This window comes from Sinohyriopsis cumingii, chromosome 19, assembly GCF_028554795.1.
Source record: "Sinohyriopsis cumingii isolate HCF-2022 chromosome 19, ASM2855479v2, whole genome shotgun sequence".
Taxonomy (NCBI): Eukaryota; Metazoa; Mollusca; class Bivalvia; order Unionida; family Unionidae; genus Sinohyriopsis; species Sinohyriopsis cumingii.
The window spans coordinates 55,715,932-55,782,628 of record NC_142979.1 but is presented as its reverse complement, the minus strand read 5'-3'; the positions used below and the strand labels follow the sequence as shown (position 1 = coordinate 55,782,628).

The 66,697-nt window shown below is 35.4% G+C and overlaps 1 protein-coding gene across 2 annotated transcripts; it reads left to right on the top strand.

The window, feature by feature from the left end:
• The first annotated feature begins 6,450 nt into the window (after nucleotides 1-6,450).
• LOC149775739 (ceramide glucosyltransferase-like) lies at nucleotides 6,451-38,386 on the top strand. Of its 2 annotated transcripts, none has more exons than XM_089944287.1 (9): nucleotides 6,451-6,612; nucleotides 12,421-12,559; nucleotides 16,804-16,906; nucleotides 19,012-19,113; nucleotides 23,895-24,007; nucleotides 27,353-27,531; nucleotides 31,689-31,775; nucleotides 33,238-33,427; nucleotides 34,194-38,386. In XM_089944287.1, exons 1-9 carry the CDS (start codon nucleotides 6,515-6,517, stop codon nucleotides 34,353-34,355), a joined length of 1,173 nt encoding a protein of 390 aa, XP_089800413.1. In that variant the 5' UTR covers nucleotides 6,451-6,514; the 3' UTR covers nucleotides 34,356-38,386. The 2 variants fall into 2 exon arrangements, with proteins under 2 accessions (XP_089800413.1, XP_089800412.1); XM_089944286.1 differs by having other exon boundaries at nucleotides 18,994-19,113.
• The last annotated feature ends 28,311 nt before the right edge of the window (nucleotides 38,387-66,697 follow it).

The window sequence follows — 66,697 nt, the reverse complement described above, 5'->3', positions numbered from 1 at the left end:
TGCATTCAGAAATAAAGAACAACACTTGCTGTGATTGGTGCATTATGTAAGAGCTGTACTTTCTTTTAGGCTTAAAAAAAGTTTAGCCTCTTGCCAACACGTGCGATTATGTTAATTCATATCTAGATCATATTTTGTATTTTTTAAGATTTATTTTTTTAAATTTGGTACACATGGCTGAAAATTTGTATGTTGTGACTAGATAACTCTTACCCCTGCCTAGTTCCAGTAGAATTATCTCTCTTAAATACAGTGGAGTACCTGGTTTTGTCCTTGTCAAATTGACAATCTAACATTGTTCTCTATGACAGTGTGTGACATACATGCTGAGGTAGGATAGAAAGTATATTTATTTCACAAAACATTATCATTGGGGTATATGGAAAAACAATTGCTACCGTGATACCTTCACCAAAAAGACATATGTACTTGTTTCTAAATCAAAATGATCAGAACCTACAATATGGCTGCCACTGTTGGCTATATGGACATTGAAAAATGAATTTGTTCTAGTAGTATGTAGTTATTCCTATACTAAAGTGATGCTAATCTAACCTCCACAATGGATGCCTTCAGTGCCATCTTTAAAATCTGTATATGGCTATTTCTCCTAATTTGATGGTCTTATTGACTTGATGTTTTCACTATAACACCTACAGCAAGATGTAGCAGATTCTTACTGCCAACATGGACCTTTGTGTTTTTTTTTGAAAATCGTGTTGTTGCTACTCCTTTTGCAGGAATGGTGGCATTCACATGAGCTTTTCACTGAAACAATTCTTGCAATATTTAATTGGTTCTGCATGAAAAATGTTAAGATCTCACTACCTGCGCTTTTGTGAAAGAGTTTTAAAATTCAGACCTAAATTAATTTTTTGTGGTTAATTCTAAAGCTATTGCTTGCTGGTATTGTTAATTTTTGTGCTTCAACAAGCCTGTGAAACACGAAACTTCAATACTGTCCAATACTAGATGATGCGTTGGGTATGACTTTCAGATTTCAAAATGTCATTGAGATTAAGAATGATTCGATTAAAGAAATCAAACATAGAATGGTGAGGAAAAAGTACGAGGCTGTGTATCAATTTTGGAACGGGTAAAATGGCTACTAGCTTAGGAGTAGCATGAACAGTAATCGGGACCATTATTGCCTTAGCTCTCAACAGGTTTGGAACGACTGCATAAGGATTTGTTGCCAAGGTTTCAGAGGTCAGATGGCTTACCACACGTTATTTAAACATAAAGAGATCGATGCCTCTACAGATTAAGTAATATTGACGACAGTATTAGCAAGACAATAAGTAATAATGCATCAAATTATGAAGAATTTAATCTCATTGATGAATGCAATCACTAAAATGAGACGACTCGTATCAGAAGTACCACACTCAAGACTGCTGACAATGAAAGCAGAAAAAACTGATGACCTTTTTTAGAAGAGGGAAATATATTGGGAGAGAAAGAAATATTTGCCAAAGGGTCCTGAGAAAATAAGTAACGCCAAAATGTCCTGAGAAAATAAGTAAAAATCTCTTAAATACTCTCGTTGTGTAATTATTTGTCTTTTAAATCGATATATATATATATATATATATATATATATATATATATATATATATATATATATATATATATATCGATTTATAAGACAAATAATTATACAACGAGAGTATTTAAGAGATTATGGGATTATCTTGGCATTCGATTAATTTCCAAATTTCAATATTAGGGCTTAGTGGCCTCAAACTCTCGAAGTGACCCATGCCTCTCTATTAACCTCTGATGGTACCTGATCACAAGCTGTGGTCGTACATGCACGAGCATCAAAACAATGACGCAGGTCTACAGATTTCCAAGAACTACTTTCGTATGTTGTACCCGATTTATTAGTTTTCTTTAGAACACCTGGACTTGTTCAGGCAGTCCGTGTTTAACCTGTACTTTGATGGACGTGTTACTGATCTGGCTGGTCACTCCGACCCCGCCAGCTATTCCCAATTATAGATGCATTGATGTGATTCTCTCTGATAAATTATGTTGTTAGAGGGCGCCGGTGGCCGAATGAGGGCCCTTGACGAGCCGATAGAAAACCCGTACGATGGTAATTAAACCTGTTTCGTTTTCAAATAATAATGTCATATAACCAAGTTATGGTAAACCTTATCCCAAACAAGCATGCGAAAATAAATAGCGTAATATGGAACGATTGCGGGATCACCTTAAGGCTTTCTCAGACAAAGTTAATTGGAATTAAACCAATGTTGTTTACCCAAACGCATCTTAATCAGCTTAAAGCGACCAAGCAAAAAACATATCAGTGACCTTAATATTGTCAAAATCAGAGGTAGCCCAAACAGTTGTGTTAGGGACCGTCGAAACTGCATCCAGGGTGGCTCTGGAAAAGACAATCGACCATTTCTTCATGCGTGATGAACGCGGAGCCATGATTTTCCCCACATGGAAAACTGGTATCATCAACCTGGATTCATCAGTTGCTTTGCATACGTGGTGACACTCAAACATTTAATGTCTTTAGACTCGTACGGGTTTGCACCACCACTTGAACTTGTTGACTATTAAACCCGGGCGGGAGACGACGACCACTATTTTATTCAAAACTGCCGTTTCAAACTCGGTGGACCGGCCAATATGTGGACATTTTGTTAAAGTGTTGCGTACACTTGAGCAGACGCCTATTGATTCTACATTATCACTTGGAAATTACGCTTAATAGTATACCAAATGTCTATTTACATTTACGGACACTCAACCACCCGACGACACGAATCGGATGTGAATCTGACCAGACTTGACACCGAAACAGTTTACCAGCCGGGTTATTGTTGACGACGACCTAGGCGAGCTTGTGACTTTTGAAAATTGAACTGGAACAAAATGAAACAATTAACGTGGACATTCAAAATATTGTTTTGAAGCTGCGAGGTGCTGTTGTATTGAAACTGGCCGAAATCAATGAAATCTAGGAAATCTGAGACTCTGGTATGTTGGTTGCGTTTATCAAAGACAATGTTGATGATGATGATGATAAACAACACAATATGCGGATGAACAGATCGCAGAGGTTCCTTCGGTACCACGCGTAATAACTTCATGCAACCAAATTCAAAGAATATTAACCAAAGAAGGACAGGAAAACAATAGCTTAACAACCTTAGCAAATGGCCAAATTGTTTTCCATTCTCATGTAAATGTTTTAAAAAACCAAACTTTACATCTTAAAGATGTTTAAGTCAGGATCATGCATGTTTATCATAATGGGAATTTAAAGGCTGGCAGGGTATAATGCTAATACCAAGAATGATAACGGAACGAGGGCATCTTTGTTTTTATATCACCAATTTCATGTACTGTGATAGACCGGACGATGTTGTTGCGGAACCTTTTACATTCGCAGTACCAGTCTCAACAGTCGCAAATATGAAATTCAGTACGAAGGACTCAACGTTGATCCGGATGGGTACTTAATCATCTTTGGAGCTTTTTGTTGAAGATTAAATTAATCATTACGTATAAGTGATGGATTCTGATCGTAGTGATGAGATTGTGGAATTTTCCGACGTAGTGATGGATCGGCTGAGCAGTGATGTCAGTATCAATAGTCATAGTGTTCCGCTTGTTTGTGCATATCTGCGTGAAAAAAGTGTTAACGAACCCTCACGTAAACTGAAATAATATTTTATTAAGGGTCAGATAAAAAACCAACAGCTGGCACCAACAAATCAACCCCCGTTGCATTATCTTGCACCAGAATACGACGCCCAAAGGGCTGAAGCTGGGTGCGTGTTCGAGGGAGGGGCACTAGCAAGTGAGTTTGGGGCAGCAATGTGAGCTTCCAAAGAGGTGCCCTTGCCACCATCACGTTTCCTTCAATTTAAAGCCATTTGGTGGCTTTTCCTGGCATCTAAATTATCTCATTCACACAAGACAATCAATCACCATTTTATGTATATCTGTCATTTCCACATTAGGCCCATTGATCAAAGTGAACACTCACACTACAAATTACATATTACAAATACATCTTACAGTGGAGGCATTTTCCTAACAGTTTAAATATAAATACTATAATTAACTTTTCATCAAAACAGCTATCCCGAATTTCGCTGGTTTAAAACCAAAATAAAATTTAACGCCTATGGTTCTACAACTGCAACAGTACAAACGTGTGAAGAATTTTCGCCGAATTCAAGGACCTTTCACAGCGTATACAATAGTCATTTTTTCTTTTGTATTTATAAAACATCACGCAAATAAAGTTAACTCGAGAAACACAATTCTTCAGCAACAATCGCTGTAACATTTTGAAGCTTGAAGTCGTGGATCACTACCGAACGCAATATGCAGCTGGCAATATACGAACCACCTCACAACTGACAAAAGTTCAAATATCATATTAAATAAATCAGCCGTATCAAAATTAATATTTATCGGTGTCTACAAAAATTATAATCCTAGATACCCCTTACATAAATCTAACTACTAGTGGTTGTCTGACGGATTCGAAGATGGACGTCTATTTTAAGTGACTGATGCATAAGGAATAGTATTGATCGAGGTCTGAATCCCTCGATGTCTGAATCCCTCGAAATCCCTCGATGTCTGAATCCCTCTCACTCACCGTCATGCGAAAGAGGATTAGCGGGGGTATTAGAAGGCGCCGATGGATAGAGTAGCACTTTATTTATAAAGCACACGCTGGCAGCAGAAATGAGTTTGCAAATTCTTGTTATAAGGGTGTGTTACGTAATTTGCTGAAAGGTCGGGATTCAAGAGTAACAAGTAACAAATTTACAATCACACCATTTTAGTCATATTCGTGGAAAAATGATCAACTGTTTTAGCGCCCCAAGACCTCTCTGCCTGCCCCCACCCCCTCGTTAGTACTCTACTGCAAAGACAGCCTATTTTCGCGCTGAATTTGTGGAACACTTACGATGCAACCGTTTACTCATCTTGGACTCAGAATGCTGCTCTGAGCTAATCGTCCATCACCAGTGCCCAATTAAGACCCTCCAGGGCCCTAAGCACTGAAAATATTAAAGTCTCCTCCCTACAAAATATGAAACTAAAAAAAAATAATATTAAAAGCAAACAAAAGGTTGGAAAATACCAGTGTTGCCATCATTCCAAATTAAAATACTTGTACATGCAGATCGAAATGGTCATATATAATTCATTCAGTTGTATCATCAACAACTAGTTTGAATTTTTTTGGTGCCCCTGTTGGGCTTGTGTCATAACAATGTGCTTAGTGTGCTTAATGGGTAATCCGGCACTGCCCATCACTATTGAAATCCAATTAAGGCCTTAAAAAAAGAAAGAACCCCCCCCCCCAAGATCTCAGGAAACCAAACTGGAGTAACACAGCACTAATTGGCGACCTCAAAATGGAAAATAATATCTACAAGGGTACTTCAGCCAGGATCAACACCTTAGTAAAAGCTTATGGCAATCGACCAATTTTGGATTATTTATGCGGGTTAGCGTATAACCTGAACTTTTAAGCTGAAACTTTAATTTTGATAATTTTGATATCGAGTTTATCTGAGATCGTATTCTCAAATTGTATTTATCTAAACTTAAATTCTAACTATAACTATATTTTAAAACAATATAATAGTTCATTTCTTTGCTAATAAAATATATAATTTATTGTCGCTCATTTGTTGCCCGCCTTGTTTGTCCAGTCGCCCTTTTATCACGTGCTCTTATTGACTCGCCCTCCTGTCGGTAAATCGAAAAAAGCAGCTCTTGAGAATTAAGGTTACGTTGGAATGTGTAAACTGAACACTCTTGTTCTCGTATTATTTTTTAAAAGACGATAATTTTTATTAATTGTAATATGTCTAAAAAAATATAACTTTATTGATTTTAAATTGTTTTTATTTCAGCTTCATTTTAACCACAAAGCAAATATTTAATATGATCAGGAAAATGTAATGCCGATAATGTGTATAACTCGTTATCTCTCTTTCTCGTGCCACTAGACGTTATAGTAAATAACAAGTGATTAGGTCTAGAGGAAATGTTTTGCCCCCAAAATAGAACAGTTTTAACTACCCGTTGTAACAATACAATTTTCAAGAATTTACTGAAATGTTGAAATGGAAGTTAGGCGGATGTGCGTCACTGGTGACCCCATCAATACAATACAGACGCACTGTTTTTCCGTCACTAGGAACACTTTACCATACATGTTACCTGTCACTACAGGGTCCGCGATCAAACATGGGGATACTTAATTTTAGCGAATAAAGTGTTCTCGTATTTGCAATCCATTAAGGGTTAAGTTTGAAGGCTAAAATGATTTAAATGATAAATTCACGAAGTAAAATGTACATGTTTTGCACATTGATGTGTATCTACTGCTGTATCTTCAGGAATATAAATAATTAATATAATAATAATTCATTATATATTTGCCGGTCCCCAAATCACGATTCAGGTATGTAGAGCGAGGAGGGGTGATAAACTCAAAAATCACCATGTCGATATGAGCATATGTCAAATTTTTGCCTTCTCGATTGCTGTAGCCATCTCAGGAGGATGGATTTTTGTCTGGATAATACACTTAGCTGCTCTGCTATACGGGTAAGAATTATTGGACATCATTCATTTCTTTTTTTTAAATTCCAGGGCATGATAGTGCGGTACAGCCCATGTCCTCGTTTAAGTAAAGGCTTAACATTAACAGGTGTCAAACTCAGGACTGTTTGCAGTATCCCAGTTATATCGATTCTACGATGTATTTTATACAGCAGAAATACCTTTCTTTAGTTCCTTGAGAATATTGTGAAATGAAATTGATATATCAAGAAGAGTTAGCACATAATGGTTGAAATTCTCATATCAGGAAGTGTTAACCATGACTATCGTCATGCACCCCACCCCCAGTGTGTGTGTGTGTGTGTGTGTGTGTGTGTGTGTGGAGCATCACAGGGGTATAGAGGAATTCCAATGTATTAGGGATCTATACTTAAAAATGGTGTATCCGTAGGCTTATTTGGTTTGGGGTCATTTTGACCAATTTCCACTTACTATTGTGAGACTTTCCATACCGATACCAATTTGCCCTGGGTCTTTTGAGTACTATAGTATTCAAATTACCTTCACGTTTCTTTCTACTTCCCTACCGATTTTAAAAACAGAAAGTATCAGCCACAAATTAGAGTGAAGCAGTTAACAGCGCTAGTTTGTTAATTGTAATTAAAGTGAGATAAATTTATTATTGAAATCAACAATTATGTTGGGGAAAACTTTCATGATTTAAAAACTACCATCCCCGTGACAATTAAGCTGAAATCAAAGATTGTCAGATTACATTTTCCATCAACAATTACTGTTTGCTTGCTTGCATTTGTTTTTGTTTTGGCATGAGACATAGGACATTTGAGACTGCCAGATCTTAATATCCAGAATCACTCTTTCTGTCATGCTTGGTCAATATATGGTTTATAAATAGAAAAGACATGTAGATATATATATAAGTACTGTACTGTGGATCATTGTCAATATGAAAATTTTAAGTTGTTCATATTTCAAAGAAATATGTAAATTGCCCTGTGCAGGTACACACCTAAGCTGATAAATCGGCCGTTTACCTGTGATGAGATTGATTTTCAGCTGAGGGGCTGATATCACTCATTCATTAAAAGCTGCAATTATCTGTATCCAAATTTGGCTGCACACATTGGTGTACATTTTATATACTTACTGGTATTTCTTGTGGCTGTGCAGCTACTGTCAGCTGAAGGGTTCTTTTGGTGACATATACATTATATTTCCGGAGCAAATCATATGTTTGATGACTTGTAAATCCACCTGGAATAGCACAACCATCTGTCCTGTGGCCATTTTGAATTTTGCACTTGATATGGCTATTACCAATTACCGGTATGTGTCTAAAGTGTACTCATGCTTGTTCCAGAAAGATTTGCATCCAGCAAAATTGCACATTTTAATGAACAGGTGACATCAGACACACATATTGTCCATCAGTATCAACACAGATTTGGGGGGTTGATTTATCGGACTAGTACATACCATATTTGGTGACCCTGCCAACCAATCACAATTGCCTGTGCATCTTGAACTAGCAGTTTGCTTTGGGTGGCAGCGGGCTAGACCACTGTCATATGTTACTGTGCCATAAAACCTTAACGAAGCAAATTTCAGTTCTGCAAATAAAAGAGGAGAAAAAAAGATCAATCTGATATCCTTATCTATATTTTAACCAGTTTTTGTGAAATAAGCAGTCATGCTGTGGTCATCTGTCTTCGACAGTTAAGCTCTTTGTCTATTTCAAAGAAATTTGAGAATTTTGTAAATGGTATTTTCATTTGACTTTAGGTGAGAATGAAATCATGTCTTTAATATTCTCTTTTCATGATGTTGAGGCAACACACACACATTTATTTTACATCCAGCTTCATTTGCTATATGTTTTTTTGTCAGTTATTCTTGTCATTCAAGTTGACATAATTTGCTAATCATGGTTAATTTAAAATAATGACATTCCCTTTTTGATATAACTCAGTGCCCTGCAGCTCTTTTTGTCAGTTATCGCAGAAAATCTACATTCTCTCTCCATGTTCTGAATTGAGCCTATGGTTTATTTTATTTATAAAAATGATCTCATTAGATATTTATTTAATATACATATAATTTAAAATGTCTTCACCAACAATAGGATTTTAATGTTGACGTGTCTGTTTCAGACAGACATGACATACTTGTAAAGAGAACCATGTTTTACCAATACAATTGAAAATGCCTTTTTTAATTTGTTTTGTTTAATAGCTGCTGCATATGAAACCTCCTCATTCAGTATACAATATTGTTTAAAAGGTTTTTAGGGGGATGCATGTATCATACAAATATATAAATAGATTATCTCTGTGTCTTTCTCTCTGTGTCTTTCTCTCTCTCTCTCAGTCAATTGATAAATTGTATTTTCATTTGATTGATATCAAAATTTCTAGTGTTTTTGTTGTTGAAACAGCTAGAATATACCTATTTATCACCCAACCTTTACTCATTTTAAAACATTTATAGCAAGTGCTCGCAGCCTACCTTCCCCACTCTGCTCACTTGTGCACACTTTTTACATTCATTACCAAGATGCGTATTATATAATTGAATATACTTTCATCAGACTTCTCTCATTCTGCAATTGTGTTTTCCATATAACCACTTGTAGCAAGTATGGGTTTCACCAGTTTTTGCATATAAAGATTTTAGCAACTTTCATTGTAAATTTATACATCACATTTTGACAATCAAAGAATTGTACTTATTATTCTTAAATAATTGATGGTAAAGATATTGTGAATGTTTCTGATGATGTAGGACTTTGAAAAACTCTGAAAATTTGATGCTTCACTCAGTATATAATGTAATAAGGTTTGTGTCTCAATGCATCATGCTAAAACAAACATGTATGTTAATTTATGTCTTTCTCTCTGTCTGTCCACATGGGGACAGATTTAGAACATGCCCCGTTCTCTTGAGGTTACTCTGATCTAGGTCAAAGCTGTAACACCTAGGTGACAAGTTGAGCTATCTAATGCCTGTGCCAATTCAAGATGCCAGATCTTCTCTCTGGTCATGGTAACCTTGTGTAAGAGATTAAATCTAGCCTGCAGCAATGTTTATAAATCTACCATGGCTTGTACTAATACCTTAGTTTATACATGACTTAGGAGATGGGCTGAGCAAACATGACAATTATTTTTTTGAAAAACAAACTAAAACACTGCCAACCAAATGAAACTATTTTTAGAATGTTTTGTCAGGTACAACAGGACAAACATGCACATCACTGCCTTTATGTTGTTTTTATCCATGGGCTTCTTAATGTTGCCTTTATCCATGGGCTTCTTCATGTTGTCTTTATCCATGAACTTCTTCATGTTGTCTTCATTCATGGGCTTCATCATGTTGTCTTTATCCATGGGCTTCTTCATGTTGTCTTTATCCATGAACTTCTTCATGTTGTCTTCATTCATGGGCTTCATCATGTTGTCTTCATTCATGGGCTTCTTCATGTTGTCTTTATCCATGAACTTCTTCATGTTGTCTTTATCCATGAACTTCTTCATGTTGTCTTCATTCATAGTCTTCTTCATGTTATCTTTATCCATGAACTTCTTCATGTTGTCTTTATCCATGGGTTTTTTCATGTTGCCTTTATCCATGAACTTCTTCATGTTGTCTTCATTCATAGTCTTCTTCATGTTGTCTTTAACCATGGGTTTCATGTTGTCTTTATCCATGAACTTCATCATGTTGTCTTTATTCATGGGCTTCTTCATGTTGTCTTTATTCATGGAGTTCTTCATGTTGTCTTTATCCATGAACTTCTTCGTGTTGTTTTTATCCATGAACTTTTCATGTTGTCTTTATTCATAGGCTTCTTCTTGTTGTCTTCATTCATGGGCTTCTTCATGTTGTCTTTATCCATGGAGTTCTTCATGTTGTCTTCATTCATGGGCTTCTTCATGTTGTCTTTATCCATGGAGTTCTTCATGTTGTCTTTATTCATGGGCTTCTTCATGTTGTCTTTATCCATGAACTTTTCATGTTGTCTTTATTCATAGTGTTCTTCATGTTGTCTTTATTCATGGGCTTCTTCTTGTTGTCTTTATCCATGAACTTCTTCATGTTGTCTTTATTCATAGAGTTCATCATGTTGTCTTTATCCATGGAGTTCTTCATGTTGTCTTTATTCATAGGCTTCTTCATGTTGTCTTTATTCATGAAATTCTTCATGTTGTCTCCATCCATGAACTTTTCATATTGTCTTTATCCATGGAGTTCTTCATGTTGTCTTCATTCATGGGCTTCTTCATGTTGTCTTTATCCATGGGTTTCATGTTGTCCTTATTCATGAACTTCTTCATGTTATCTTTATCCATGAACTTTTCATGTTGTCTTTATTCATAGGCTTCTTCATGTTGTCTTTATTCATGGAGTTCTTCATGTTGTCTTTATTTATGAACTTCTTTGTGTTGTCTCTATCCATGAACTTTTCATGTTGTCTTTATCCATAGGCTTCTTCTTGTTGTCTTTATCCATGGAGTTCTTCATGTTGTCTTTATTCATGGAGTTCTTCATGTTGTCTTCATTCATGAACTTCTTCATGTTGTCTTTATCCATGGGCTTCATCATGTTGTTTTTATTTATGAACTTCTTTATGTTGTCTTTGTCCATGTGCTTCTTCATGTTGTCTTTATCCATGGGGTTCTTCGTGTTGCCTTTATCCATGGGGTTCTTTATATATGGGTTTCTTGATCCTGTTTTTATCCATGGGCTTCTTGGTGTTGTCTTTGTCCAGTGACTTATTGATGATGTTTTTAACCTTGGGCTTTTCATGTTGTTTTTATCCATTGGGCTTCTTCATGATGTCTTGATCCATGGGTCTCACAAAATCTGTCTTTATTATGGAATGATTGAAATCTGATGTGTATTATAATTTATATATTACTTAAATGTCTGACCACATTATAGCCAATGTTGAAGAAATGTTTGTGTAACATATTTCTTTTCTTTGCACTTTTTTGCTTTGCAAGAAATGGTGATCAGTGTTGCTAATTACCATCACTGCCTGAAAGATGTTGTTGTTGTTCTAGGGTTTAACGCCATTTTTCAGCACAAGATAGGCTATACATGGCAGCCAGTATAACTGGTGGAGGAAGAACCTTGGAAAACCCAGGGAAGAACCACCAACGAGAATAAAGATGTTGTTGTTTTTATCATGGCATGGCAGATTCGAATTGCCTTTTGGTTAGAGCATCTGCCTCAGATGCGGGAGGTCATGGGTTTGATCCCCAGCTGAGTCATACCAAAGACTTATAAAAATGTGACTAACAGCTCCCTCGCTTGGTGCTCAGCATTAAGATGTTAGTGTTAGGACTGGTCGGCCTGGTGTCAGGATAATGTTACTGGGTGGGACATGATGCTACACGTCTGTGGCATGATGCCTCAGTGCTAGACATCACTATAAACTGCCACATTGCAGACATCATAGCGATATGACTGAAATATTTTTTCAGTTACGTTAAAAATCCAAATCACTCACTCACTCATGCAAATTTGAATTACACTGAATACTTATTCAGTGATATTAGGAACTCCACCACTTTCAACCTAAAAGTCACATTTGCTGATATTTAACAAGAATAAGATTTCATAACTGTGACAATAACTATGCAATAATAAGCTTCATATTGTTTTATAACACTGATATCAAATGAAAAGAATCTAATGTACATGTTTATAAACCTTGCAGATTTACCTTTGCATTCTTTTTCATAGTGGGTTGCGAATTTTGAATGCATTGCAGTTATATTAATCCAAATGTTGAAGTCACATAGTATATACAGTCAGATTCCTTTTCAGGTTACGAAAATTACACAAGGCGCCCCCAACTATTTCCCCGGAAGACCTCCAGGGTGTATCCATCATTAAGCCGCTAACAGGAGTGGATCCAAATCTTTTCTACAACCTTGAAACTTTCTTTAACCTTAACTTTCCTGCAGTAAGTACACCTGTCCTGTAAATACATGTAGCCGTTGGAAAATTTGATCACTTGTTAAGAGGTGAAGCATGTCAAGATATGTATAGCTTATTCAAGAAAAGTCCTAAAGCATGTCAAGATATGTATAGCTTATTCAAGTAAAGTCATAAAGCATGTCAAGATATGTATAGCTTATTCAAGAATAGTCCTAAAGCATGTCAAGATATGTATAGCTTATTCAAGAAGAGTCCTAAAGCATGTCAAGAAATGTATAGCTTATTCAGGAAAAGTCCTAAAGCATGTCAAGATATGTATAGCTTATACAAGAAGAGTCCTAAAGCATGTCAAGAAAGGTATAGCTTATTCAAGAAGAGTCCCAAAAAAAGCATGTCAAGAAATGTATAGCTTATTCAAGAAGAGTCCTAAAGCATGTCAAGAAATGTATAGCTTATTTAAGAAAAGTCCTAAAGCATGTCAAGAAATGTATAGCTTATTTAAGAAAAGTCCTAAAGCATGTCAAGAAATGTATAGCTTATTTAAGAAAAGTCGTAAAGCATGTCAAGAAATGTATAGCTTATTTAAGAAAAGTCCTAAAGCATGTCAAGAAATATATAGCTTATTTAAGAAAAGTCCTAAAGCATGTCAAGATATGTATAACTTATTCACATCTAGCTTTGTATTGATCCTGTATGTACTCAGCCTTAAAGACTTGTGCATATTTTATTGTAGTAGTACATCAATTATTTACTTTTTAATAGCATTTCATGTCAGTTTTAATAGCATTTGTTGTATAAAGATACCTCATCTTGTAAATATTGTGCATTAGTTATATATTATTATTATTATTATTATTAAGGAAAAGTCCTGAAACATGATGAGAAATGTATAGCATATTCAAGAAAAGTCCTTATTTTGATATGGACTAAATTTGGAACATACATTTACAGGGTTGACATTTACACTATTCCAGTTGCTTAAGGCTATTCAAAATATTGGATTTGCTTGTAGCTAGTTCGTTTGGACTAGTTTTAAAAAAAAACAAAACAAAACACAATGAAATTTAAGAAATGGACATAATCCTGTCTGTCCAGTCACAGCAAAAAATTGGTATAAAAGATAAAAGTTGTAACTCAGAAAACAGGACTTTAGGATTTATGTTACTGATCATTAAGGCATTTACCACTTACTCACAACTGTGCTGGTGAAGTGTCCAAATGGCTAGAACTAAATTACATGAAATCGGATTGGCTGCTGAGTACTGCATATGACTGATTACAAGAATTTGACATTCTGTCTATAAAATGGAATGGACTTAAAATTTACCCCATTAAATTTTAAATCTAGGCTCATTTTAAGGATAGATTCCTTTGCTGCATCATAACAGTATGTAAGTGGAAAGTACAACATATTTCAGGGTATCTGATTTTTGTGATGACAGAAAACTCCTCATAACTAGTAATGAAGAAACAGTATACAATAGAAAAATAACAAGTAACACCACAAGTAAATAAAATAATAGACTGCAAGATCAGTTTGCAAAGCCAATGAATGATTGCATTGTTAAAGACGCTATTATAAAATTCATCATGAGTGGATGAAGAAAACTGAGAAACATTTGATTAGGTGTATTGATGTTACAATTTCATAGACTTTGTCTAATGTTGTAATTAAGGATTTACGCAATTATATATAGTGCAGATGTCATGAAAAATGATTGCTGCTGCTGTGCTGATAATGAAATTAAATGTCAGTTTTATTGTCATTTATTACAAGTTAATTATCACACACACATTTGTTGAAATGTTTATAATGGTTCTATTTATAGATTCTCATATATAACACCCCCTTTAAAAAGTTTGAATTTTACACACACAACTAAAATGTCGGAGAGGGGAGTTTTGTATGAAGAAGGGACAACTGCTCTCAACATAAATTACAGAGTAAAGAAACCCATTGCATCAAAACAAAAAACTGAACTATAATTAAAATTCCAGTGAAAGCCATGTGCCTCTGTACACCACAGATTAAAGCTTTACATCCTTAACTAAAAAAGTTACACAGTAAAGATTTTACATTTTGTTTTACAAAAAGAATAAGAGATTAAAATATAGTTACGGTGGTGTTTTGTTTTCTGCTTTACTGGTCAGGAGACCTTATGAAGATGTCCTGTTGCTTGCTATCTGGCAGACGTCCATCCAGTAGCAGAAGTTTTCAGTCACACCTCCTTCTAAACTACTTTAAAGATTGGCATGAAGCTTTACACACAAGTTGATTGCAAGGTCTAGTCAGTCATATGTGAAAATGGTGCTGCTCAGACATCCAGTATGACCACCACAGCAGCCATCTTGAAAATATTATTATTGCTACTTCTCCTGAGTGAATGCTCATATCAAAATGGAGGTTTCACTGAAAGGCTTCTTATGATGTCTAGTTGATCCTAGTTGAAAATGGTGCTGATCAGACATCCAGTATGGTCACCATGGCATTGGGAAGATGTTGTTATTGATATCCCTCATGAACATAAGGTCACAAGGACTTTGTGTTTTCATGAGAAGACTTTGTGTGATGCCTAGTTGATCCTTAATGTAAATAGTACTGGTCTGACTTCCATTATGTATATCCTAGCAACCATCTTGAAGATCTTATTATCGGTTCCCCTCTTGAGCAGAATGCCATATTGACTGCTAATGATATTTAGTTGACTGCTAATGATATCTAGTTGACTGCTAATGATATATAGTTGACTGGTAATGAAATTTAGTTGACTGCTAATGATATCTAGTTTACTGCTAATGATATCTAGTTTACTGCTAATGATATCTAGTTGACTGCAATCAGTATCTAGTTGGTCCTAAATAAAAATTGTTAATCTTAGACATTCAGTATTTAGTTGATCATGAATAAAATTGGTGCCCATCTGACCTCAGATATGGCTTCCAAAATGAACTTATTGAAAATCTTGTCACTAATTCTCCTAAATAGATGGTTATATCAACATGGGATTTTACCCAAAAGTCTTTAGTGGTGTTTAATTTGTTCTAAATAAAATTTGCGTTAATCATGCATTCAATTGGGCCACCACATTAACTGATTTGAAATTTGAATATCAGAAATGGCTTCAACACTCAGCACTTAAAAGATGAAATTGTCATTGCTTTAAGTTCCTGGAAATTGTTTATGGGCAGTAGATTATCAGTTCTGTTTGAGAGACTTGTGTCTTTTGATATAATTAGTCATCCAGCTGATTACCTGAGAGCTGCCAGTCATTTGAAATTACTAACACAATTATAATCATTGGTCACCAAACTTGACACTTTTTCATGCACACAAAATTTAAAGAGAATTATGGTATGAACAAGAGACTATGCATATTAATGTTGTCCTTAGTAATATGGTCAATTGGTAAGTTATGTCATGTGAGTGTTATGCCCCTTAGTAAAATGGTCAGCTGGTAAGTTATGTCATGTGAGTGTTATTCCCCTTAGTAAAATGGTCAGCTGGTAAGTTATGTAAGTCAGGTGAGTGTTATGCCCCTTAGTAAAATGGTCAGCTGGTAAGTTATGTCATGTGAGTGTTATTCCCCTTAGTAAAATGGTCAGCTGGTAAGTTATGTCATGTGAGTGTTATTCCCCTTTGTAAAATGGTCAGCTGGTAAGTTATGTAAGTCAGGTGAATGTTATGCCCCTTAGTAATATGGTCAACTGGTAAGTTATGTAAGTCAGGTGAGTGTTATTCCCCTTAGTAATATGGTCAACTGGTAAGTTATGTAAGTCAGGTGAGTGTTATGCCCCTTAGTACAATGGTCAACTGGTAAGTTATGTAAGTCAGGTGAATGTTATGCCCCTTAGTTAAATGGTTAACTGTTAAGTTATGTAAGCCAGGTGAATGTTATGCCCCTTAGTAATATGGTCAGCTGGTAAGTTATGTAAGCCAGGTGAATTTTATGCCCCTTAGTAATGTGGTCAACTGGTAAGTTATGTAAGCCAGGTGAATGTTATGCCCCTTAGTAATATGGTCAACTGGTAAGTTATGTAAGCCAGGTGAATGTTATGCCCCTTAGTAATATGGTCAACTGGTAAGTTATGTAAGCCAGGTGAATTTTATGCCCTGTCGTAATATGGTCAACTGGTAAGTTATGTAAGCCAGGTGAATGTTATGCCCCTTAGTGATATGGTCATCTGGTAAGTTATGTAAGTCAAGTGAGTGGTATGCTCACATAGCCCTCTTGTTTCCCTTCCTCAGTAGTTTTATTATTTTTGTTTCAGTATGAAATTCTATTTTCTGTCCATGATGAACATGACCCAGCCATTATGGTTGTGCAGAAACTCGTAGAGAAGTATCCAAAAGTAGATGCCAAATTATTTATAGGTAAGGATTTATATGCAGAGAAAGAAAAACAGATGTAAAATAGTTAAAGGAAAGAGATACATACAGCCAATTAAAGTATTTGTATGACTAATCCAGAATTGTATTGCTGTTTATATTGCTGTATGTTTAAAACATCAAGATGATTTTTGTTATACGTGCATTCCTGGTTCGCAAGACATGCATATTACTTTTTATTAACGTATCATCATCACTGCTTTTATATTATATTAAAACCAAATTTGTTGAAAGTCGTGTTTCATGTATACTGTATGATACAACTCTCCCTCCATAACTCATTCCTGGATAACTCCCCCTCCATAACTCGCACCTGGATAACTCTCCCTCCATAACTCACACCTGGATAACTCTCCCTCCATAACTCATGCCTGGATAACTTACCCTTCGTAACTCATGCCTGGATAACTCTTCCTCCATAGCTCATGCCTGGATAACTCAAAAACTCTAGTATAATGCAGGGTAGGGCACAAATTCCATTTTTTGTTCTAGAAAATACCAAAAGAATTGCACCCTACTTATTGAACATGAATAAAATCACAATAAAAACTTGAAAATGAAATGTTGATGTATTACTTGTTGAAATTTATAGCAAACATCATGCAATTTGTAACAAATCATTTAATTTTTAGATTTTCTGGGAAAAAATATTTTGTTAATATGCTTGAAAATAATAATATATGGGGAAATAGTAATCAGTAAAAAATATGTGGTAAATGCTAACAGGTGGCAACACTATAAGAAAAATAAATATGAATTCAAGATATTTTCAGGTGAAATTCATGTTTTGATCTTATAATTCTGTAATAATGTAATCAGTATCATCATGATATGTTCTCTTCTATTCAGTCCCTGGCAGAGTCATACCAAAGGCTTACAAAAATGGTACTAACAGCTGCCTCGCTTGGTGCTCAGCATTAAGAGGCTAGCATTAGGACTGGTCGGCCTGGTGTCAGGATAATGTGACTGGGTGGGACATCATGCTACATGTCTGCGGCATGATGCCCCAGTACTAGACGTCACTATAAACTGCCACACTGCAGACAGTGTAGCGATATGACTGAAAAATGATTAAAGCTACGTTAAAAATCCAAATCACACATATACACAACTTGACATGATTTTTTACTTCACAATACATTGCTGTGAAGGTGGAGAGAGATTAGAAAGAATTATTACACATTGACACCTTTTGAACTCAAAGAATTGTGGTGTTTATTAGTGGAGAATCAGCTCCTAACATCACACATTCCCACAAAATTGTATCATTGAGCCACGGTGCTTAGTTTCATAGACGGCATGGCCAAGTGTTGCAAACCAGTACATGTCCACTTAAAAAGGACAAATATTACTCATAACAAAAGAAGTATAATCAGATTGTTTCTTTTGTATTACATGTTACCATAGCTTGGAACTTTCTCTTGTATTATATTTATCATAGCTTGGAAGGTTCTCTTGTATTACATTTACAGTAGCTTGGAAGTTTCTCTTGTATTACATGTTACCATAGCTTGAAAGTTTCTCTTGAATTACATTGATAATAGCTTGGAAGTTTCTCTTGTATTACATTTACAATAGCTTAAAGTTTCCCTTGTATTACATTTACAATAGCTTAGAAGTTTCCCTTGTATTACATTTACCATAGCTTGGAAGTTTCTTTTGTATTACATTTACAATAGCTTGGAAGTTACTCTTGTATTACATTTACCATAGCTTGGAAGTTTCTCTTGTATTACATTTACCATAGCTTGGAAGTTTCTCTTGTATTATATTTACAATAGCATGATCGTTTCTTTTATATTACATTTACCATAGCTTGGAAGTTTCTCTTGTATTACAAGTTACCATAACTTGGAAGTTTCTCTTGTATTACATTTACAATAGCTTGGAAGTTTCTCTTGTATTACATTTACCATAAAAAATCTACGTTAAAATGGAATGACTTACAAACCTTAATACCTTTAGAGGCCAATTATTAATAATGTATCAGAATCTTATTTAAGTAAAATGTATCACAGATGTATCTTTGTATACCCTCTGTTCTTTCTTTGACACAAAGTTTTTTTTTTTAGGGTTTGATTTCTTTGCAGGTATTAAATACGTAGGCCCAAATGGAAAAGTAAACAATATGATGAAGCCATTCGAAGCTGCCAAATATGAGTGGATAGTTATATCTGATAGTGGAATTAGAGGTGAGTGAGTCCCTATATTTGGTTCCCAATCACATTGTAAGCTTTCTTTCATATAGCTTTCCAGTGTGACATTACATGCATGTTTTTTTTCTCAGAAAACCATACTGATACAGTGGACATATGTCATACATACTTGCTTATAAGTTGCATCTAGCTGCAAACTGCATAGACGCAGATCAGCTGGTGCATTGTACTAAAGCTGATCTGGGTCTGAGCATTTTTTTTTGTTGACCAAACAGTAGAACAAGCAGCATAGACCTTGATCTGCTGGCAGTTTGCAGATCAGGGTCCATTATTTTTGCAGTTAAACCAAGCTTATAAGCAAGTATATACAATAATCTGTCCACAGACCAACCTGCCAACCTTGTAGCTATTGCAGCTTTTATGATCTTATCTGGGAAAGTTATATTACCACCTCAGGAAAGTTGCAGCTACATAATTACGCAGCGGTAGTCACCCAGTTTCTTGTGTACTTAACTGCTGCGGAGTTTAAACATAGCCTTTATAAGCTGTATACTGATAGCACATTTTCATTTCTGTCTTGAATAATGCTTGAACTGCTTCTGAAAAGTCAGTTGAAATAAACTTGCAAAATAGTTTCTCACACATTTCTGTTTAATGCCCCATATCATCGATGGCAGTGTTTAACTGTTCTGATGTAAAATCTACAGAGGAGAAAAGGAAATAAAAAAATCACAACCAACACAATATGGCAATTAGATACAGATCAGGAATTAGAAATATAAAAGAGGTGTTGAGCGATCACATTACTGATGGAACACTTTTATCAATCAGAAATTAAATAATTGAAGTCATGTGTGTATATTTATAAGTAAATAAACAACAACACCCTGTGCCTACTGCACAGCAGTCATGTGATGGAGAAAAAAAGAAATGAAAGCAGTCTAGGAAATGATTGCATATACTGTAGGGGATATCTTTAGACTAGTTCTTGTATTTTTAGCTCTACTTGTCATAGAGCTGAAGAGCTTATATCATGGCCTGTCTTCTGTCATTTGATATCTGACATCCATCTTTCCAAACAGTTGTTATTGTTGCTACTCCTAAACTATTTGGAGGATTGCCAGCAAACTTTCCAAACAATTTCATCCCAAGGTCAGGTGGGTCCAAAATTAAAATATTCGTGTTCATGTTTTTGATATGGCTTCTTCTTCTGAATGGATGGTCATATCAGCACTAACTATCAGTAAAAGACTTCAGATGAGGACTAGATGGTGCTAAGTGAAATGTTCTAATCAGATATCCAGTATTGCCTTCATGGTGTCCATATGGAAATCGCTACACTGTATGAATAGATGGACATATTTTCAAAGTTTCTTTAATCTTTTAGCATTTCAAATCAGCCATTGTGAAATTCTATTTAATTTTGTTTTCACGCTCATTAAGGTTGATAAATCTTATGGGAAGTTGTGCATTTTTAACAATGTTCGACAGAGTGTGTATGTAAGAACCAGCAATTGATTGGCAAATAAACGATGCTACGAGGCGCCATAGTGGACAAAAGCTGGTCCACTGAGAAAGTTGCAGCTGCAATTTTGATATCATATGTCAAGAAATCCAATATCATGTGTTGGATCAAATTGCATGTCCTTAAAGTTCCATTTTCAAGATTGAGATTTCAGATTTTATATCTTGAATTATACAGTGGTGGTTTAAAGTTTTCTTTCCTATGGCTATGTCTTACAGTGTATATTTTAAATTACACAGCGGTGGTTGAAATTTCAATATCATATGTTGAGTTTCCCTATTTCACACGTTGTATGTAACTGTTTGTGATGAAAGTTCCATTTCATATGGCAAGTATTTAGAGTGTTGAATTTCACAGCAATGATAAGTAGGCTACTTGTTTAAAAATAAAGCGGTCCGTTCACGAGAGCGACGTCTAGTGAAGAAATTCATAGTAATTCTCGACCTGTGGATGGTAACTTTCAAACAGTAAATGCATGAACTGTAATGATGCCTCATAATTGAATACACGATTGATGTATCTTAATACTCTGTATTATTTTGAATTGTTAAAGTGGACATTGTATAATGTTACTTTTAATACTTACACATCATTTCACCATATAAAAATAACAATTCTGACAAGCACAATAAAATGTCCAATCACCGCTTTGTAATTCAACAGATACAATATGAAAACTCAACATATGAAATGGAACTTTCAGCACAACCATTGTGATTCAACATGTTAAATTTAAATTCTCGACATATGACATTAAAAGTTCAACAACTGCCATGTAATTCAGATGATACAATATAAATACTTAACATATGAAATGGAACTTTCAACATAAACTCATTGAACCAATATGTAAATTAGGAATTCTCAATGTATGACATTGAAATTTCAACCAGCGCCGTGTAATTCAAATGACACAATCTAAAACCTCAACATAGAAAATATAACTTTCAACCACTACTGTTCAATTCAACAGATACATTCTAAAATCTCGACCTAGAAAATGGAACTTTAAGGACAAGCATTTCTGATACAACAAGTGAAATTGGAATTCTGGACATATGACAGCAAAATTTCAATCGCAGCATTCTGATTGGACCAGCTTTTGTCCACTACGGCGCCTCATACGGTGCCCTATTTTGTTGTAACTTACAGTTCAAATCTGCAGTCACAAGTTACCGTACATGTGGCAACTGTTTTTCTCACGTTTTATGCTCCACCTTAAGTCGTAATGCATGTAACTCTGTTTACTGAATAAAATATTTATTCTGAATTAGTTCTTTGGGGGCACATATACTGCATGGTATATTTTCCTTCTTTCAATTTAATCATTGTAATTAAACTTTACATATATGGTAGAGGAATGTCACATGTTAACTGGCCAAGTTTCTTTGGCGGAAATGGAGATGTGATTTTGTTTACACAGCATTCACGGTGATTATTCATGGGTTATAAGCTAATTGGTGAGTTTTATTTCTTTAATTTTTTTTACTACAGTACTGTTGTAGTGGTTTTAAAAAATCTGAAATTTACGTGAATAATGTTTGATCTTAACATTCTATTTACAGAAGAAGAATAAACTGTCGTGTGATATTAATTATTTCGTCACTTCATTATTCACATGTGGATTGCATACATTATATCAATATATGTATGGTTTGTTCTTTCTTAGAAATGAAAATTGACAGACATAATGTAATAATCAGGAGTTCTCTGCAAAAAGTCAGGAGATATCTCTAGATCGGGAAGTTTGGGTGGATATACCCTCAAAATCGGGAGGTTTTTCTCCTGGCTTGAGAGTTGACAAGTATGAACTGTCCAGTCTTGTAGAATATCAGTCAGGGCTAGTGAGTTTATTTACGTCACCAGCCTGGGGCCTGTGCCAAAAAAACATTTCTTTGAGCACTGATCAGTACAGTACATAAACTATTTATACTAAACATGTACATACTATCAGATTTGTCAATACGCTAACTGTAACCTGCATATAAAATACACTGTAATTGAATCATAAGAAGGAAGCATCTTAATATTTAAATTAATTACTTATGATTTTTGCTTTGCAGATTTATTTGTGGGGAGGCAGGGGTTGGGGTTGTGAAAAACTAATGCATAACTTATGACTGATGAAAACTGCTCTCAATGCCTTTTACACTTCCCCGGCAATGAATGCTGTTTCACACACAAGTCGGTCCCCATTCTATTCTCTTCACTCAGAATTCAGTATTTTCTCTCAGTGTTTCATTGTTGGATGTATATTTTCAAGATGTTAGTCCTTAGGTGATGTATATGTGTGTGTGTTGGGGGTAGGTAATGAATATGTCATTTAATGCCATTTAACCTTATCCTTCTTAAATGAATTTATTGCATTGTGGTAAAATTGTAATTTTTACATTGGGCACCGTCACTTAATCCTAATCACATCTGTGCACAGCACACGATATATAAGTATTTATTTAAAAAATTACATTGCTTTTTTTTAAATTCCAAAATATGAAATATGAGCACCTTCTAACTGTTGTAATTTTCTGCTGTCAGTCTTAAACACATTCATAACACACAATTCAACAGATATAGTTATAAGCATATCTCGGAAGCAGATTCAACTTTTGAATGTGCAACCCAAATCTGGTCTTCTCCTGTCTGTCTCGCTTGCCATGTTTCTGTTTGTATTCGAGGACTGGCTAGTATTGCGTCACGGGACCATATGATCTGTTGTCTCATCAAAACTCGGCAATTTACAGAATCTTGGTATCTTCCACGCAATATAATCACTACCTGCCTACGATACTTAATTTATAAACATTACAGTCTAATTAAAATTTGTAAAGAATTACATACATGTACATAAAAGGAAAAGTTTTATTTCTGGTCTCCTTTAAGCATAAAATGAGAGAGTTTATAAATTTACAGCTAACCTTGAAATGAGTTTCACTAGTGTATCATTTATAAGTAAAATGTAGGTGAAGCAGGGGTTAAACTTAGGTATACTGTACTAATACATTGATGTTTCACTTATTTCATTACATATATAAATAATATCTTGTACTTGACACTATTGGGTCACTTTAAGGCAAGTATATATCACTTATAAGACAGGATTTATTTTTGTAAATGGTAGGATTTCCTTAAAAATAATAGAACAGTTTGGTCTGCATCAAATGTTACTGGTTGATTTTGAGACAGGCTGTTCTGTCATCTAACTGCTCGTATTTTTAACTATGTTTGCAGCTGGAAATATTTGCACACTGTGTATTTCAGACCTTTTAATTTATATTTGTATTTTCTCACACAGCTGAAAAAGATTCACTGATTGACATGGCCAGTTTTATGAAGCCTGATGTTGGTTTGGTATTGCAAATGCCATATGCATGCACAAGGAAAGGTTTTGCTGGTGTATATGAGAAAGTGAGTACCGTTAGTTCCATTACCATATGGCACTGATAAAAATGACTGCAACTTTAAAAGGAAAAAAACAGCGTAACTGTGGCTAATTTAATAAACTGTCTGTTCATCTCTCCAAAAAGCTTTCACCTCCTAAACCACTTAGTTGAAAGACTACTTACTAATGTCCTATTTTCTATGAAGAATCTTTCTTTAGAATCCTATGGTAAACCTATAGGATCCTATAAGATTCCAATGGGATTCATATAGGTGTAGGACATTTCAAGGAAGATATGTAACACTTACCTGCTGCTATTGCAGAGATTCTCGTCTCTTGGCCTACTCTGATGTCCTGTGGTCATGGTCCAGGTCTAAAGAGGATGAAGCTTCAAATGCTGGATATGACTATTGCATTCAATGAGTGGAATTACGTTCTATTCTTTTCTGGCCCTCAAATTACTGATTGGAGGTAGGGAATATTCAGTGGAGTGTCCCAGAAAAAGGGTAGAAATGCAGTAGCAGCAGGTTTGTTTTACCCACTAAAAAAATATCAGTATTTCTCTGATTTGGGGGGAGGGGTGTGTGGCCATGAAAGCTTCACTTGTCTTTGACAGTCTCTGTTCAGTTTCAGCAACCAGGCTGAATCCTTTTAATCATACATACAATGAGATGACCATGTGTGGTAGTTCTGACAACTCAAACTTTACTGATGTTCACAATTTGCTGTTTTGATTGTTTGGATACCACATTATGTATAGGATATCACAGGAAATCGATGCCTCATATACAAACACTTTGATTTCATCATACATAAATTGCAACTTGATTTTTAATTGGCTAACTCCAGAAATGAAAATAGCAGTAAATCTTTCTCCAACTCCACCCCATTCCTAAGCTTTTGGACCATTTTATTGGGAATTACTTCCTTTATCCCTAAGTTTTGTGACATCAAAATAGAGATATTTGGATGTCCGAAAACATAGGGTAAAGACAGTAATTCAAGACAGAACATTACTTACAGATATGACTAAAGTGTTGTACGAATGTTATTTTTAATTTATGATTAATAATTTAATTTTTAATTTATAATTTAGTTTAATTTGATTATGATATGGAAGAAATACAGCATTTATTTTAATGGCCCATCACAACAGTGGTAACATTGTATGGTATTATCCTTCTGACCTTTTAACTCATAAACTCCTACCAAAAAAAAATCAATATATAAATAAATGATGTAAGTTGAATTTGATTTCAGTCCAATAATAAATGCAGACAACAACAGATGCTGTTATAAATACACTTCAGTTAAGAAACTTAATCAAATCAGGTGTTCCACAAGGATCAGTTCTTGAAACATTACTCTTTATGCTGTTTATAAAGGACTGACCATGTCATATTGAGCTGTCCATAGCTAGCATGTTCACAGATGAGACTATATTATACTGTACATGCATCATGGATTACAGGTTGCCCACTCAATCCAGTGGACTCGTGCAAGGGATGATGTGCCCACTATGAGTAGTGGATGTCCACTTTGGCTGGTGGATTTTCACAAGTCTAGTGGAAATCTGCTCAATCAAGTGGAAGTCTATAATTGATTTTGTTGCAGTTGTAATAGTGTTTTTTTGGCACTCGTCACTGATTTTATTGTATTCATGCTGCAAGTTGACACGGTAAACAAGCTGATAGAAGAACCCATGACACCATAAACCCAACCATGGCAGGTGTCAGTTTCATACCTTTACCTGTACAAACAATTATAATTTGGTAAAATTTTTCTTGTGGCATTTATCAATGACATTTCTTGGGTTGCATGCAAACAAACACATGTAACATAGCAAAAAAAAGTGAGGTTTTAAATTTCTTAGATATATTCCCCACCCCTGTCCATGGATGATTGTCAGTCAGAAAAATTTGCCTAGTTTCATATGCAGAAATTTAAATACCTTTCTGATAAATTAGAAACTTTGATGTTCTTTCTCAAAAATGATATCTCATAAAAGTGTTATGTGTGCTGATTATTAATTTGTCATAGTTTTCGTTTTATTTCTATACTACTTCCAAGACCAACTGTGTAGAAATTATTGAAAGCTGTAATACAGATAAAAGAGATTACAAACAAAAGCTATACTATTTGTTCCATACATGTGAGTTTTGAATATTAAACAGCATTGTATACAACTTAAAAAGAGCAATTTCAACTGTGTCTGTAGTCCAGCCAACAGGTGGGTACCATGTGATATAGTGGGCATCCACTGTTACATAATTATATTGTGGCAGCTTTCTAATTTGGGCAATAAAACTTAATCCATCCACTACAAGCAACGATGACCACTATATCCAGTCTTTGATGGAAACAGCTGGATGGATTATTTTCACCATGGGAACATGGGTTTTCCATAATCCATGATGCATGTACTGTATAACAATGGATCAACCAGCCAAGTGCTAAGCACTAAATTAAGTGAGAAAACAGGTTAATGTAAACAACTGGTGTGAGCACAGTGGTATGAAGATAAATGCAGCTAAGTTTAGAAGTTGAACGTCATGAACATAGTGGCAAAGATGTACCCCCAAAAAAGCTTATAATGAAAATTTTAAGTAATTGAAAAAGGAATATATATAGAACTGTCCAAAAAGGACAAACTACTCATCATTATGATTGACAGGACGTTGAGGTGGAAAACACAACCTGATAAGATCATTAAAAAGGTCATCTTGGAACTATTTCTTTTGAACAGGATAAAATCCTTGATAACTGAGAAAGGTATTCTACAATGTCAGGATCAGATGCCATGTTGAGAATATTACTGTTTTGTTTGGAATAATAGTAATGGTTATAATGGAGTAGTGTCGTTTTAAAAGAGAGCAGCAAGGGTATTCTTGATGCTGATGTAGAAACTAATTTACAAATCAACAAATCTTTTTAAAACCATTTGGTGGCTTCCATCGCAACACAGATCTCAACTCCATTGGGATTAGTAGTCTGTAAATGCGTTTGGTCCTGATTAACTTGCAAGAAATTTTGAATTTGCATTAAATGTACTTATAATTGACTTAGATCATTCTCAGAGTACAATTTATATTTAAACCAAATTATGACATTTTTTAGTGAGAATTTTCAATGAGTTTGTGTATTCAATTTTACTCTTTTAAAAAATGTACTTTCTTATACATTTTACTCTTTAAAGCAATGTTCTTTCTTATACATATTTTATAGCAGATTTTGATTATCAAGTCCTTAGTTGTTGTTGTTATTATTATTATTATTATTATTATTCCATCCAACATGAGTTATGTTATGGATTTAAGTAAGTTTTCAGGCTCTATTATGACATGAGTTGGTACAAAGACTTGTTATTTCAGGTATATTTTGGGACCATGGCAGCTAGAAACTGTCTCAGTGCCAACTCAGTGGGGATTAACTGTTCCACTGGAATGTCATGCATGGTGCGGAAAACAGTCATTGAGCAGAGTGGGGGCCTGGCTACCTTCAGCAAGTATCTAGCAGAAGACTTCTTCATATGTGAAGCCACCAAAAAACTGTGAGTACTACCTCAAACTATGTCTTACTGTGTGTCTGTCTTTGCCTGTCTTTTTGTGTACCTGTCTGTCTGAGTTTCTGCCACATCTTTATCTCAGGACTCATGCATTATGTTAAAGAAGAAGTGCTTAAAAATTCTGATAGGCAAAACATAATTAATGTTTCATAATTTACAACCACATTGAGAAAAGAAACTGATATAAGTTAGGCAAAATCAACAAGCCAAAAAGATATGTTCGTAAAATGTTGTCAACTCTAATGATATGATTTTATGTTTTACAATTCTTTTTAGTGTTGTTTGATTATTGATATGTCTGATGATGTGTTTGTATCATTTTTACAGTTAATTTCAATGTCATTTGATTATTGGCATCTGTAATGGTGTGGTTTTGTATTGAGTTTTGCAGTTCGGTTCAGTATCATTTGATTTTTTGTAGTAAATGCAGTTAGCCGTGTAATCTTGTAATTGTCATTGCAACTACATAAATATTTTTATTACTTGTTATTTCTTAAACACTGTATTCTCTTTATTCATTTGTTTTGTTTTGGTAATAGAACATAAGAAAGCTTATGGGATGGCCTGTTGCCCATTCAGAGTCATCTGATGTTTATCGTCCATCCATCCATTAGCACAAATTTGTTATCACTATTCCATCTAAGCTACTCCGAGGATTGCCAATAAACTTTATACACACATTCATCCCAGAGTCTCATTGATCCTAAACGAAAATGGATCTGCTTGGACAGCCATTATAAAATACTTCTACTCCATCTGAATTGATGGTCATATCAACAAAGAGTTTTCACTTAAAGACTTGTGGAGTTTACTTGGTTCAAAATGAAATGGTGCTGATCTGACATCCAATATAGCTGCCATGGCAGCTATCTTGAAAATCTTATCGCCAAGCCTTCAGAAAGAAATGTTTTATTAGCATTAAATTTTCACCAGAAGACTTATGAAATCTGGCTGGTTTTAAATGTCATTGGTGGCATCCATACATCCAATATGGCCACGACAGTAGCCATCTTGAAAATCTTGTTATTCATCATATAAACTAGAAGCCTTGTTATGGTAGTAAGTAGCAGTTGTGTTGATCTGATGACATCCAGTATGGCCACCACAGTAACCATCTTGAAAATGTTATATTAACATTGGATTTTCATCAGAAGATTTCTTATTATGTCTAGTTGGTATTAAATGAAAATGGTATCTGACACCCAGTTTGGCCACCAAGGCAAGCCATCTTGAAAATGTTGTATTGCTACTCCTAAAGAAAAAAATCTTTCTCAACTTGGGGCTTTTACGGAAGACACAGATGCTATATCTAGTTGGTCCTAAATGAAAAGGGTCCTCAACGGACTTTAAATGTGGTCATCATGGCAGCCATTTTGAAAATCACCACTTCTAAACAGAAAGCCATATCAGAACGGTGCTTTCACAAGAAGACATAAAATGGTGTCCAGTTGGTCCTGAATGAAAATTATGCTGATCTGACATCAGTATTGCCACCATGGAGGCTATTTTGAAAATCTTTTTCTTGCTACTATTCCGAAACATATGGTCATATGGACATGTGGTTTTCACCAGAGGTCTTGCAGTGGTATCTAGCTGATTCTGAATGAAAATGGTGCCCCACATACAACCAGTACAGCCATCACAATAAATATGTAGGAAATCTTGTCACTAATTCTCATGAATGATTGCCATATTGCCAATGGATTTTCACCTAAAGTCTAATAGTGTCTAGTTTGTCTTTAATGATAACGGTGCTGATTTTGCATCCAAAAATGGCTGCCATAGTGGCTAATTTAGTATAACACTGTTCGTTATAATGTGATCGAAGATATAATACAGTACTGTTATAGACCAAAATGTAACCATTGGACATGAATTGGCCTGTTAGATATACAGTACTGTTATAGACCCCATGACCAAAATGTAACCATTGGACATGAATTGGCCTGTTAGATATACAGTACTGTTATAGACCCCATGACCAAAATGTAACCATTGGACATGAATTGGCCTGTTAGATATACAGTACTGTTATAGACCCCATGACCAAAATGTAACCATTGGACATGAATTGGCCTGTTAGATATACAGTACTGTTATAGACCCCATGACCAAAATGTAACCATTGGACATGAATTGGCCTGTTAGATATACAGTACTGTTATAGACCCCTTGACCAAAATGTAACCATTGGACATGAATTGGCCTGTTAGATATACAGTACTGTTATAGACCCCATGACCAAAATGTAACCATTGGACATGAATTGGCCTGTTAGATATACAGTACTGTTATAGACCCCTTGACCAAAATGTAACCATTGGACATGAATTGGCCTGTTAGATATACAGTACTGTTATAGACCCCATGACCAAAATGTAACCATTGGACATGAATTGGCCTGTTAGATATACAGTACTGTTATAGACCCCTTGACCAAAATGTAACCATAGGACATGAATTGGCCTGTTAGATATACAGTACTGTTATAGACCCCTTGACCAAAATGTAACCATTGGACATGAATTGGCCTGTTAGATATACAGTACTGTTATAGACCCCATGACCAAAATGTAACCATTGGACATGAATTGGCCTGTTAGATATACAGTACTGTTATAGACCCCTTGACCAAAATGTAACCATTGGACATGAATTGGCCTGTTAGATATACAGTACTGTTATAGACCCCATGACCAAAATGTAACCATTGGACATGAATTGGCCTGTTAGATATACAGTACTGTTATAGACCCCTTGACCAAAATGTAACCATTGGACATGAATTGGCCTGTTAGATATACAGTACTGTTATAGACCCCTTGACCAAAATGTAACCATTGGACATGAATTGGCCTGTTAGATATACAGTACTGTTATAGACCCCTTGACCAAAATGTAACCATTGGACATGAATTGGCCTGTTAGATATACAGTACTGTTATAGACCCCATGACCAAAATGTAACCATTGGACATGAATTGGCCTGTTAGATATACAGTACTGTTATAGACCCCTTGACCAAAATGTAACCATTGGACATGAATTGGCCTGTTAGATATACAGTACTGTTATAGACCCCTTGACCAAAATGTAACCATTGGACATGAATTGGCCTGTTAGATATACAGTACTGTTATAGACCCCATGACCAAAATGTAACCATTGGACATGAATTGGCCTGTTAGATGTACAGTACTGTTATAGACCCCTTGACCAAAATGTAACCATTGGACATGAATTGGCCTGTTAGATATACAGTACTGTTATAGACCCCATGACCAAAATGTAACCATTGGACATGAATTGGCCTGTTAGATATACAGTACTGTTATAGACCCCATGACCAAAATGTAACCATTGGACATGAATTGGCCTGTTAGATATACAGTACTGTTATAGACCCCATGACCAAAATGTAACCATTGGACATGAATTGGCCTGTTAGATATACAGTACTGTTATAGACCCCATGACCAAAATGTAACCATTGGACATGAATTGGCCTGTTAGATATACAATGGTAGGTTTGGAAGAAACAACATCAAACATAGTATTATGTCTTTATTTCTTTTTAAAACATTATTTTGACATATTAAATGCATACATTCCATAAAGTGAAAAAATAATTACTTTAAAAAAGCAGAAATATCACTATATGTTTGAAAAACTTTTTGTTTCCATTTTCTCTCCCAACATTGCCCAAACCACCACCAACAAATATTTGACCATTTTCACTGCATCATGGTTCAAGTACATACTATGCTCAGTATGTAACTACTGTGTTACTACTAGTCCAGAAACTAAGTGCTCCAATGTTTTCGTTACCTCCACTATTTCAGTGTGTTTGTGAATTTGTATGCATTAGCTGATATGTTACCCATCTTGCGCAACATCATGCCCACGTCAGACTTAACTGTAATATTTCTCATTTGTTAGAACTATTTCAGTACGACAAAAACATTTCAATATCACGCTTTTTGAAAACAATATGCAAAAGGTACATGTTCTGGAATTGGGTGCGGCATGTGTTGTGGTTAAAAATCAGATTCACTAAAACATAATAAAAATATAAAGGCTCAAAACTTAATAATCATTTGAATATTTTGTTTATTATTAGATTGTTTGTATATTTGTTACAGAGGATACAAAGTGACACTTAGCAACAAACTGGCAATGCAGAACTCTGGGAATTATTCACTGGACAACTTTCATAAAAGGCTAATCAGGTATATCTCTGGCATGGCCTAAAAACATTAATAACTTTGATCCTTCTTCTCTCCCTGTCTGTATATATGTGTGTATGTATAGATTTACCAGCCAGTGTGCTTGTATGTATAGCGATGTAAATATATGTGCATGTATACGTGTAGGCAATCATGTATAATGCATATTTTGTACATTTTCGAAAAAGCACACCTTCTGAATGGACATTTAATCAGTTCATGCCGTGTCTACCACAGACCTGGCATAATCCATCACAGACCTGGCATAATCCATCACAGACCTGGCATAATCCATCACAGACTTGGCATAATGTTTTTATATATAAGGTCATAGTGGACAGATAATTTTGTATTGCCTCGCAAGACCCAGCAGTATGCAGTGGTGCTATATTACAGTGTACTTGTCTATCTGCTGAATCACATTATGTGTGTGTGCTTGCAAGTAGATAGCAGATATTTCAGGCCAAGGTGCTGTAGTTTGTACAGGTAGGAAATCAACAATAAATACATCAGGCAATGTTACTATAGTTTGTACAGGTAGAAAATCAACAATAAATACATCAGGCAATGTTACTATAGTTTGTACAGGTAGGAAATCAACAATAAATACATCAGACATTGTTACTGTAGTTTGTACAGGTAGGAAATCAACAATAACTACACCAGGCAATGTTACTGTAGTTTGTACAGGTAGCAAATCAACAATAAATACATTGGGCAATGTTACTATAGTTTGTACAGGTAGGAAATCAACAATAAAAAAGAACATCAGGCAATGTTACTGTAGTTTGTACAGGTAGGAAATCGACAATAAATACATCAGGCAATGTTATAATAGTTTGTACAAGTAGGAAATTGACAATAAGTTCTTCAAGAGATATTTCTATAGTTTGTACAGGCAGGAAATTGACATTTACCATAGTTGCATTGACAGCTTTTTTGTGTTTCACATCAGCTATGGGAGATAGCAGATGCGATAAAATGAGCAACAGGTGCCATAAAAACAGGTACAGCATTAAAATCATCAAAGAAGATCCCATTATAGAAAGGGTGCCAACCAGATAAAATAGACACCAAAACCTGCATAATCTCATGCCTGCTATGTCTGTAAGCACATTATGTATGTATGTATGTATGTATGTATGTATGTATGTATGTATGTATGTATGTATGTATGTATATGTGTGTGTGTATGTATGTATGTATGTATGTATGTATGTATGTATGTATGTATGTATGTATGTAATAAGCATCACAAAACATGAGACATTGTGGACTGGCATTGTGTTTTAATTAGGTTGGTTGTCATATGTTCAGACCTGGAATATTTGTTCAACAGGTACAGTCGTATTGTGGGTGATGTATAGTTGTAAAGATGCATGCCTGTTTTGCAGAATAAATGAATAATTAAGTATTCTTTCATACATTTTAATCTTACATTAGTATTTTTCCTTTGTGGTTTCAGGTGGGGCCAGTTGAGGTTTGCAATGCTGCCCACCCTAATTATTCTGGAACCCTTAGGGGAGTGCATGTTTATGGGTGTTCTGGCTTCCTGGGCAGTAGAATATCTTTTTGGTATATCATCTATGGCCTTCTTCCTCATGCACATCCTGATCTGGTTTCTCCTGGATTATTTCCTCCTTCGAATCACAGAGGTCTGTGATTTTATATCAGTTTTCTATTTTATGCATATTTTAGATTGGGGCTTATTTTTTGTGTGTGTGTGTGTGTGCATGCGTGATGCCACGTATGCTGTGGCATGATCCACCAGTTCATCACTATCACTATAAACTGCCATACTGGAGATATTGTAGCAATACAACTCATATTGTTAAAGTTGCATTGAAAATCGAATAATGCACACACAAACACACTTACGTGTATACATAACCTATACAGTACTTACATGTATGTATAATCTGTGACCATTTGTGTCTTCGTTGTGGTCTTTTGAAATACGTGGAGTTTTATAAATTATTGCATACTACATCAGTAGTACTTGGGATTTCAGTGTTAGAAAAGGTTTTAAAAATTGTTATATGTGTAATTATTCACAATATATTTAAATGCACTTAATCCCATAGAAAGACAATCCTCTTCAAAAAACATTTACTCCATCTGTCAGCTTCTGTTAAAAGTAAGGAGAATAATATTCTTCAAACTGTGTAAAACAACGTTTTTCTCCAACTTTCTTGTTGGTACTTTAATAAAACAACAAATAAATTCTTCACAGATAAGATTGGTTTTTTTTAATGCTGGAGTGAACATGTTATGCCCTGCAGGGTATAATAAATTATCATTGTTCTTCCAGGCAGGTAGATGGATGGGCCAGTAAATTTGCTATTTTAAGTTTTAAAATTTCTAAATTAAATATTTTTTGAAGTGTTTTATTCTAGCAATATCTGCTATAATCTTTTTCAGAATGGTCCACTTCCATTTTCTAAATCTGAGTTCTTGGTAGCCTGGTTGCTTCGAGAATGTGCCTCCTTCTACTTGTCCATGAGATGTCACGGGACTTCATTAGTAGTGTGGAGACATCGGAAGTATCGGCTTAGATGGGGCGGAACTATTGAAGAAATCTGAAAGGAAAACAATATTTAGGAAATTTGAAAGTGTTATTGTTGTCACCCTGACAGTCATATTATAGTGAGGAATACCAATGACCTGCATTGACCCCAAGTCAGTTTTGAGGGTCTTTGATATCAATTAGTGAGATATGTTTTACATTTGGGCTTCCAAAATTAGTTCACAAGTTGTGGCAAGTTAAACTTTTCAGCAAAATGACATGTTATAAATAAAAGTGAGCACACATTAAAAACTATGATATCATGAATCATTTCTAGATTTTATCCTAGATTTTTTACCAGAAAAACTTTCTCATTTTTTAAAATTGTTTTGGAACACACTTTTTGATCTTTTTATTTTGAAATTTGCCAAAAACACTTGATTGAATGCCTATATTTTGTACAATATATTTCCAGTACCAGACAAGCTATTGAATGGCCTGTTGTCAATTGTCCATTATCTTTCTGTTAGCAGATGTTTATCATAACTTGTAAGCTCTTCATCCCAAGGCTAAGCTGGTTCTAAATGAAAATCAGACATATTATATGGCCACCAGAGTGGCCATCTTGGAAATATTGTTATTGTTATTCCTTCCGAACAGAGAGTCATATTTCACAGAAAGACTTTGTCTGAATCTTGAAAATCTTGTTATCATTAGTCCTCCTAAATGGAGAGTCATGTCAACATTAGGTTTTAACCAAAATGAATTCTTGTAATGTCTAGTTAGTCCTAAATGAAAATGGTGTCAATCTGACATCAAATATGGCTACCATGGCAGCCATCTTGAAAATCTTGTTATTACTACTCTGATGTTTTTCACTTAAAATATTTTAAGAATCTGATAACATCAAACTTTTTCTTACAAATTTCATTAAAAATTTAAAATTTATTGTTGAAAAAATATGAATGCATATAAAAAAAAATAGATTAAATGTAAAAGAAAACCAAACTTCAGATCTTATCTAATGATGATTGTATTTTCAGTTCATAAAATCCTTAATGCAACAAGGGAAATGTGTTCCAAAGCATTGAACAGAGAACACCTCCATATGGACAATGATTGTATTTGGTTGCTATAGCTATGGTATTGCATTGGCTTTGCCAATCTGATTTGATTTATTTTGACAATTGGAATATTTTATGCCGCAGCCCATTTCACTATATTCATATAATCATTGGCATTTGAGCCTTCAGAAATATATTTGTTCAACCCAACTATAGTACTCATTAACTGTGACATTATCTGCTTTAATAAGGAGAGAGATGAAGACAGCAATAATTTTTTCCACTAATTATTTTGTCATGTTTTGCTTGATATGGCAGCAACAATATAAAGTTTCTCTACTTGTTTTTGGTGTCTGTGTTTGGAGTCCTGTTTTAGCTTGTTAATCTTGTCTATGGTTGCCTGTTGTTGTCATCATGTCAGATCTTGTTTGGAAATATACATCTCTTGTTAACAGTATTTTCTTGAAATTTCCTTGAATTAAGAGAATGATAATAGCCTATTGATGGATGAATACATTATTATTAATTGAGTTACTTTTGTTTTTAAAACGTTTTTTAATTAAAATTTTCTTTTGAGTTTACCAGTTAAAAAATAGTTGAATACTTTTGGTTGCTGAATAATTGATGCAGAATTTTGCATAATTAAAAAGTTTTTACAAAGTAGATGTTTCAGTTTACAAAAATATATCAACACTGAGAATTTGGAACACCACTTTTGACAGTTATATGTTTTCAAAACATGTAATTTATAAAAATGTACAGTAGTTGTTTTGTGCTATACTCTTTTTCACTTGAAAAATGTTGTTTTGTACATCAATTTGTAATCATCTGCAGGACTCAACTGTTTTCAACCCTACATTTTGTGTTTTTTTTCTTCAACTTTGTATTTAGTTTAAATGTGCTTGTAAATGTCTAAGATGGCAAGCTGCATGGGGCATGATCCCTGTTGATGCTCTGATTAGGTTGAGTACTGGCTTCATGGGGATTCTAACTTTGTCCGACTTAAACACTGTATTTGACAGATAATTGTCTTACTAGCTTTCATGTTCAACACTGAATTTATTAAATTTTGTAATGACCTTCGATAAGGTTGATTGTATTAAAATATTTTCTGTCCATTTTATCAGCTCCCAGTTTCATTCCTGCACAATAATTTGAATTTTCTATGATCTGCTGTTCCCAAAACTTTGTGCATGGCTTACATTTGAAGTGTATGTCAGTATGAATGAACGAATAAAAATTATTTCCATGCAATGACATTAGTTCCACATAATAAACCTGGACAAAACTTTTTGAATGGCTTGCAAAAAGTCTATTGATTTTGGCAATCATAAGCGATCACTGAAAGAACAAACATGGGTTCAGGATAATGGAATAATGAAAGAAGAAGAAGATTTCTGCAAAATAGCTTTGGTTATGCATCAAAGACCTTGACCAGAAATCTTTGCAGCTAGTTTGCTTTGGGGTTAAATTAGAAGTGTATCAGTTTTGGGGTCAAGGGTTAAAAGTCACAATAAAATAAACCACATATTATGTTGCCCTTACTGTGTGTAACGGTCCTCTATTGAGGCACTAGTAAGGTAGTGTTGACTTATTTACCAATCAGTGTCAGTGACTTGGACCTTTGGTCATAGTATGTGTTATTTGTTAGTTCAGGAATCAGTATGTTGTTGTCTCATAGGTTGTCAATTATAGTTAACATGTAAAAGATGGAAACGGCTTACATGATTTCTAAGTATGAACTTGACAAAGCATTCCTCTGTTGTGAAACATTTTTGTGGTGTATTATATATATATATATATATATATATATATATATATATATATATATATATATATATATATGTGTGTGTGTGTGTGTGTGTGTGTGTTTGAGTGGGAGAAAAATTTTATGAAACGGTACCACCTAAGCCAGTCGGTATCAAGGGTATGTTAGACAACCCATTCTAACTTCATCTATGACTGCCCTTAGCTATTTGCCAGTGTTATCTGTTTTATTGTTTGTCTTAATTATTAATTAATTATTACTTTTAGTCAGTGGTGAGTTTATTTGCCAGTCAAGAACTTGGAGACGGACATGTCAGGTGTTTTAGGGTACAGGTATACATTTGATCAGATTGCCTTGTTCGAAAGAACACTTTTAAGCGAAAGAAATGAAAATGTTCCTGTAATACAAGCAAACAGCAGTTCAGGTTTCTGGGTAAAATCTGAAAATAGCACTGCATGTTCAAGTAATAATCATATATGAGCTGTGCATCATCGATTTCTATAATATTTTCAGCAGAATGATTATTTCAAGTCATTGAAATTGCTGACATATCCACATTGGGTAAACACATATAGAAACGCCTAGGATATTGTTGGAAGTGTTGATTTTGCTGTTTCAATCAATGAATCAAGCAAAGGAGCATTGGTCTTGTTTGCTAAAGAGTTGTCCATATTTGTAATTCATTTTTCTTTTCTAAAATACACACAATTACAATTACCAAATTATATAACTTCTGGAATTTAAAATAGTACTTTAGTTCCATCATGGAAAGAATTTATATAAAATCTTGTACACTGTTTAAAATTGAATTGCTGTTCTTCAATGTACATTGAGTTTTTTGTCAGAGCAAATGTATCAGTAGTTACAAGTATTACCAGACAAACTCATGGAAATGTTATTATGGATGGTCTTAAAGGTGAACTTCCGGCTCATAGGACTGAAGAAAAACCAAACAATTTCACATTAAGCTATGATGTATTTACTCAGTTCAAAAACTGGTATTTTAGTGTTAATTTTTTATTATTTAATCTTTTACACTAAGCATTTTGTTCAATCTATTTTTCAATGTATGTTCATTTGCAAAGATATGACCTGTTTAATAGTGCCAAATGGAGAGAGAAAGAGAAAGAGAGGAGATAGGGTGGGTGGGTGGATCAGACTGAAAGGGCTAGGCACTATTACTCAACAAGTTATCCCAACTTGTTTTAGGTATGATTATCTTTAGCAACTTGCACATTTTAGTTTTCATAAATGCTCAATAAAATTATCTACTGCATTCGTAGTTTTTATTTTTCATTTATACTATTAGGCAATGGGCCAAATAGGTCAACCAGTACCATTTGAAGGGGCAATACCAGTCTTTTTCCATTTTTTATACCATCAACTGAAAACAGAAACGTTATGATAACATTTCCAGCTCTGTAGCTTGTTGAGTGGTAACAGCACAATATTAATTTCCAATTACTGGCTACTGTTCATCTAATAAAGGAAATGTTAGTGTTTTTGTTATTGATATGTAAAAACGTCCTAATTGGATATAATCAGACTAGAAATGGTTTCCTTCCTGCATATAGTTTGACTGCTTCTGAATGGTTCCCTTCAAAAATATAGTTGGACAGCTTCTGAAGGGTTCCCTTTCTTGATAGTTTCACAGCTTCTGCATGGTTTGCTTCCTAGATATAGTTTGACAGCTTCTGAAGGGTTCCCTTTCTTGATAGTTTCACAGCTTCTGCATGGTTTGCTTCCTAGATATAGTTTGACATCTTCTGAATGGTTCCCTTCCTACATAGTTTGACAGCTTCTGAATGGTTCCCTTCCTACATAGTTTCACAGGTTCAGAATGGTTCCCTTCCTACATAGTTTTACAGGTTCTGAATTGTTCCCTTCCTACATAGTTTCACAGGTTCTGAATGGTTCCCTTCCTACATAGTTTCACAGGTTCTGAATTGTTCCCTTCCTACATAGTTTCACAGGTTCTGAATGGTTCCCTTCCTACATAGTTTCACAGGTTCTGAATGGTTCCCTTCCTACATAGTTTCACAGGTTCTGAATTGTTCCCTTCCTACATAGTTTGACAGCTTCTGAATGGTTCCCTTCCTATATAATTTTATATCTTCTGAATGGTTCTCTTATATAGTTTCACAGGTTCAGAATGGTTCCCTTCCTACTTAGTTAGCTTCTGAATAGTACTTAAAACAATTTATTTGAGTAAAAAAAGAAACATGCTTGTAGGAGGTAAATGTGATGTATGTTTGTTTTCTTTTAATGAATTTTATGAAGTTTTAGATCCTCTTTTGAGAGATGAAAGAATAAAAGATTTAAAATAGTTGTTTCAGATTACATGGATGTGGGAGATACTGGTATTTGCTATGATGATACAAAAAGTCATCAATATCTCATGATTTATGTTCATCCATATAAAGGACCATATTGTAAGATCCCACTATGCCATCAGTATTTCTAATACTTCTATTTTTGTTTATGCATATTATACCATATTGTCAGATCCCACTATGCCATCAGTATTTCTAATACTTCTATTTTTGTTTATGCATATTATACCATATTGTCAGATCCCACTATGCCATCAGTATTTCTAATACTTCTAGTTTTGTTTATGCATATTATACCATATTGTCAGATCCCACTATGCCATCAGTATTTCTAATACTTCTAGTTTTGTTTATGCATATTATGTCATGATGTCCATCTGTTTGTCTCTTGCCAATTGTGCCCCGGGGCCCCCGAGTGGCCAAGTGGTCTAAAGCGCCCTCCGTTACGGATCACTGCCATCTCACCTCTGTCTGCGCCAGTTCGAGTCTCAGATTCAGCCAATGTGGGTATGTGAGAAAGCTTGCCAGTAGCTTCTTGTGGGTCGGTGGTTCTTTCCAAGGGGTTTCCCCTGGTTCTTCCTCCACTATTAATACTGGCTGCCATGTATAGCCTATCGTGTGCTGAAAGATGGCTTTAAACACCACAACAACAACAACCAATTGTGCCCTACTATACAGTATGCAGTTACAAAACTCAGTGGATGGCTTGTGCTTGGGATAAGGAACAACTGTAAAGATCTCAGGGTCAAAAGCATAGTGCTGACATGAAGACCTGATTTTACTATTTGAATTTTCTTACCATGTATTCAGTTCATATTAGAAGACTTTTTATGATGTCAACATGAAATATTTACCCTTGTCACCAAATGCATGTATTGTTTCAAAAGCCATGAAGCCAGAATTTTTAACAAATTTTCCATGTTGAATTTCAGAGGTACATAATCCTTCTACAACAAAAACAGCAGATGACATTTAAATAAAACAACCAACACCTTCCGCAAACAACAAACATTTTTTTTGCTGAACTACAGACCAATTCATTTTCATGGAAGGTGCCATTGTGTATCTGCATAATCTGCAATAACCAATGAAAATGGAGATTACATGGGGTAACTTTTTGAGAACAAATATCTGAGCTGGCCAGAGTATGTTATACAAGCTGTTGTGACCTTAATAAGGTTGAATCTTTAATTAAAATATTATGATTTGGTTAAATGTGACATGGTTTAGTAGGGTTGCCATTTGTTATATATTTTAAGGAACCGTTCAGATTGAATAGTAAAATGTAGTGTTGTAAAATGTCAGTTTCTTAAGGATTCTTATGATCTAGTACTGTTATGCCAAAATAATGTGATTAAAGGGAAACAACTCTTATAATCTTGTCAATTAGGTGTGTGAGATTTAACTCCCTTACATCAGTAGTCGTGTGTATTTTAAACTGTTTCATCTGCCATAAATACTATTTCGTCCAATGAGACTTTCATACGATTACAGTATTCTCATATAGGTGAAAAATCAGGTTGGATATATTTCATTTTACAAGACTGTAGCCGTCTTACAAAAGTATTAGCATGCTTGAATCAAAATATAAGTCTAATTTTACTCTTCAGTAGGGGATTCGGCTAATGTGGGTATGTGAGAAAGCTTGCCAGTAGTTTCGTGGGTCGGTGGTTCTTTCCGGGGTTTTCCCAGGTTCTTCCTCCACCATCAATACTGGCCGCCATGTATAGCCAATCGCGTGCTGAAAAATGGCGTTAAGCCCTACTACAACAACAACAACAACAACAACAACAACAACAACTCTTCAGTAGGATTTACATTGTGGAAGTCTTATTATTTTCAGCAAAGTCATCATTGTAGTCAGTGCACATTAGATTGTCCATTAAACTTTAAATAGTCTCATAATTTTGAAATAGACTGTCATAGTTTTGTTTTTTTTTAGCTTATAAAATATGAATTACACTAACCAATATCATCCAGTAAAACATGTACACCAATAGCATGGTCTATTTTGATAAGCACTTTTTAAATACTGTTACAATGATTTCATCTGAATCAGAACCTCGCTAGCCTAAAATTATTAACTCCGTTAACTTATAGCAATGTCATGAATATGGGAAACAGACTGTGTCATAGACAATTTGTTTGAAGCTTGTGCACCTAAACACTTATAATATATGCTTTGAATTTTTTATTTAATCTTGAAATTCCTTCATTAATCAGGACATAATTTTGTTGCAGAAATAAAATCGTATGGCCATCCTGACACCTCTCATTTTCCTGTCATAGAATAAACTTATCATCTGATAACTGAAAATACCACCATAAAGGTCTATCTCTTAATTGCTTACCAAAATGGCATTTTCATAATTGGATTCTTCTTATTGCCAGTTTAAGTCATCATCTATGACTCTATTATTAATTTCCTTTATGTATCTCCAACACTTCTTATTGCCAGTTTAAGTCATCATCTAGGACTCTTTAATTAATTTCCTTTATGTATCTCCAACACTGATGCTGCTGTATGTTAAGATTGTTACAATCAACTAAAAGTGTTTCAAATTCATCATTGATTGTGTAATGTTTGTAACTACTTTGAATGAAATTTGTGATAAGTTTATATGTGCTCAGGGTTATATCAACAATTTTATATGATTCTCATTACCCTATATCTCGATATATCAAATACCACTTTGTAGTCTTTAACATTGCATCAGTTTTTGGCTTTTTTAGATTTTAATGTAATCATTTTCAATATTTAAAGGTTACCTAACTTCAGTTTTCCAGTGATTTGTTGATTTATCCTTTTAGGACATTGCCTTTAGGACAGTCTACTTTGTCATGATTTTCGTGTGGACCATTTTGTGACTTGTCATGTTTTTCATGTGGACCATTTTGTGACTTGTCATGATTTTCATGTGGACCATTTTGTGACTTGTCATGATTTTCATGTGGACCATTTTGTTACTTGTCATGATTTTCATGTGGACCATTTTGTGACTTGTCATGATTTTCATGTGGACCATTTTGTTACTTGTCATGATCTTCATGTGAACCATTTTCTTACTTGTCATGATCTTCATGTGGACCATTTTGTTTTTACCTGTGATTTTGGGGTTTGTACTTTTTTCTTCTGGTATTTAACATCTGATGCATGATTTAATCCATTTCATAATGCCTTTCTTGTAGACTCGAGTTATGTTACCAAACTCAATGCATTATGTTACTGACTCAATGCATTCATGCTCCTAATTCTTCTATCAATGTCTGATGCTTCCAATAGTTCAGAGGTGTACATCACTGGAGCAGAGCTGTGCCCAAAGATAAATATTTTAATGGCACAATGTTTCCTGCTGATTTCCAAATGTCACAGAATTCATCATGTAATTTCCATTTCACTGGTACACTTTTACCATTGATCCATTTGTTAAAAAAATCAGCTCAGCTGTGTGTATGCTATCTTGTTTGTTGTACAGAGATAACTGTTGTGTTACTATTCATTTATGTGTTTCAGTTTTTCACCCAAATACACTTGCTTGATTTTAAATAATTCCTCAGTAAAGTTAGGAAGATAGCTATTTTCAAGAATTGTTTGTATTTTGAAATCCTAACAATTTCACCCATTTTTAGTGTAGAGATTCCAAATCTAATGTACTAAAGCAGCCATACTTGTGATATGTGTCCTCTTTCACTGTATCAGCATGAGTCAAGCGTGTTAATCTGTAATGAATGTTCCCGTGCCATCATTTAGTTTTGGCAAAAGCGTGACTTATTTAATGGTTTTAGTTTGAGATAAATATATTCACATCCTATTTTTAACCTTTCCCCTACATATCCTAGATTGGCTCAAGTTGGGAAGTATTAGAATTCTTTTCCATCAAATCATGAACTTTCCTGTTGTAAATGTCTTTTCCTTCATCAAACTGTTTTTTCTTCTGGTTTACACTTTTTGAAGAGTTATCATAAAGCAATTGTATATGTCATTTGCTTTTTCTTGCACATTTTCGCAGATAACATCTACCAGAATCAAAATATATTTGTCTTTTTCTCATCTTTGCATGTCAACATTGTCTCCATGCCACTGGACATCCACGTGATTTACATAAACTCTTGTGTAGGGACATTTGTTTTCTTGCTTGCTCGTGTAACATACTGGAAGATTGTTAAGTTAACCATTATTTCATTTCATTATATTTTATCTCCTCCCACCCGCGTTTAATTTGTTGCCTGAGATTGATACTTTTGTGCCAGCAACCTGACTTTGGGAGCGTACTAAAAATGTTTCTCTTCGTCGGTCAGTTTAAACGGTATAAGAACATCTAGAGTAAACACTGAACTTGATAAATTATCTTGTTAGCCTAATGCGTTAGGACCTTGAATTCATAATGCATTTCAAAAAGTCACTTTTGAATACATTATTTTGTGGCTGAATAATTTCAATCACGGAAGATTCTGTGTCTTCTCACTCTCAATAGATATGAACCCCACGGTTGATTTTTAAAGTTCTATATTTGAACCGGCACATGGGCATATTCATTGTTTCACGCACGCATACACACATACGAGTCATTTTAATTTTGTATAAATTACGTTTGCCACAGATTGCACAATGATAGGTTAGTGTCGCTAAGATTTCGTTTTCTTTAATTTTAAAAAAGGTCGTGGTGAAAATAAAGCGCAGTATTGGAGATGAATCTCAAGAAAAGGAGTTACACTGTCACATATGGACAATAAGACTTGGTACAGCAGTCCTCGTAATTCCATCTTGGCAATGTGTATTCATATGTACTCATTGTAATAAGAAATGGCCTCTATGTATGTAAAGAAGATTCAGATTGTACCAAAAGTACACGTCCTCCATTCCTGTAAAGGAGATTCAGATTGCACTACCAGAATATGTCCTCCATGCCTGTAAAGGAGATGCAGATTGCACCACAAGTACACATCCTCCATGCCTGAAATGGAGATTCAGGTTGCACTACAAGTACACATCCTCCATGTAAAGGATATTCAGATTGCACAAGTACACACCCTCTATGTCTGTAATGGAGATTCAGACTACACTACAAGTACACATCCTCTATGCATATAACGGAGATTCAGACTACACTACAAGTACACGTCCTCCATGCCTGTAATGGAGATTCAGACTACACTACAAGTACACGTCCTCTATGTCTGTAATGGAGATTCAGATTGCACTACAAGTGCACATCCTCTATGCATGTAATGGAGATTCAGACTACACTACAAGTACATGTCCTCTATGCCTGTAATGGAGATTCAGATTGCACTACAAGTACACATCATCCATGCCTGTAAAGGAGATTCAGATTGCACTACAAGTACACGTCCTCCATTCCTGTAAAGGATATTCAGATTGAACCACAACTATACGTCATCCATGCCTGTAATGGAACTTCAGACTGCACCACAAGTACATGTCCTCCATGCCTGTAATGGAGTTTCAGATTGCACAAGCACACGTCCTCCATGCCTGTAAAGGAGATTCATATTGCAGAAGTACACATCCTCCATTCCTGTAAAGAAGATTCAGATTGCACCACAAGTACATGTCCTCTATGCCTGTAAAGGAGATTCAGATTGCACTACAAGTACATGTCCTCCATGCCTGTAAAGGAGATTCAGATTGCACCACAAGTACACGTCCTCCATGCCTGTAAAGGAGATTCGTATTGTACAAGTACACGTCCTCCATGCCTGTAAAGGAGATTCAGATTGCACAAATACACGTCCTCCATGCCTGTAAAGAAGATTCAGATTGCACTACAAGTACACATCCTCTATGCATGTAATGGAGATTCAGACTACACTACAAGTACATGTCCTCTATGTCTGTAATGGAGATTCAGATTGCACTACAAGTACACATCCTCTATGCATGTAATGGAGATTCAGACTACACTACAAGTACATGTCCTCTATGTCTGTAATGGAGATTCAGATTGCACTACAAGTACACATCCTCTATGCATGTAATGGAGATTCAGACTACACTACAAGTACACGTCCTCCATGCCTGTAAAGGAGATTCATATTGTACAAGTACACGTCCTCCATGCCTGTAAAGAAGATTCAGATTGCACTACAAGTACACATCCTCTATGCATGTAATGGAGATTCAGACTACACTACAAGTACATGTCCTCTATGTCTGTAATGGAGATTCAGATTGCACTACAAGTACACGTCCTCTATGTCTGTAATGGAGATTCAGACTACACTACAAGTACACGTCCTCTATGCCTGTAATGGAGATTCAGATTGCACTACAAGTACACATCATCCATGCCTGTAAAGGAGATTCTTATTGCACTACAAGTACATGTCCTCTATGTCTGTAATGGAGATTCAGATTGCACTACAAGTACACGTCCTCTATGTCTGTAATGGAGATTCAGACTACACTACAAGTACACGTCCTCTATGCCTGTAAAGGAGATTCAGATTGCACTACAAGTACACATCCTCTATGCATGTAATGGAGATTCAGACTACACTACAAGTACACGTCCTCCATGCCTGTAAAGGAGATTCATATTGTACAAGTACACGTCCTCCATGCCTGTAAAGAAGATTCAGATTGCACTACAAGTACACATCCTCTATGCATGTAATGGAGATTCAGACTACACTACAAGTACATGTCCTCTATGTCTGTAATGGAGATTCAGATTGTACTACAAGTACACGTCCTCTATGTCTGTAATGGAGATTCAGACTACACTACAAGTACACGTCCTCTATGCCTGTAATGGAGATTCAGATTGCACTACAAGTACACATCATCCATGCCTGTAAAGGAGATTCAGATTGCACTACAAGTACACACCCTCCATGCCTGTAAAGGAGATTCAGATTGCACTACAAGTACACGTCCTCTATGCCTGTAATGGAGATTCAGACTACACTACAAGTACACGTCCTCTATGTCTGTAATGGAGATTCAGATTGCACTACAAGTACACATCCTCTATGCCTGTAAAGGAGATTCAGACTACACCACAAGTACATGTCCTCTATGCCTGTAATGGAGATTCAGACTACACCACAAGTACATGTCCTCCATGTCTAAAAAGGAGATTCAGACTATACTACAAGTACGCTCTAGATGCCTAGTTATCTGCAGAAGTCATATAAGATCTGTAATGTAATGTTTCTTTCGTTCGTTGCAATTGTAAGAAGTCCTGTAAGATCGGTAATGTCAATTATTTAGTTCGTTGCAATTGTAAGAAGCTCCAGGAGGGAGACTGAGATAAACGATGTCACATGGCTTCAGGATATTGAGTCTTCAGTTGAGTACATGTAACTACAAACGACTCAGAAAAGGAAATTCTTTGATCGGGGAATAGAAAAAGAGCTATCTTTCTTTGAAATACACATCTTCAAACCAGAAGCCTATAAATAACACGAGATGTCGACGTTCTTAGTTACAAATATGAATTATATGTTCTGTCCGCGTCTTATCATCTTGTAGACATATAATGATACTCAAAATTACCAGGAATGAGGTGTTATATGTATAATGAACGACCGAACATCATGGAATATGCAACACACACACACACACACACACACACACACACACACACATGTTAAAGCTACGTTAAAAATCGAAATCCCAGAGAGAGAGAGAGAGAGAGAGAGAGGAATAAATAAACTTGTCATGAAATGAACACAGTGTGTGGCTTGAGTAGCTGAAGGTACTTGGTTTCTACAATTTCACAAAGGGGCCCCGAGTGGCCGAGTGGTCTAAAGCGCTCTTCGTTACGGATCACTGCCATCTCACCTCTGTCTGCGGCGGTTCGAGTCTAAGATTCAGCCAATGTGGGCATGTGAGAAAGCTTGCCAGTAGCTTCTCGTGGGTTGGTGGTTTTTTCCGGGGTTTTCCGGGTTCTTCCTCCACCATTAATACTGGCCGCCATGCATAGCCTATCGTGCTGAAAAATGGCGTTAAACCCCACAACAACAACAACAACAATTTCACAAACAGAACCAATTTACTTTCTTGGTGGAAAAGCTTTTCGCAGATGAAATCAAAGTCACAGACAATATGAAACTCATAAAGACAAACAATGTGGCAAGTAAGCAACACGACAAGAGGTCTCTCCAACATGGGACGCTTATTCGTCATAAAAGAGAGAGAAAGAGTTCTGCGAAAAATGGAAACTAAACACATTTTCTTAAAAAAAAATCTGTCGCGTGCACTGGACTTTTATTATGAAACACATCGATATTATGTATTAAATGCTGGGTGCAATTTGGTTCCATATCGCAGAGAAAAGATAACTAATTTTAGGGCTCTTTATTGGAAGATAAATGAGGGATATGGAGGCAAATGGTTGCCTTTTAGTGGAATGTTCCTGTTTCCCACTTCGATAACCATAACATTATCACCAGTTTAGGTTTCATTTCATTTCACATTTTAATGATAGAGAGGAGAAGACTGTCATCCCATGTCATTGTATTGATCTAAGTAAATTAACTTGTGGGGACAGATGCGATTGGCGCTATGGGTTATAAGCACAGAACGTAAGGCATGAAATTGGACAAACCATCTGGGAGAAAATTTACAGCGTCTCGCCTAGAAAGTAGTCTCCTTTATTTAACGCATTGCGACTTTAAACAGATTTATATGACATCCTTTGAACTAAGTATCTTGAAGTGAACTAAATCGTGAAAATACAAAACAGAATAAAGAGAAAATGTGTTTGATACAGTACTAGGAAGAAAAATACTATGTATGAGAGAGAGAGATGGGGGAAGGGAGAGATATTCAATCGTGGTAAATGGTAGATGTTTAATCTTTAGGCAAAGGATCTTCTATATTTAAAAATGTCATAGAACTCGATACAAGGACAAGTTAATGGTGTATTGAATGCATTCTGCTCTGGAACACAATGATGTATTTATGTACGTGTTTTTAAGTTTCAAAAATGCACAGTGAAAACTATGCCGATTGTAATTTACGATACCTTTCATCTGAAGTGTTTTAATTTTCTTCTGCAACTGATGTTCGTGACAGAGAGATTTATCTCGTTTCAATCACGATATTTAGTTATAAATAAACCAGTGTACGGGAATAAGTGTTTAGATATTGTTATAATTCAAACTAAACAAAAGTACGTACGTATTTTTATTGTTTTTTGTTGTTGGACGTGATTCATGGCTGCATTTTTCAGACAAGAAAGGATAGCATACATTGATTTTATTAAAAAATTTCTCTCCAAACAAATACATGCTTCGACAGAATTGCGGGAAGCTTTGTTTTGCAAAGAAAATACTATGCAAGCAATGGGGAAGGGGGATAATGCTTTTATTAACTCTGGGACCAAAATGGATTACAGACAACTGTTTTGCTACAAGATTCTCACCAGAAGAATTGTGAACTGTACTGTTTTCGAGCATTGCAGTCTTTGCTTTTGGCCGCACGGAAAAGAATTTAATTCAAACTACTGAAAAATAATAATGACAAATGCAAATGATGACAACAAGAACAGCGAGGACCAAATGAAAACTTAGCTAATAACTTGATGCTAAAAATGACCTAAGGTCAAACAAACACAATTTATATGTACTACTTCCTCTAGTTCAAACATATTTTTTTATTGCAAACAGGACAGTCTGGATTGGCTAGAATGTTCAAACAACAAATTTAATATCGCCTTTCCCATACCAAGAATACAATCTGATTAAAATCATATCTCCACTGTCCTTCACGCTGGACAGAGGAGATCGATTTTAATCACATTGACAAAGAACAATTCCTAATTAAACAGGTTTCAGATGTCATGCGTATCTACAACAACAACAACAACAACAACAACGACTACTACTACTACTACTACTACTACTACTGCTACTGGACCTTATGAAGAATATCAGAAAAAGTGCTAGAGAGTTCCTAGTCTTATCCAAGGATTGTGGGCCTTCTCCGACAGAACAAGCCAAGAATGATTTTCAGCAGAAAAAAGCTAAAAGAAAGAACCATACGATGGAGGGAAACTGCAGTGGATTGATATTTTATACGGGTCACAGAAAACCAATCCGACAAGGACTCCAACAGGAAGAGCTAAGAATGAAACAGAAAGAGCTAAGAAAGAAACAGAAAGATGAGTAATGACAGTACAGGTCCAGGCATAAGTGGTAATCTAGGTGGCAGCAAGCATACTCCATCAAGACATTGTGCAGAATATGCATGGACGAGGATGATACAAGCTTCTGATAAAATAGGGTTACCATATCTGAACTTTCAAAGAAAAAATGAGGACACTCCAAAGTGTGACCTTCTCTGTATCGTTATCTGTATAGAGATTTAAAGACCGGAAAGAAGGACATGTCCGGGGAGAAAGAGGACGCATGGCAACCCTTGATAAATGAGTATAGCAATTTCGCCATGTGTAAGTACAAATATTGGCCAGACAAACTAGCCCTAGAAGTTTATTGGCGTTTGTCTTAGGAGGGTATAGCACTAATACATAAAGACGGGAGTCTCACTTCATCGTAAGCATGATTGTACCAGCGGACTCGTGCAAAGAAAATGAAAAGTTACGATGTGCTATGTTCTGCTCTGAGATTATTGAAAGGTATAAAGATCTTACTAATTGTAATGGGGGCACTAGAGAAATACCATATAAACTTTGAGACAACCTTAAGAAGATTATAACAGCATTACAGCCCGACCTGCTGCAGAACGAGATACTCCTCGGAATATACAGGATATCAGCTGTAGGACCGAGTTATCTAAGACAGCAAGATGTGTCCCTGTCTCATTTAAAACAAACCAGCATATCGAATATCGCCAAGAAGGTGTCAAAGTGAGAAATAATAATAATAATAATAATAATAATAATAATAATAATAATAATATTTATAATAATATGACCATGTGATGACCATAAGGGTTTTGCCCTCACTACCATTACTAATCCTTATGTTTCTTTCTTAGCTCTGCGTGTTAGTACCATATGAAGACTGTGTAGAGTCCGAAATTAGTAGCAGAGCAATGTATGTCCGAAATGAGTAGCATTGCAATGTATTTGAGAAATTAGTAGCATAGCAATGTATGTCAGAAATTAGTAGCATAGCAATGTATGTCCGAAATGAGTAGCATAGCAATGTGTGCCCGAAATGAGTAGCATAGCAATGTATGCCCGAAATTAGTAGCAGAGCAATGTATGCCCGAAATTAGTAGCATAGCAATGTATGTCCGAAATGAGTAGCATAGCAATGTATGTCAGAAATGAATAGCATAGCAATGTATGCCCGAAATGATTAGCATAGAAATGCATGTCCGAAATGAGTAGCATAGCAATGTATGTCAGAAATTAGTAGCATAGCAATGTATGTCCGAAATTAGTAGCATAGCAATGTATGTCCGAAATGAGTAGCATAGCAATGTATGCCCGAAATTAGTAGCAGAGCAATGTATGCCCGAAATTAGTAGCATAGCAATGTATGTCCGAAATGAGTAGCATAGCAATGTATGTCAGAAATGAATAGCATAGCAATGTATGTCAGAAATTAGTAGCATAGCAATGTGTGCCCGAAATGAGTAGCATAGCAATGTATGCCCGAAATTAGTAGCAGAGCAATGTATGCCCGAAATTAGTAGCATAGCAATGTATGTCCGAAATGAGTAGCATAGCAATGTATGTCAGAAATGAATAGCATAGCAATGTATGCCCGAAATGATTAGCATAGAAATGCATGTCCGAAATGAGTAGCATAGCAATGTATGCCAGAAATGAGTAACATAGCAATGTATGTCAGAAATGAGTAGCATAGCAATGTATGCCAGAAATGAGTAGTATAGCAATGTATGCCAGAAATGAGTAGCATAGTAATGTATGTCAGAAAAAGTAATGAACAATTTCTCGTCTTAATCCGGCAATAAGGCCTTCTCAAATATAACAAAGAAAGAAGGACTGCCAGTTGAGGAAACATATTGTGAGAAAATTAGGACGGGGAGAAAATGCAATGCATGGACAGGATGTCCGATGTACAATGAAGGTTACCGAATATTGTTCCGACAGGGAGAACAAAAGATAAAAGTTTAATGCTTGTCAATGGAAAGAAATTTCCAGAAACACGTGGAGTTGAAAGCAAGTGTACAAATATATATGTCTCAACACCAGTCTGAATGTACAGGAATAAGGGAATAAGAATGAGACTTAACGACCTCATCATGATTATTTCAAGCTGGTACATTATCAGTACAAAATAATACAAAGTCGGTAAAACAGACTGGTCCTAGTCATCCTGTGCAAAAAGTTAAGAACAAGACCAAACTACAGGATAAAACACAGGACATGAAACAGACTGACAAGAAGAGGAATCTGACATACATCATAGATGGGAAGATCAGATAAAGCTCTACCAATTGTGATCATAACACTTAATATAATATCAGAAGTTAGGGGATAGCCTGAAAACATTATGATTAGCGTTAAAGCAAGACCTGAAACAGGATGAGGCACTCAAAGGAACAGCGCTAATTTAGATCTTTGAGAGTCAAGTCCAACGTCCACAGGAAAAAAGACCACTCAGAAATACCGTCAAAATAGTGTGAAGAAGAAGAAGAAGAACAAGAAGAAAAAGATACAGTAATAGCATGGGCGTACCTAAGGTATTTGGCGTTCGGGACAGATCCTTCCTTTGGCATCCCAAGACATAATTTTAAAATGTAAACAAAAATAAAAATATATTATGTTTGCAAGTAGATTTTTAAACAGTACAGTGTTGTCATATGCAAATGGAAATAACTTTTACTTGGCGAATTTTTCATTTGGTTTGAAAACTTTTACTGGTATTTCAACTTTCCCGATGGCACCCCCACCCGCCTTTCTGGCTGCCCCCCCCCCCATTGCACCCCCCTAGTATGCCACTGAGTAGTAGTAGTAGCTGTTGTTATTGTCGTAACTCTATAATTAATGGTATCAGTAGCAAAAAGTAGCAAAGCAGAGGACGAAAAGGAAGAAGAAGACTTTTATCATCATGTGATGCATTGGAGAAATCCAGAACCTATTCTGATATAATTACCTATTTTCCTTTTACGTGTATGATTGGATTAGATTAATTCGACCGCTATTATAAATCTGAATGTTGGACACTATTTTAACAGCAGATTTAATCAATAATTTCTCCCATTGTCACCGCAACCTACAACAAGATCTTTTTGCATAAAATATAGCAAATAAACGTACGATGTGAGTTATGTGTAGGAGAGTCTGAATGAAATTCAAACTTATCGATCTATTACAATCCCCAAAAAGACGTTATTGGAGACATAGTTATGTAAGGAAGATCCTGAAGGAAATCCTGTATATTCCATTTATTACGATCCCAGTGAAGACGTTATTGGAGAGACAGTTACGTATATAAGATCGTGAAGGAAATTCAAATTGTTCCATTTATTACAATCCCCAAAAAAGACGTTATTGGAGACATAGATATGTAAGAAAGATCCTGAAGGAAATCCTATATGTTCCATTTATTACGATCCCAAGGAAGACGTTACTGGAGAGACAGTTACGTATATAACAAGATCGTGAAGGAAATTCAAACTGTTCCATTTATTACAATCCCAGGGAAGACGTTATTGGAGACATAGTCAGGCTAATTTTTCTGATCGATCCGCGAATCCTTTGTCATTTACTCATGACTTCATTTGGAATCGGAATAGAAAACTGACAAACCAAAATCTAACAGAGTGATCAATCATGCAAAGAATTCACTGCACGCGCAAGACGAGTACTCCCGTCATACATTGGGTCTAAACATGATTTATTTATATTTTACAATTTCCATTGTGTCAGTGATAAGCGTTTTGTCAGAAATAGATTAGGCCATTAATCTATCTTACTTTCCAGTATTATGTATATTTAATTTGTATTCTTTATTGGGTTGTCTCATCGATTATATATTATGTATATCTGTATTTTGTATTTGACTTTAGTCCAAAAACAAGGTAATGACATTTATTTTGTAAACAAAATAATACGTGGCTATTATTTTTCTATGATTATAAATTAAATATGCAGATCATTAATAATGGATGTAAACATGTTTACTTGAATCTCAGTATAGAACATTAAGTTTTTCACTTGGAAATTCATAAACTTGTTGTCAACTTTGAATGTTTTAGAGGCGACTGACCTGCATCCTGGCTCTATTATTGTGTCTTAGCTTTTCATATCAATGATGTTTACTTGAAAAGTTACTAATTTCTACCTTAACGTTCGAAGTGGAATCAATCTAACTGAAGTGTTTAGTTTTTAATTTGGTTGGAATTATTTATTAAAATTATTTTTACTGGAATTTCAAAGTGCTTAATAAAACTTATCGTACTGAATCATTATTTTGAAATTATTATTATTATTTTTATTATTATTATTATTATTATTATTATTATTATTATTATAGAAAAGACTGTTAACACATCGCCAGATTCCAGGCCACTTGTACATTAACACATTCGAGACTACAGACACATGAATATATTCAATATTGGAATTTATTTAGCACACCACTGGAATTTAATTGGAACTTCACACATTTGGACTCGTGATAAAACTTGTATGACTATTTGGGATTTAATTCACAATACCGTAAGTTCTTTTTAAATGTTCACTTTGTATTCAAAGGAAATATATTATTTGTTGAATTTTGCAAAACTTGTTGGTTTTCGCTCTTTTCTGCTACTTAGTTTAAGACTTAGAGTCCTGACATGTTACTGGACAATACCTACATTTGTCTTTTTTCATTACTATTTCCTGCAGTTTGATTGGCCAGGCGCATAACGGACTCACTATTGAAAGGGTTCCGGTTGGAATTTTACCAACGGAACAGTTTTGATCAGTTATTTTGTTGTGCCCTTAAGCAAATCACTTCCTCCAATTGATTCGGCAAACAACGGCCTACTTTTATTAATACGCTGTACAGCACTAAACACTCCTTGTAATTTCTCTGGTACACACATGTGTGAACCGAAAAATTATTTCATTCCATTTCATTGGGACCTGTCCTCTGGACTACTTTTCAGACCATTCTCAGAGAGTCATGGGTAAAACAGATTGCAATCTATTGTCTGTTTACATCGACCATAGTATATCGGAATTGCATCTCCTAGGTACAGTTTAAAAAATACTATATTCTATGAATCATGATACTTAACCCAACTTTAAAACACGAAAAAGAAAGAAAATTTTAAGATAAAAATACGTTTTAGTAATATGCGGGGGGGGGGGGGGGAGGAGTTCTGACATTCCACGTCATTATCCTCCAAGTAACAGTTGAAAAATTCAGCATATTGCAACGAACCGAGGTATGTAGTAATGTATTGTGCGTGTTACAATACATGTTAAATATTTTTAAAACATATGGGAAAGTCACGGTGAGTCGATTATTCAAGTTGTATGGAAAGTTGGCTTCGCGAAGGTGCATTTTCATGCACTGTAAGGCACTGTGCCAATAAAGAACGCGATAAGATTGTGAAATAGACACCGTTGAAAACGAAATCTGGGGAGAGTGAAAACCATGATGTACACTGGCAGACATTTTCTAAGTCTATACTTGAAACAAAACACAAAGGCAAAGATTTTTCACAGTGGCAGATGTAGAAATATCGCTCAGAATGACCGTAATGGGGTGATGAAAACAGCGGTATGACAAGTATATTATATTTGATGTCACCATTACAGACTTTGACAGACAAAATAACATCTTAAAAGATTTATTTTACTAACATGTTAAAAAATGAAGTTAAAAGGAAGAACCGAAACTGGACAAACTGGGACATCGAACATCTCTATCTCAAGATTAAGAATTTTGTTGACAACGAAATCGTTTTCTTCTCCTACGACTGTGCAGCTTACACACACACACACACACACACACACACACACACACACGTGCGTAGACCGTACGCGTACTCAAGTCTCATAAAGAAACTTTCGACAGAAGGCAGACGACATGAATCAGCCACTGACCCCGCAGATTTGTGTACAACTCTTATTACATAACATATGACATGACACTTTACTTGGACTTTTGACTCTTGCTCTTGCACAATTCCTGATTCGGGGCTTTTGATTCTGAACAAGCATTCTGGGTTTATGCATAAACAGATATTTCGATCATTAAAACTCTTTTTCAAAGTATAATTAAGAGTATGTTTTATTTTCCTGTACAAGATTGTGGAATACAAATTTCTTTAACTTTATTTTATTTTCCATACCACCACTTCCATACTGTAGAAATTTGTGATTTTTTTTCCTTGCCACAAACCGATCATGTTTCTATGATGTGGATGGATACACAGCATTTAAAGGTATTGAGATTAAAAGCATATAGAAGGTCAGGAACAAACACCACACAACACTCAACTGTGCTAGATTAGATTTTCACCCTTTTTATGGAAGATAATTAATATGCCGTTTCTAAAACCTTAAAACTTGAAAGGCTGAAGGGATTTATTTATTTTATTTAAATGTTGCAAACGATGAAGTCGAGAGAGGATGAGGAAATTTTATGCCGTAAACTTGTATCATTCCTAAAATTTCGTGACAGCTCAACAAAAAAAAAATGAGAAGAAATCGGCTTTACAGTGGCAGATATAGACAAACAATAAGTAAAAGTGAAAACTGGATCTAATTTACACACTTTATTGGCTTTCTTATAAGTACTCAAAAGATTCATGTCCAGAAGAGTATACATATCAATTTAACTCTTATATTATCTTTTGACACTAGGTTACTGCTTTGTACACTGGTTTTTTCTTCTTTTATACATTTTTGAAGGAGAATGTTTCACAGGTAAGCTGCTCATCACTTTTGTAAAGAACGTGTTCCAGAGTGATTTGCAATCCGTTACTCAGTTCTTGAAGTTGATCAGATGAGATAACAATTCAGCCTTCCTAAAACTCTAGAATTGTTGGGAACGACGGCATAATATTTCTCCAGTGGAAATATATCACGTGAAAGAGCCAGCTTCCTGCATCGCAAGGGAGCGCGGGGAAATGACAATCGACAATCGACTACAAAGGTTACGACTTCCGGCGCATGTCTGCATGTCAGAAACACCTGCCAGTACACACCACAACGACGCCCGGAACGACAGACACAGAGAGTATTTTATTTAGCTAATATCGTATTAAATCCACACAGATTCCGATCAATATGACAGTATAATGAGCGAGTGTGTGAAACATTCTGGGAAATTGATACGGATTCGAACCAGACTTTTCACGCCCTTTAAGGGAAAATGATGGAAAATGCGTTAAGCGCATATACATCATAAAATATACAAGAAGAGTTGAGTCCTTCACAGATCAATTTTCCTCTTCTTTCGCGTTATCTTTTATTATTATTATTATTATTATTATTACCTGCAATAGATTTTAACAATTAGGGATTATATCAGAGGTGCACAACCCCTGACCCGCGGGCCTTATCCTGCCCGCGAGCGTGTTCTGTCCGGGCCTCAGGGCAAATTAAAACAATACAAATCTGGCCCGTGAACAGTAACACATTAAAGAAATTAGTATTTGCTGCCCTCGAGTGGTCTTAGAAAACGCAATCTGGCCCTTGGCTGAAAAAGGTTGTGCACCCCTGGCCTATATGTTCACACAATATGCACAATATGCACGTGTCTGACGTCTACTGGTATTCTTATGGATCTTGGGTTGAATGGGATTTAGATGAGGTATAAATTTATCGTCGGACACACGTTGTCATATTTTTTAGACAGCAGTTTTGCAAACGAACTGCTCCGAAGTTTTCAGGATCATGGATCTTTGTCGCCTGTTCCATTCATGGTAAAACTGTCTCATTTTGTGTTGTTCCGGCACGCTAGGCACATTTAAAGCTCAGCGACCTGTACATGTTTGTGTTTAAAAATACGAAGACGATTGATCCCCTCGGGCATAAACTGTCAGGGAAACGCAGTCGATATTAGACTAAACTCATTCAACATATTGCTATTTTAAACGTTAACTATTTCTTTATTCATGCAAGGAAGCCATGTTTACATTTAGAGTTGGTCATGTACAAAATAATTGGAAGTCGGAGTAATGTATCTTAAATTTAATTTGCGACAAAGAACTAACAGTGTTGATGGAATATCGTGAATAAAATTATATTGGTTTTAGATGTACGTGGAGTGCTTTTCTATCTCGCCAAATTTCTACCTGTTATAAAAGAAGAACATTGCTGCAAGAAAGGCGACACTCTTGTTTTTGGTAACTACCCACTGTTACTATTGGCTCTGTCTACTGTTAATTCCACAGCATATTCGTGTCAACAGTAGTGTAATTTCCTTCGCAGTTAACTACTTGCACTTTCCCATCCAAATCAATTATACAATATTCATACAAAAGAGTTGGCACATTTTATTTTCGTCTCAGACAACATTTAACCGAAGTACTCAGATGGTTTCTTCGAGAGACAAGACACCTGAATAAATATGTTTACATCGATATGTATTTATTTATTTATGGAAACTGTTCATAGTTGAACATCTAACATGGTTTCCGTCAAGAAAGATTTGATTTGCTTGACAAGTACAATCAGGGCTGGAAACAGGGGCATGTGACACACTGGTAATCTCTCAATCTCTCTCTCTCTCTCTGGATGTGCGTGCACTTTTGTTTGTTGAGCTGCGATTTGCTTGTAAATAATTAATCTGCCCTCCAGTTAAAGACAGGTGACACATAATATATTCAGATTATTTATCTGTCTTTATTTCTTCAGATCTTCGTGCCTGTCTGTGGTGGATATGTAATTATTGGCAACTAACCATCAGTATATTCAAATACTAAAACAACTCCCCTCCTTAGAGAATAAAGATGATTGCTATTTCTTTGGGTTTTGTTCTTTCCGTTTTTATTCTTTCTTCATTTTTTCAAGTAAATCTACATGCCAGTTTGATAAAGAGAGATAATATTTTTGCAAATATTCATCAGGCCCTGCAAAAATGAAGAGGTGTCGACGTTATTGTTATAGAGAGGATATCTATTTTTAAAAAAATTAAAGTAGGTATACGAAAATATTTCACGAGTGAAGTGGAAACATTGTATTTTCACAAGTCACAAAGCCACGAGCTACAATACTTAATATTTCCACTTCGCGAGATAAATATTTCCATATATCTATTAAAAAACGTAGAGTTTCTTTTCATTATGTATTTTTAACAGCATAAAGCGTCTATCTGCGTGGATTTTCTTCATTCCTCGCCAATCCGATCAACTGCTGAATTAGTACATCCTTAAAAAGAAGTTCTACAATTTACAATAATTTCGGGACAGCGACTTTTTACAAAATTTTGCATTTATATATCATGCATCAGATTGTGTATTTTGTCTATATAATGACTGTATTCGTACGAAAATGAAGAGATTCTTTTATTTTTCATTAACACATTTCATGCGCGGATTAATACTACTGAAGTGGGGCACGTAATCTAGAACATCACAAAGCTGTTGTGACTGACACACATCAGAGAGTAACAGCTTTAAAAAACATATCTTAATAATTGGGAGATTGCTTATAAAGATTTCCATTTTCTTAATTAATTTTAATTTTAACATTGAAACGTGAATTTTTGTGTGACTTTGGATAGATTGCAATTTAGTAGCAGACGCTGAAATCCAATTTCCGAATGTGATCTAATTTCGGTTTTTCAATCAGCTCTAAACAACGCCCGATCTACCCATCATTTTTCAAACACGATTGCCTTGGAGTCAAACTGCTACTTAAAAAGTTAATACCTTTATTTAATCACGAGTTTTTGTCTCCTCTAAATTGAGTACCATTTGCCATAGATTATTACAGGTGTACAATATCGTGTGGGTGAAATATAGCAACATTTCATATAACGTAATACTCAAAGTCTACATTTTGGCGTCTGGAGTTCGTTTTGTATGCATTTTTGGATGGCACCTCACTGACTGCATAAGTGTACACAAGAGGGTCTACAACTATCCATTTTAAGATCTGTACATCTTTGTATAGAGGGAGAGGGAAAGAGCTGATGAATAAGAAAACAAAATAGGCCTAAATATGGAAATACGGGTTTGAATAGCATTCATAAGGGCAGATATATTTCCTAAATGGGGAAAAGTAGTTCCAAAAGTGATGCTGTCACTGTTCCGATATCAATTTTCTCACACTTATATTTTCAATATCTCACTGTCTCAGTAACGCCCAATTAAAACATTGAAAAAAATCAGCTACAGTAAATAGTTCATTACATTGTTTATTGTGATTTTAAAAGCATTGCCGTAACACAACACTGGAATAATGCTCCGCAACAATAAAATATATCATAGAATCCTGCAGAAATACAAATATCTAAACATATTGCTTTTTGGATTTTGTTTGTACTCGAAGTTAGAATATACCAATTACAGAGTTACCGATTGCATTCGGGGTTTTAACAAATTGTTATTACGATTAAAAAGAAAAGATTGTACGGTGAATTAACGTAGAAGAATACAAACCGGCTGTGTTCACAGCAGATGACGATATTTTTTTAACTTGGCAATAATTGTGAGACAAAAATATTTAATGACAACGTTCGCAATCGTGATCGCTTAACAGACATGTGAGTACACATCTGGCTGCCAGTAACGAATATAATCTGAATTTCAGTTACCCCAAATATACTCATCAACTCATTTAGAAATTATCCGATTATGATAGTCATCTATTTATTAAGACACTTGCAAAAATGTCTCCAAAGAAAAAGTAAAAAGAGGTCAATAAAAGGTTTAAAAAAATAATGTCGCATAATGATGAAAAAAATATATTTCATTCAACAACGATTTTATAAATCACAGGTTCATGAAAGGTGGTAAGGAAATAACTTGTAGATAGCTCTCGGTCAATGGACAAATAACTTGAGCAGTTTACTAAGAAATTTAGCTGACAAGATCGCCGACTCTAGACCAGAGATCGAATTTGCTGCCGAAGAAACGGAGTATCGGTGGATAGAGCACTAACCCCCAAAGCTGTTTACAGGGTTCTGAAATAGAAAGTACTAAAACAAAAACACGCCGAGCCCACCGCGAGAGCAAATCACGAGCTTCGCTCTGTTTCACTATAAGGACAGGGATTCGGTTGATAACTGCCAACGAGAAAATACGAAATAATAGTCGTGTTTTTTAGATTGGCCACGACCAGGAAAGTTGTTTTTAAGTTGCTTACATGATACTCAGCGATAGTGAGACATTGCTAGTCATACCAGTAGCTCAATTTTGATCGCCGTTACCTCGCGTCGTGCTCTTTATCCGCGCTTATCTTAGACTTTAAAGCGTAATGGTAGTATACTTAAACGTCGGTAGTTTGTATTGCTACAACTCACTTGAAGGGTTATCTGAAGAGCTCTTGCTCCCGCCACAACTGGCTATGGAAATGTCTAGTAGTGATGATGATATGGGGGTATATGAATGCCCATGCCGAACTGTAAGTTACAGCTGACCGAGAGCTGGAACCGCTTGTTGCACACACTCTCACTACTGTCATGGTCTTGACCTCCGTCAAGCACTATTAATTTGAACACTTCTTCCAGTTCACTATACCAGATGAAGCAGTCAAATGCAGTATATCTAAAGGAGGAATAAGAACTCCCACCTTTAAACTGCTTGTGCAAAGTACCACTGTTCCTAATAGTCGCCTTAAGGGTTCGGGGAAAGCAGTTGCGATCGCTAGCAGGTCCAGAGTGGAAATCATGACGACGTGGAAACCGATAAAAATTGCGCGCGCCCGCTCATGTGTCAGGATCCGATCAAAGTTTTTGTCTCCATCCTTACAGGTCACCTGCCCGATGCCTCAGTTTTGATGGTTGTCGACTGTGCTTGATACTGCATCGACCCAGTTGCTTTTGGGTGAGATGTAAAAGTTTCAATCGGAATGAGAGTTGTGGTCTTTGCTCTGGGCTTTCATCAAGGATGAGGACTCGCGAAAGATGTGTGGTGCTCGCTGTCTACAGCCTGTATGTGTCTTAGTTTCATATGGTATCAGTTATGTGTTGTGGACAAAATCTAAGTCATTGCCGCCGCAGTGTTATTTTTGCTTTTCCGGCTCAGCATAAATATGGCGGGCGCTGGAGGAGTCGGCTGCTATTAAAATTGTATTGTAACAGTGATTGAACCTGCTAGCTCGTCATAAAAAAACGATAACTGCGTTATAAGTTCCAAGAGTGCTGCAAGTGAATAAACCTTCTTAGGCCTCAAGACCCACAGCGGTTACAGTCAGTGCTCTTGTTTTGGTCGCAAAGTGTATTCTGTGAAAGCCGTGCTTTTTTAAGTATAACGTTTTCCATGTTAAAATCGCTCTAAAGCCAGCTTGTGTTGACAACACTTGTGCTCGAGCAAGTTCTGGAACGTACTGAACTGTTGGCTTATGTGATCTAGCGTTATGGCAGGGTTGCAGACAATTGTTATTGTCTTGTGTGTAGGATCTGTCGACACTGCCGATGCTCTAATTTTTGTTTATGGGCTCCAGATAGGTAGAGCGCATGTACTACTCAAAAGATCCTTTTTTTTTTTTTACTGTTCCCACCCGACTGTCACGTAGATGTGCTAGTTGTATGGCCTAAATGCGACATGTCCTCGGTTTTGTGGCCTTCGATTCACTTCTTGATTTTGAGCCACTAGAATTGGATGAAGTTGATGTGATGATTAGGACGATGTCCAACACTCGGCAAGGATGACAGATGACAGGTACAGCACTAAAGACGACATATCAAATCACCATGCTCAATACCGTTCTATAGCTTGAACGACGTCGGTCGCAGAGCCAACGGGAATGTCAGTTTCGTCCTTGAAACTGGGTCGCATCTTAATCTGGACTCTTTATATACCACCCATACATGCTCCCTATGTACCAGAATTGTTAACACACGAAGCGCTACGACGACGGCTTTGGCAAGCATGATGCTCGCAATTGAATGTATCTGCAATTTCTCCTTCTATTTCCTTTCAAACTCTTGCAAACACCACTTTTGTTGTTACTTGCAATACAAAACCCAAATAAATCACATGTATTTTCTCTGAGACCTTTGATTAAGGTTAATGGTTTCAACTTTGCATAATCACTCATGCTCTTGCTTAAAAATCTCTGCCAGTAACAGCTAGACAAGATAGGTTAGTTGCTTTCTTGTTTAGTCGGCAGAAACAAATGTTTTAATTCCTAGTATGTATCAACCAGTAACTCTACCATTGATATAAATCATCTCCGGGCTATATTGTGACCATCTTTCATAATGTTATGTATTTTTAATTTGCTTTGTTTATTAGTTAGGTTTTTTAAAATTATTTCATTACATGCTATTGTAATGCAACATTGCATGTTGGGCTTGACCCTGTCTAAAATTGAGTTCATTTCTGCTTGACCCAAATTGGCTTTTTTTTTAAAGTTTATTCTGTGCAAACAACTAAGACATAGCTAAATTATTCTATGTGTATGGGATAAACATCAGTATTATTATTAATAGAAGTAAATATGTTTATTTGTGTCTAGACCTATGTTTTAAAAAGTGAATTTTACATTGTTCAGGTTATGATTTGCATTTTGCAATCATCAAGATCATTCTAAAAGGTTATTATCCATTTGGTATTTTTTTTAATATAAAATGCTAATTGTGACCTGAGGTCAAGTAGAGAACTATATAACCCTGAAAATGAGAGGATTGTTTCAATCGTGCTTTAAGACCTCGCACTTTTAAGTTGCATTATATTTTGTGTCCAGTATTTCATTTTGGGCTGGAAAATATATTTCTCAAATTATTTAATTCAAGTGATTATTTTCTCTGGAAATACAAAAGTGCTCTGATAAAATTCTTTGATAGAGACATTCACTGGAATTTATCGTGAATTCAAACCTGGAATTATATTACTGTGATTCAACAAAAGACTGTTGGCATTTCAAATTCTACAAGCTACCTTAAACACATCATTGCCGTCAGATTTTTTTAATCTATTCTGGAATTGTACTGAATTTTATTCAGGACTTTAAATTATTAGGACTTGTGTCTGTAATTCTTGTATTATTTTGGGTTTTAATTCGCAATACCGTAAGTTCTTTTTCTCATTTTGTATTCTGGGGAAATACATTATTATGTTAAATTTGACAAAGCTCTTTGTCTTTCACTCTTTTCTGTTACTTATTTTAAGAGCATATACTCGTAATACATCTTGAAGCAGCTATTTCTATCGCAAATCTAGTTACACACAAAAGCTGGAGAGATGATAACGATGTAAATCGAAATGTATTTGTATTCTATCTCCGAAAAAGATTTGGTTCAAACATTGTTTCACCACAATAGGTCATGCACAAACTATTATGTTCAAATGTTCCTCTATGTATATATTGTGATGTTATCGTTGTTTTAAGTTAGGTGTTCCCAAGAAACATCAGATAGTGCCGCTGTCACGATCTCTAGGCAAAAGCCAATGGATGTTAGCTGACTGTTTTAGTTGCTAGCCTGACCAGCTCAAACAAAATTAATATACAGCTTGTACGCATCGACAGATTCTTTTCAGTTGATTTCGAAGTGGATACCTTGTTCTGATGTCTAAATAATGACCGTTACCTTGTAATTGGTTATCGTATGTACTTCTCAAAGCAAGCTCTATGATTGTGATGGAAACATTTTGTAACTCGTGTTTTTTCTAAAATCTTGTGCATTTTGCCGTACCTGAAAGAAATATTTTGTGGTCTCTGAAAGCTGTAAAGTCAATTAACAACCATGATAATAAACCACTTTGGAAGAGGTGTTATAGTCACCGATATTTTTTAGTAGTGAGTTAAAGCGTGTTTTTTTAATATTTTTAATATCACTTTCTCAACATTTTCTACACAGTATCAAGAGACTGATCCGTGAGGACTGCATGCGAATTTTACTAAAACCGTATTGGCTGTTACGTCTATTTTTTAGGTGTGATGTCACAGAAGAAAACAATTTCATAATGTGTTTAAAATTCACCGATTGTACTCCTGGTTCATATTGTGATGGGGGAAAATTGTTTTCCCATCTCGTAGTCTTGACTTTTTGTACCTTCTATCACTTCAGAGGTTTTTACAGAGTGTAATGTTAAGCAGTTATAAAAGTTAGGTTTTGAGATGGGACATCTTTCTGTATGCATGACTGTCAATAGTGTTGTAATTTGATTTAAAATGCTTGATCATCAAGAAATGGTAATTTAGAATCAGACAGGAGCTTTACGGATGATCATCAAGAAAGGTAACTTAGATTAGATCTTCAACCCTTGTCAACAAGGCAACATTATATATATATATATATATATATATATATATATATATATATATATATATATATATATATATATATATATATATATATATATATATATATATATATATATATATATATAACTGAGTCATCATACTTAGCATCATGATTATCAACCCTTTATGGAGTCATCATACTTGACGTTAGTAAATATCAATTCTTTACTTGGTCATCATAAATGGCGTTAGTAATTATCACCTCTTTACTGAGTCCTCATACTTGGCGTTGATAATTGTTTACCCTTTACAGAGTCATCATACTAGACGTTAGTAATTACGACCCTTTACTGAGTCATCATACTTGGCATTCATAATTATCACCCGTTTACTGAGTCATCCTGCTTGGCATTAATAATTATCACCCGTTTACCGAGTCATCATGCTTGGCATTAATAATTATCACCCGTTTACCGAGTCATCATGCTTGTCATTAATAACTATCACCCCATTACTGAGTCATCATACTTGGCATTAATAATTATCACCCCTTTACTGAGTTATCATACTTGACATTCATAATTATCACCCGTTTACCGAGTCATCATGCTTGGCATTAATAATTATCACCCGTTTACTGAGTCATCAAACTGGCGTTGATAATTATCAACCTTTTACAGAGTGATCATACTTGTTAGTAATTATCACCCCTTTACTGAGTCATCATACTTTTCATTATGAACTATCAAGTCGATGCAATTAATTTTACCACATGCTCTTTCGTCACTTTTACATTAAGATCAAGATCACATAGAAACTTTGCATTAATGTTATAGTTCAACTTTTTTGGGGTGTATGGGGGTGGGTGGGTTGGTCATTTAGGTGGCGCTCACCAGATAATATGTACTTTTGATAGAGTGACGTATGTAAGGTGAAGTAGTTTGCATTTAAAACATGCACAGTGGAGAGAATGTTTGCATACCTCTACGCTACATTAATGTAATGTGGACGATATTTCTTTTGGATATTGTACTTTTGGAAATTTTACATGATTTAAGCACACTGCTAACTAAAATGACTGCTCCCTTGTGTTAAAAAATCAGTCTGAATTAGTCTAAAGTACACTATACATAGCAGCTATTAAAATAGGGAAAATGAATTTTGCCAGACTAGACAATACCAGCTTCTGAAAGTGCAATGAATGAATTACCAAATATATAAAATGTAAAAAAAAGTTATCGGCTCTTTTTTATACAATTTACCTCCGAAGTTCAGGAAGTGAAAATGACCAAGTAGAGCTAGCACTTTTTTGAAAGATGCACATTTGAAGTAAGGCCAAGCTGTATACTCTATAACCCATAGTACACCCATCAGTCAGTCACCAAAATAAAGGGAATTAAAGGTTCTTTGCATTATACCTAAGATATACAAGGTCTTTTCTAAATAGCCAGTATAACCAGTGAGGAAAGCCGGGGACATTCTTTTTCTTTAAAATCCTAAACCTATGCAAAATGCGAAACTGTATAGCGCCACCTTATTTATATTTCTAATACCCACTGACGGATTTTTTCATGCTTGGGATGTGGGGGTTGGTGGTCATTTACTTGACAACTGATGGATTTCTTCATACTCGGATTGAAAGATAATGAAATTGACAACTCGTTTTATAAATTTCAAAACAAGCTCGCTCGCCTTTTTAATCTTGGTGTCAGGGTAGTAGTCATATTTTTTTTAACATTATTTTAGTTTTATTTTCTAATTCGCTTCATGGAATTCACTACTTCTTTTGGAAGCTTTAACAATAAATTCCTAGGCGTGCTTGCTCAAACATTTGACTTTGGAATGAGGGTCATGCGTTTTATACCAATGTTTTGATCCTGCGTTCCAACATGAAACTCGATCACTGAATGTATGGATTCTATTTGCTGCCAAGAAGATCTTCGTGTCCTTCACTGAAAGCTTTCAAAGATTTGACCCTTAAATGTT

What these genes read in the sequence shown, in the direction of transcription:
- LOC149775739 (XM_089944286.1), top strand. Translation starts at nt 6,515, where the DNA reads ATGAGCATATGTCAAATTTTTGCCTTCTCGATTGCTGTAGCCATCTCA. An exon ending in TGTGAAGCCACCAAAAAACT is followed by an intron (nt 27,532 to 31,688) that starts GTGAGTACTACC and finishes TATTTGTTACAG; the next exon opens with AGGATACAAAGTGACACTTA. An exon ending in TCCTCCTTCGAATCACAGAG is followed by an intron (nt 33,428 to 34,193) that starts GTCTGTGATTTT and finishes AATCTTTTTCAG; the next exon opens with AATGGTCCACTTCCATTTTC.